Genomic DNA, 72,089 nt, shown 5'->3' on the forward strand with positions numbered 1-72,089 from the left:
GCCCGGGCAGAAAGCCCTCATTCTCTGTAGTTAGACAGCTTTGTAATGATGACTGTGAGAAGATGTGTTGATTAGCCAAATTGGCCTCAGCAGAATGAGCAGTAATGTAGACCTCAGAGAAAGGACGTGAGGTCAGCAATGTAAATTCAAGGATTTGCTTCCCACTCCCAAGAATAGTCTTGCATTACTGTATGCGTGGCTTACAAGCGAAATCAACTAATCTCACAAAGACCTCTGATACTGGAAAGTTAACCCAGTGGGAAATCTAGTTTGGGGTGGTGCATACTGCCTGGTGAGCCATAAACGGGGCTGTGAGGGAACTATCTGGTGAATGGTGGCTTTGGTGGCATTGCAGAATGAAAAGAGCAGTTGAGATAAGAATTAGCATGTATTATGTCTGTGTCACAGTCCCGTTACTTGCCCTATAGGTCTTAGCTCATACGGCAGTTAGACATTCATAAATGTGATTTCTAAGTTTATGTCCACCTACTCATACAGGCTAAGGGTGTTACCTACTTTGCTTACCACTGTATTTCCTGAGGCTAGCACAGTACTTGGCACATAGTATTTGCTCAATAAATATTTGTTGAATTAATTTTTTTATTAAATGACTGCTCCGTGTCAGTTATTACATCATCTCTTTGAAACCTTCCCAAATCTCCATAACATAGACAATGAAAATGAAATTCTTTCTTTTTTACAGACAATGAAACTGAGAATCAGAGCTGCAGAGTGAGTTAACTGTGGTCATATATTTAGTTCCGAGATCCCATGCTCTTTTTTCTCTAAATGTTTGGATTTTCATTTCATATAATGCTATTTCTCAGTGCAGAGAAACCCAGTGTTGGTTTAGTCCTACCACACACTTTATAGATGAGAAGCTCTAAGCCCAGACAGGCCAAGCATCTTGTCCAAGGCAAATTAGTGCTCAAATTAAACGTAGCTCGGAGTTGTTTTCAATCAGACCTTGAAGCTCTAAGATAAGGCAGCCACCAATTCAGAAAGAGCCAGGGCTTGTGGGTTGGATTTGACCTATCTCTACAGTGTTGCTGGATGTCTGCATAGCAGAAAGGCATGAAAAATCTCATCCAATACAAGTTTCAAAATCCTCACTGTTGTTTTCTGGTACTCAGCTTTCACTGCATAGCCTGCCTTTTGAATGAAGGGAAGGCAGGCCTCAAGCTTTTGGAAAGCCACTGCAAGTTTGCTGCTGAAAACTTCCAGGTTGGGATGCAATCTAGACTCTGCTAAAGTACTTAAGCTAATAAAGGTCTAACGCTTCTTCCAGACTCCGTACAAGCGCCTCACTGGCTCAGCGTGCACAAACCCACAGGAGAACGCAGTGTCCGTGGCTTGGACAGCCCCACACACATGATTCTGGCCAAAGCACTGCAGCAAGGCCAGAACCCTTTGCACCCCCACCTCCCGCCCCCATCTTATCACTCCACTTTCTTCCCCAACATGCTACCTAAGTCTCTGCTCCAAAAATGCATTTGTTATGTCCCTGAATTTCAAGCAGGGAAGTATATTACCTGCATAAGGTTAAGCTTGCAATTCAGCTGAAAGCATTGAGGAAATCTCAGGTTGAGCTGCTATTTGCTCATTTTCTACTTCCTGAGCTAGGCTCCTTCTCCGTGACAGGGGCTGTGCCAGGCCCAGCTCCTGCCTGTGGGGCCCTCGCTGTCAAGTGGGCAAAGGAGCTGCATCACACAGCCAGTGTGGTCTTGTGTTATTTCTTTGTAACTCACTGAACGTTGTCCTTCTCTGTGGCCTGGTGTTGTCCTCTGGCTAATACAAAGATGACTGCTCCAATCCACACATGACCACCCCCGGGGGACGAGGGAGCATCTTTCTCAGTAGACTCCCTTACAAACAAAAATTTTATTTTCCTGAAGTCTGAACAAAATACTGCCTTGGTCTCAGTGGCCCAACTTGTGACACATGTTCATTTCTGAAGTGGGAGATAGCATAATATGATTGACAGAGACCTAATTTCCTTTAAAAACAAAGAGGGGGGGAGTATCTTTTCCTTGCAACCCAAAACGCCAGAACTTGCTAGAAAAAGCCCTTTCATTTTCCATTTTTAGATTTCTGCCAGAACATTGCTGCTTTATTCAATTGATTCCCCGTGGTCCCCATTTTCATTGTCATCATCATCGTTATCATCATCATCTGGAAGGTGGATGTTTTAAACAAATGAATCACGAAGGAGAAAATCTATGACAATTGTGTGACAGATTTCTTGCTAATAGATAATTCACAATTTCTCATTTCCATTCTTTTTTGGACTTTATCCTAAAGGCAATGGGATGTCATCAAACATTTCTAAGCAGAAGGTGATAGATTGGCTCTCATTTATGTTAAATGACTCACGTGGGTCAAAGCTGATGGGAAGCCAAAGTAATTAAGACACCCTCATAGGACTAGCAGTTTAAATCTGTGTGAGGCAGACTGTCTTGAATAGGCCTGCCTGCCAGACATGTGGACCAATCCAGGATTGCAAAGATGGCCCCAAGGTGCAGGCTTCATGAGCAGTAATCCTCTCCCCAGGCCCAGCAGCCTCTGGTTGCTGACCATTGGTGACTCACACAGTGCAGTGCAAGAGATGGCCACAGGTCACATCTCTGTACCAAAAGGAAAGAGAACACCTCTCTTACACTCTTCAGGGTGTTGGGGCTGGGATTTTTGAGTAGCCAAGTAGGGTTCGAGCCTGTTTCCTGCTTCTTGCTTCTGGCTAGGACAGGCCAGAAGCTGTGAAGGGGATTCAGACCCTTGAGGAACACTTCTCCTCCGTGGCCTTATCCCCACCCTTCAACCACCTCCCCACACACCCACATCTGTCAGAGTGAGCTTCTGAGTGTTATACTTACTAGAGCAAAAGTTCCTAATGTGAGGACTCACCTAATTATATGTCAGTGGCTAGGACCACTGTTGGGATAAATTACATTTTAACTAAGCAATTATTTTGAACTGTTCAGTTTTTTAGAGATCAGTACGAGGTCCATGAAAGTTCATGGACTGACTACTTTAAAGTACTCATCTGATCCAAAGAAGAAGGCTGGGGTCAGAAGAAGCCTTGAGTTTACAAAGCATTCCCAAATTTCTAATAAAGTGACTTTAAAGGTAAGTCACTTCTACATTCTAAGCCTTCGGTTTCCTCACCTATGAAATGAAAATAAGATTTTTTCTCTCTTTAAGATAGTGAGGGAGAGGGTAAAATGCATGATGAGCGTTGAGAAGGGCACTTGTTGGGATAAGCACTAGGTGTTGTATGTAAGTGACGAATCATGAGAATCTACCCCCAAAATGAAGAGCACACTATATACACTGTATGTTAGCTAACTTGACAATAAATTATATTAAAAAAAGAATTCAATGAGATAAGATATCTAAAACTCCTATGGCTCATGATTTTTATTCATCTGAGAGGCTCACGTCTCTCCTCTGCAATCTCTGTTTTCTTACTCGTGAAATGGAAGTGATATAATCTGACTTACTTGCTATAGAGTAAACAAGAAATGCAGAAGCCTCTTGTAACCTGTAAAGCGTGATGCACTCCTGAGCACTTGGTTACCAGGTTGATGCTCTGAGAGGACCAACCCAAGGTACACCTGTAGTCCAGGAGTTGGCTGAGATGAGGAATGTTCTTGAGAATTAGTCTTACCAAGCAGCCAGCTGCTGTCTTTTCTCCTAGAACTAATCTACACTGCAAAGATTCTCTGTTCAGAGCACAGTCTGGAGGGCCGTTGTCTTCCAGACTTATTCAACTGTAGGAGATGGGCCCCAGCAAATGGCCCTCACATGCCTCCTCTTGTCGGTCAGGGATTTCAGTAAGCTGAGGTTTGTTAATAGCGTTTTCTTTTCTGTCAATGTGTTGTTTTTTTCCCTAAAGAAAAATAAATAAATAAAAGAACGCAATCTTTAAAAATTCAAGTCAAAGTGTCCCCTCCCTTTGAGACTTCCTGTCCATAACTGAAGCCATGAAGCCATCTTCCTAAAATTAGCAAAGCATTCCTTTTGCCACAAAACAACAGGCCCTTTAAAAAAAAAAAAAAAGGGCTATTTCCTTTTTGGATGGGGATTTATGTAAGAGGATCAGACAGGGGGAAAAATGAGCTTTCATCCAGCTTCAGCAGTAGCTTCCCCATTTGTCCAAACTTGGCTGGCTGTTGGGATTATACGGCATTCATTCAGGCAAGGACCGCTCAGAGACAAAAACTGAGGTCAGATGAAGCCAGATGCTTTAGTTCTGACTCTCAACTTTGAGTGTCCAGTACTATCACCTAGAACGCTTGTTAAAACACAGACTGCTGGGTCCCAACCTCCAGAGTCTCTGGTCAGAAGGTCTGGGATGCCTGGGAAATTGCATTTCTAACAAGTCCCTAGGTTATGTTGATGTTACTGGTCTGGAAACTGTACTTGGGGACCACATCTCTGAGTTAACAGTTTTCAGTCCCCAGGAAAATTTTTAGAGAAGTTATTATGGCCAGAATCACTGTGGCTGGTGGTTGACTTCCAGTTTCCTGGCATTGGAGGGCATGGCTGCACAATCTGGGCGTTTGCTTTCCATTCTGGTGTGGACCTCTCAGCCGAGGCAAGGTGTGCTCTTGTGGCTCTCAGGCTGGTCTCCCTGTGTCCCAGTTTCTGTTACCCTCCATGGGAGGCTCTGATCTTTTCTTTCCTCTTAAGAGGCTATGTGAGAAATATAGAAGGATCAACACAGTTTTTGGTATCAATCAGATGAACATGTATATGAAACCAGGTTCCCCTGTTTATTGACTATGTGATCCCAAGCAAGTGAAATAACTTTCCTGAGTCTGTTTACTTGTCATCAAATATGAATAATAATAGTACTCTATTGTAGTGGTCTACAAACCTGGCTGAGGTCCCTCTCCTTTCCCACATCTATTTCCCCTTAATAGTTCCCCTTCTTGGTAAATGACATCTCTACTCAACCAGCTATCCAAAGACCCCAAGGAGCAACTTTGGCACCTCTCTCTCTCTCTCTCTCTCTCTCTCTCTTTCCATATCTGATCAACCACCGTGTTCTGTCCATTCTACTTTCAAAATGTACCTTAGCCCTGAATACTCCTCTCCATTTCCATTATCCCTGCCCCACAACCTGCCATCCCCACCAAGCCATCATTAACCCAAACCCGACCACACACAAAAAATAATTTTTGATCTATCTTACCAGTTCTCATTTCATGTAGGCTAAAGAATAAAGCCCATAGCATGGACTACAAAAGGCCTACCAAGTCTTCCTTCTGCTCTGGCCTATTACTAGATGAACACCTCATTCACTATTCCTTTGATTCTCTGAGGTGCACTCAGAGAAGCTGGCCTTGGGATCTTTGAATATGTCAAGTACTTTCCTGCCTCAGGGCCTTTATGCATGTTCTTTACTCTGTCCTGTATGCTTTCCTCCCCATTGTCTTTCCAGGCATGCTCCTGCTTCAGGACATTTATACCATCTGTTCTTCTGCCTGCATTCTTGTGTTCCCAGATTTTCCAGTGGATCTTTCCTTCACTTTATTTGGGCCTGCTCACATATCACATTCTCAGTGAGGCTTTCCTGTCTAAAATACCACCCAACCCATTGCTGTTAGTCTGCTCATCCTGCTTGATTTTTTGTGTAGTCATTAACAGAAATTGACATATTATATGCATGTTTGCTTATTAACTGTCTCCTGAATCAGAAGGTAGCCTCCATGAGGGCAGAGATTTTGCCTGCCTTGTTAACTAATATAACCCAAGGAACTAGAATAGGATCTGGCATGTGATTTATGCTTGACAAATATTTAATGAATGATTGAATGGATGGCTGGGTGCATATATGTACATGACAATGATTGTTAGTGATATCTCTGGTAAAAGACACCTGGACTGGTCCCTAACCTTGGAATTCTTTCTCACATACCCACTGCCAAAAGAGATATCCTAAGCATAATTTGGACATTTGGGCATAATTCCTAAACCCTTATCTGGGATCATTTTATCAGGTGAGCTGTGATAACTTACTTCTGCTTGCACAGGACACATGCCTATGTTTGTGACATAGCATGCTTATGGATCTCAGTTAGCCCGGCTCCCAACTGGCCTTTTGCAGGAAGAGGCAACTCCTTCAGGTGTGAGAGGAGTCCCTAGCCCCTCTGACTCTACCTGCCAATTTCAGTATGACTTTCATGACAAAGAAGTCATCCAAAGAAGAAAGTGCTTCAGTGTAAGATTGAAAGCCATTTAGCCTTTCCTCTTGGAGCCCTGGCTCAGTTTCAAGCCATAGACTGATGTCAGAATGTCTTCATGTCAGGGAAATCTAGAAACACATTAAACATCATATGCATCATGGCCTAGGCTATGGTTGACCCCACCCAAGGGTAGCCAGGACAGAGGTTCATCAGAAGCCCAGGAATGAGGTTAGCCAATCACATTCTCACTCTTGGGACTTGGAATTAGAAAACGTGGAGAAAATCAGGTTGGAAATGGAACTTAAACAGATGTAATAAATACACCCATGAGGTAGACTGGGAAGCATAAGGAATCATAACTAAGCTGAGTCTAAGAGGTATCCAGTACTAAGATTAAGGTAGAGGACACGGAAAAGAGGAAGAGGTAGTTAGTTTGCAGTGGGTGAAGTGAGACACACAAATAGAAGCAGAAATGGGGAGTGTAGCTGAGTCACCTCAGTTGATGAGCTCCAGGGAGAAGATCTAGAAACTTGTGTTCTACACTCTAATAGGTAACGTCCCATGCAGAGATTGTGAACATGCATGCCACCATGGAGCTGGTCATTCACGGCTGGCTGTCCCTTCAAGTGGAGAGATGGTGTCATCCCTCTGGGATGTAGGGAAATTCTCTGCAGAAGAGGGCACTGTAACTCAGTCATCAACACTTACAGTCCCAGGAGGAAGTTGCAGTCTGGTAAGAAAGAATGGGCCAGGGCACCAGCAGTATCACACTAAAGATTCAGTAACATGATAAAACAGAGATATTTCCATAAATGTAATATAACGCACATGTAATGCCAAAAACTTTGGCCCTCAAAAACAATCAAATTTTGAAGGACATTTCTTGACACAGGGACATATTATTAAAATAATATGGGACTGAATGTACATACGGTTACATATGTCCACCCCATGTATATGAAAATAGAGAAGACTAGATGGAAATAATCAAAAATACTTACGGCAGTTATCTCTTGTATTAGAGTCCATTTTTATATTATCTCAATACAATTTTGTCTCCACATTTTTACAACGAATTTTTTTACTATTATTCTCAAAAAATATATATAATAAAAATGTAAAAAGAAACGGTGACGAGTTAAGGTTAGTTTTTAAAAAATTGGCCATGTTTTCCACACACGGAGAGGCTGACAAGAAAAGCCTTGGCTTGTGTTTCTCAGGGCAGGAAATGGTGGAGTCAGAAGATTGACTCTGAGCTGGAGGTCTGAGGTGGTGGTTCGAAAATTTGATTATGACTTCTTTCCTCAGTTAGTATTAAAGTTAAATAAGGTGACTCCATCACCTTCTTTAGCAGAGGGTGGTAAGTGCAAACAGTGATACAACCTCTGATGTTCTTTCCTATTTCTGGCCACCAAACAGCCTCTCAAAGACAAGTGAGATCCAAAAATCAGTCTTAGTTGATGAAGTAAACTGTTAGTGTATCTTTTACACCTTCCTTCTATCCTCCCACCTCTGCTGGTCCCCTGCCTTCTTTCTCCCTCTCCCTCCTTCCTTGTCCCCCTTCTATTCCCCACCTCTTCCTGCATATCCGTCACCTCCTTTTCTTTTCCTTCTGCAACAAACTATCTTTGGTAACTATCATGAGCCAGAAGAGAGCCAAGATCATCTTCCCAGTAATTCAACCTCCCAGTATACAAGGAATGATATCAACAGACTTGTTAAAATATCTTATTTTACTTAATATTTTATACCTCTATCCAGAGGTATACTTCTCTTCCAGAGAAGATTTTAGACCTGGATACATTACATACACCAGGGAAAGGTAAAAATCACTGTGTATCCAGAAAACAACATATTTACTGAATATGTAAATTTTCTTTGTTTGTAGTTAGACAGTAAAATAAGATGTTTTAAGTGTGGTTTCACTTATGGTCCCTGATGACCTGCCATGATTCATAAATAAATGAGAAGGTATAAAATTAATAGTAGAAGTAAAAGAGGAAGGAAGGAAGGAATTTATAGCAAGGAAATGATAGGGATCCAAGATTGACATTGAGAAAGTAGGTTACAAAAAGACCTTTCCCTTGCTATGACTGGCTACAAACTCAGCTTCAATTTTAGTGGCCAATAAAAGGGGAGGGAAGATTAATAGAGACAATTACACATTTCACAAAGTGTATGCGATAAAAACTGACCTGTTTTTCAGCGATAGAACTCTGTTTAGTATTGAAAGGGAAAAGGACCCCAACTCTGGATGTAATGAACAAGGTCATCCACAGTAACCTGACAGAAGACATAATTTTAAATGTCATAGGTCTGTAGCTTCCTCAGTATGGCCTGATGGCAGTCCAGCTAAGGCCCTCATGTGGTGCAGCTCAGGTCCCCAGCATCCTGTTAATCTGGTTTCATTTGTGGCAAATTTCAGAACTGGAAGAACAGTGTTGAAATATATCTCTTAGGGGATTTTTATTGTCTTAAGCCCAATTTGTGTACTTATTTTTTCATTCAGAAACACTTATTGGGTACCAAATCACACCAGACATTATGCTAAGTGCTGTAGCAACAGAATGGGTTCTTGATGATGAACAATATGAGACTTAACAGTGACTTCTCAACAGCAGAAAGTAAGGTCATTTGAAGCATCCCTTCACCTATGCATCCAACCATCCATTCAATTGTTTGTTCTCTCTGCAAATATTTATTGAGTTCTTGGTATATGTCAGGCACTGTGTTAAGTGCTAGGGTCAGAAAGATGAATAAGACAGGTTCCTGCCTTCAAAGAGTCACTGCCTAATGGAGGAGAAAACTCATGTTCAGCATGGTGCTATAGCAAAACCAGGTACTAAGTACTATGCATGCTCAGAGGGGACAAATGGACTCATAGGCAATTTTTCCGGTAATAAATCCTCAGAAAAGGAACTTCTGTGACTGGAAACTTTCCTTAGGTAGAGGGTGAATGGTGGTGAAGGCAGAGATGAAATGAAAAACAGTTTAGAAAGGAATGAGGGCAGCTTGGAATGCAAGAATTAACATCTTAGTCCTAGAGGTGGGTGAATTTGGGCTTGAGGACACCTCTCCCATTTAGGAGATTTGGATACGGGGCCTGAGGGGGATCCAACACAACCATATGAATCCATGAGGTTCAGGAAAGGTAATGCTTGTGCAGTATTTAACACAGCACCCAATTCAAAGTATCCATTCAGTACTCTCTGCCTGTGTTGTCATTTGGTCATACCTGCTTTGCATAGGAGTATTGTTTAGACATCAGATAGGATTTGGATACTAGATACTTGTGCAGAGCCCCTCATGAGGACAGAAATAGACTTGATCTTAGAAGTACTGGAGTCCAGGAGAACAAAGAGAGGGTTCCTGGAGGTGGTTGGGGGCGGGGATGGGCTAAATGGGCAAGGGGCATTAAGAATCTACTCCTGAAATCATTGTTGCACTAGATGCTAACTAATTTGGATGTAAATTAAGAAAAACATAAAATTAATTAAAACAAAGAAGTACTGGAGTCCAGGTGATGAAAGTTCAGCAAAGTGGGAAATGTGGTCAGAGGGTCACATGGCCTTCATGCGTCCTCAGATGGACAGCACGTGCTATGGCAATGAGAGCCGAACATGGTCTCCTTTGTGGAGTGTTGGGAGCCTGTCTTACTCAGAACAGAGCTTGTGTGCAATGTGGGTGGTCTACAATCCTAAGACTTATTTTCAACAGTAGCCTCATCAATCTACTTTGGTGGTTTGTATTTGAAATATTGATCTCCTTGGGGAAAATGAGTCAGCTCAGCATAATATTTTTTTGTAAACTTTGACCCTGATGAATTTCGAAGAATGCCAGTCTCTTTACCAAGCTTTCTGAATTGAGAAAACAGATCATCTATGTATATATAATAGTAATAATAATATTATCTATTATTAATATTAATCCTGTAAGGTATAATTAATATTATAATTATAATTAAGAATATGTGATATTATATATTACATATAATATATTAATAATAATAGTATCTAACCTCTGTGTCAGGAAATGTATTTATATATTATATATATATATATATATATATATATATATAATTCATTTAATTCTTGCAGTATCTCTATAAAGGGGTTTTTTTTAGATGAACAGACTGAGGCACAAAGGTGCTAAGTCACTTGCTCAAGGTCACAGAGCGGGTAAACTTTGGGCTGGAATTAAATTTAGACAGTCTGGCTGGAGGCTAGCTCTTAATTGTTAGGCCTTGGTATATCTATGTCTGTACCTATACATGTGATGTATATCTATCTGTATCTGTATCTATAGCTGTATATAGATAGATATATCTGTAGCTATCTATCTATCTATCATCTATCACTAAATAAAGTGTTTGTAAAACTCAATACTGTGGCTAATACACGGAAGAGTTCAACAAATGGCAGCTGTTATCAGCAGTAGTCTATGTAGTTATGTCTATGGTTGTGTTTATCCCCTGGCCACAGGCTCTGTAGAGCAGTGGTGAGGGAAACGGAGTCCAGAGGCAGAGCTGCCTGAGCTCAGTCCCAGCTCCGCCACTAAATATGTGGGTGATCTTGAGTGAACTTACTTTGTGCCCTCATGTGGAAATTGGAGATAAAATATTATCTGGCCTGGTGGTTATTGTCATGATTACACAAGGACAATGTTCACACTCCTGTAAGTGTATGTCAGCATTACTATCCTAATCAGTGATAACCCAAAGTGTGGGAACCAAGCCTCTCCAAGCTGGTCAAGGAGATGCTCTTCGGTGGCCAATGGAACTCAGTGACCGATGGCACTGGGGGGTAACCTTGCCGCTCTTGGGGAGTCTCACACATGCTCTGGCTCACTTTGAGAAATGAAGGTAAGCCATTTCGGTCTGGCCCCGTCTCCCCCACCCCCCATGGGAAAGAGATGTGTCAGGCCAGCCACGCAGGTCACTGGGTACAGATGCCCCTCAGCCTTTGAAGACCTGAAGCGATGGGAATTGAAAAGACAGGCGCCCCACTGGGCAACGGTTCAGCTAAAAGTTCACATCGCTGCACATCTGAGAACTTCCTGACCGGCCGCCCTGGTGTCAACGGGGTCTGAACCCCTCCTTGTCTCCAGCCCTGACATGGACTTGTGAGCGAATGCTTGCGTTCACAAGACAGCACAAGGCATCAATGGGCTGATTATGTCAAGACATTTGAAGACAAAGCAAAATGGAACTTCAAAAGACTTGGGAAGGCCTGGAATCTCCTTTCAGAAGTCAGAAAGTTCAGTTGTTGCTAAAATTCCCATATTGGGCTCACATAATTGGCTTTGAAATTACGACTCAGATGGCAAATAAAATTCTTTCCTGTATTTACACTTTGGATAAAACTGTTTCACCTTCTAACTCTTGTTCAGAAGATATCTTTTTCATGAGGAAGGCTTCCCTTTTGAGTGCCACTGCTACATCGATATTACAGCATTCACTGTGCTTTTATACATATGTGCATGAGCATATTTATACACATACATTTTTCCCCTCTAAAGTGGAAGGAAGGGATGGGGGATGGAAACCTTAATACATCTTTATTATTATTATTATATAGAGGATTGCATGTTCCTTGGCCTTTGAAAAGGAAATTCTTTCCAGCTATTTAGCTTGGCAAGTCTAGAAAAAAGGCACACAGAATCTAATGAAAGGATTTTTTAAGGAAGGAAAGGATTCTGTGAAATGGATTTTAATAAAGGCACTTAGGAAATATAACTCAATCTAAAATATATTCTTAAGAATATACTTCCTGCCTATTTATTCTCTTGAAAAAATGTATAGTGTATTTCATTTTTACACATAGACATGTGCAATTTCCTGGTTGGGGAATGATATCAAGAGGCTGTTCTGAAGTGGAACAGGTTTAGAGAAAGCTCTTATTGTAAAATAAAACACAGATACAATAGATCATTTTTTTCTTTTTACTCTTTTTATTTTGCACTATAAACAACAACAACAACCAGTGACATACTACTTTTCTTCACATTCATATGGATTTTAGGAAATTATTGCCTTTTCCCCTGGAGAAATAACTCGCAGATGAGAAACACGTACCACATTACAAAATCTGCAAATCCCAGAAGTCTACAGCTTAAAGACAAACATATAGCTTAATGGATTAAAAGGCTAAAACTCACTTAGACCAAAAAATAGAAATTTTCCAGATATTCCAGAAGCCCTTCACATGTGTTCCCTTCCCCTCCAAAAACAACCACTATCTTGACTTTTAGAGTAATCACTTCCCTGTTTCTTTATGATTTTGTTACCCACGGGTACATTCTCAGCACTGCAGTTTATTCTTACGCACTCTTAAAAATTTGATAAGTTTAAAGTTTTCTTTTGATCTGCTGGTTTTCCTTCCATCCCTTGCTTTTGCATATAATTTATCTGTTAAAGATCTTTGGTGGTTTGACCTGTGGAATTTCCTACTTGTCTGGATTTTGCTGATTGGGTACTTATGGTGCTGTTCAACATGTTTCTCTGTCCTCTCTGTAATCTTCAAATCAGAAGCTGGATCCAGAGACCAATAAAACTTTGACTCAGTCATTTTGGCAAGACTGCAGGAAGTGGCATGTTATTTCATTAGATAGCATATGTCTGGTTGTCTCTCTTTCTATTATGTCAACAGCCATTGAGGCTCATTGCCTAGACCTATTAATTTGTTGGAGATTGAGAATTGGTGACATGTTAACTTAACATTTTATTTTACTTTATAGTTGGAATAATTTATAAAGGGACACATCCCTCATCTATTATTTGGTTATGTGGTTGTATAGTTTATATCTAAAAGCTAGGACAAATGCTTGATTCTTTTTCTTTACCTGTTTTCAACACAATAAATTGGTTCTTTATGATCCTCAGAAGTGCCTAATTTGATTTTTTAGAAAATATGTCATTTGGGGCAACCGGGTGGCTCAGTTGGTTAAGTATCTGACTCTTAATTTTAGTTCAGGCCATGATGTCACGGTTTGTGGGTTCCAGCCCGGCGTCTGGGCTCTGAGCTGACAGTGCAGAGCCTGCTTGGAATTCTCTCTCTCCCTCTCTCTCTCTCTCTCTCTCTGCCCCTTCCCTGCTCAGTCCTCCCCTTCAAAATAAATAAATAAACTTTTAAAAAGCGTAGAAAATGTATCATTATGACTCATGAATTTTAATATATTTAACAGGTGTAAATACATTACATTTCTTATTTTTATTCAAACTTAAGTTGTCCCATTTTTGGCCACTAGAAATTTTTTAACATTGGCAGCTGAATCCTTTTGACATGACCTGATTAGTCTTTGACAGCATCTTTTCTCTTCGGTAGGACAAAATGTCCTAGGTTCATCTTGCGTACGTCCTACCTCAAACTTGGAATTAGCTATTTCTCCAAGAAACTGCGGTTTCTTATAATAGAAAATTATATTTGAAGATCACAATCTGGGCATTACAGATGCTTATTGCAACTAGATTAGTCATATTTCTAGACATTTTGGTGGATTTATATATTTAAATATAATGTAGGGGTGCCTGGGTGGCTCAGTCAAACATCTGACTTCAGCTCAGGTCATGATCTCACAGTTCGTGGATTTGAGCCCTGAGACTGGCTCTGTGCTGAGAGCTCAGAGCCTGGAGCCTGCTTTGGATTCTGTGTCTCCCTCTCTCTCTCTGCCCCTCTCCTGTTTGTGCTCTGTCTCTTTCCGTCTCTCAAAAATAATAAATAAACATTAAAAAATAAAAAAAATAAAAAAAATAGCTTGTAAATTCATGATAGTGTTTCCAATTCAAACTCAGAGTTGCGGGATTTTTACTTAATTTCTTCCATATCATGTACGTGTCTCCTTTCTTTCATACCAAAAGCCTTGGTCCTCAAGGACACAGCGAATGAGAGAATTGAAATATTCCATCATTATTCATTTTCTTTATCCCACATTACATAACTGCACATGCAATAATCAGGATAACAATACTAATACTGCCCCTACCAATTATAATTATCAAAAGCAGTTTTTTTTTAAGCTGAAGGTTCACTTTCACTTAGGGTATATAAAGTCACAGGAGGACATCACTCACACCATTACAACAACGATAACAAGCCATATAACCTACAAAGTTGTATTTTTATTTATTTATTTTTCAACGTTTTTAATTTATTTTTGGGACAGAGAGAGACAGAGCATGAACGGGGAAGGGGCAGAGAGAGAGGGAGACACACAGAATCGGAAACAGGCTCCAGGCTCCGAGCCATCAGCCCAGAGCCTGACGCGGGGCTCGAACTCACAGACCGCGAGATCGTGACCTGGCTGAAGTCGGACGCTTAACCGACTGCGCCACCCAGGCGCTCCTAAAGTTGTATTTTTAGTCCAGTAGGGATATGAGGTCTCAACACAACCAGATAAGCTGAATGTCAAAGATGAACAAACCCCTCTGAGAAGATATGAGACACAAAATGTTTTACCTTTGGCAGAATGAAGGAGGAAGAGATAGTAACCCTAGGAGTGGGCAAGAGCAGCTAAAATTGTAACTTCTTTTTTTTTTTTTTTTCAACGTTTTTAATTTATTTTTGGGACAGAGAGAGACAGAGCATGAACGGGGAAGGGGCAGAGAGAGAGGGAGACACACAGAATTGGAAACAGGCTCCAGGCTCCGAGCCATCAGCCCAGAGCCTGACGCAGGGCTCGAACTCACAGACCGCGAGATCGTGACCTGGCTGAAGTCGGACGCTTAACCGACTGCGCCACCCAGGCGCCCCTAAAATTGTAACTTCTTAAATGTCAGGTGTGGGCTAGCATGACAATGTAGGAGTCTCAGACACAGGGGAGTCCTATATGTACTCAGCAGCTCTTTCCATTAGTCTGCACTGAATGCTTGTGAGAAAGATCAGTGAGAGGAAAGGATACCTGAGAGTAAGATTCCACTCTTCCTCAGTGAGGATGAGTGGGCTCTGTAAAAGTTTGAAGGTGGAGCAGGACTGCTTGGGATAGCCTACCCATACCCTGGGCCCTGATCAGCAGCCACGATGAGACAAGGAGAAAACTGCCCCCTGCTTCAAGGCAAATGGCTGCAACAGGAGAAGGGGTAGAAAACAAGCCCTCATTGGCAGCACTGCTACTGGAAAAGGGACAGAAAACTCACCTACACCCAGGATGCTGTCATGATGAAAAGCAGAGGTCTGTTGCCAGTGGGTGTGGACAGGAAAATCACTCTCATCCAAGCACCTCTACTATTGTAAGGCAAAGTTTGAATGCAACGTGGAGAGGTGGGAGTTGCAGGGATATTGAAAAGGGCAAACTTTTAAAAACCCACTCAGACCATTTACATTTAGTGTAAATATAATTAAAGTTAAACTTACCACTTAAAGTGTGTTATTCTACTTTATTTATTCTGCTGTAAAATGTGGCCCAAATGTCTGAGGGTAATCTATGTTTTTGCTTGATAAGTTAATGACTATTTTTAGGTGGATGCCTAAGGGATTTTTATCTTTTTCTGTCCAATCTAGTAATATTTCTTGCTATTGCTCTGTATGTATTAATATCCTCTTTCAATATGAGGCACACAATGCACTCTTTCAATATGAAGTTTCAAATGTTATTTAATTTCAGGAAACTTTTCTTGAATTACAGTTTTTAGAATTTGTTCTGTTTCCTTGTTTTGGTTTTCTTCCCAGGGAACTCTGGTTATTCATATATTAGAGCTTCTTTAGTATCTTCAACATTTGTCATGTTCTTTGGAATACTTTCAGCTCTTTCTTCATTTATTTTTTATTTTAAAAACGTCTCTCCTTTCACCTTCTATTTCTCTTGAAGCATCGTTTCTTGTGTTTCCTTGTCCTGTGCTTCTTATAATTCAGTCTCTTCTAAAATAATTTGTTCTCTTATTTTTAATTGCTACTTTTTTTCTAATTATGATTTATTTTGTTCATCTTCTCTTACATCATTTTCTTAAAGTCTTTTACTCATTTTGAAATAATAGATTGCAGTTTTAATCTGTTTCATGAATATGTCTTTCTGGCATGTTTTCATTTTCCATTTTACATATGGCTTAGTCTTCTTTTTCTTAAAATAACTTTTCATGGACCTTGACCTCCATAGTTTTCTACTGCTTATTTTTATGTGAAATTGGTTTTTGCTAATTTTTAGAGGAAGGCGGCTTTCTTCAGATAACATTTTTAACTTCACAGATATCATTCCTCTGTGGTTTTTAATGTAGTGCTAAAAAATATAAAGGTTTTATTTCAGATATTTCTTGGGTTTTTTTCCCTTCCTCTTCCATTTTTATCTGAACCTTCCTTTTCCGCATCCCTATTGTCTCTGACCTGCTAGATTTGATTTCACTCTCAGCATTTTTTCCCAATGTGGGGCCTTGTCCTGAAATGGAGAAGTGGCTGTCAGTTTAAAAACTTCACAGGGGCTGAACTGTCCCGGGATTTTTAGTTCTTACTGTGGACCTCTTACATACCCCCATTCCAGTGGGAAAACTACTGGAACATCTACTCCAGCTGCTTCTCTCAAAGTACTTCTCTGTGCTTCTTGATGAACACCTGTTTGGCTATTTGGGGTTTCCCTCTTCTTAAGTGTTTCAGTTATCCTATCACTTCCTCTGCTCTTCCAGCTCAGATGTTGAGACAACGAAGATCTTACGGGTCTATTGGCATTTTTCCATCACCCACTGTATTTTCAGGTCTGAAAGTATGCCTTGCCGCCCGATTTTTGTAAAAGGAGTCCATGGGTATTGACTCATATCTAGCAGCCTTATGGAAATTTGAGTTCTGGAAGCTATACATCCACTGCTACCACCTCTTCTCAGAATTCCTTGCCCATTTATTCTTAAATAGCTGCTGAATAATTCTCTGAGAACTTCTGTCTTTATTGAACATGTATGATTGAATTACTTCCTCTTTTTCTAACTAGCCCATACTTCCGGGGGGAATTCATTCATTCATTAGACATTCCCTGAGTCCCTACCCCAGTGCACTAGGCACTGGAGATACAAAATTGAACGTGACACAATTAGATCACAGTCTTGGGGTCTGAGCTGTGAAATGGTGACGTGCATGAAGGAAGGACCAAAAAAAGCGAGCGAAGGGAGTGGTTATCATAGACCTAATGGACCTGGCATTTCTGTGGAGAACAAAACAGGCTCTTACATTCCTCTTTTGCTTACTTGTTTATCATCGCCCTTATCTTGACCATAATAACATACAGGTGCAGAAGACTAATCAGCATAAAAAGTGCACTCATATTCTCTCATTTGATTTTCACAGCAACCCTAGGACATACTATTACTATAGATGAGGAAGTAGAGGTTCAAAGAGAAGCAGTGACTTGTTCAGGACCATCCTGCTCAGTAAGTGACAGAGCCAGGACCTCAACTTTCTAAAACTGATTCCAAAGTTCTTCTTTGCTCCATAGCCTGATACCTCCCTTGTTTGCCACAGTCAATTTGAAGACATTTGCAATGGGCTTCAGTCCACAAACACTTTTGTGAAGTTCATGATGACAGACACTAAGGATTGGCTGACCCAACATCCATCTCCATCTCTTTCTCTCTTGTCTGCCTCCACTACAGAGGCTGGAATAGGTAAAACCTCACCTTTCCAGTCTCCTGTATGGAGGTGGCCTTGTGACACCACTCTGGCCATGAGATATATATAACTCTGTTCAGTGCTTCAGGGAGATGTCTTGCTTTCCTAATAAAAAGGACACATTTGGCATGTGGCTGTTCTTTCCTTCTCATTCTTTACTCTTCAGTTGGATGTAGACTTGATGTCTGGTGCCGGGGCAGCCATTTTACAACCGTGAGGAAGAGACCAAAAAAATCCAGAGATATGGGCCCTGAACCAAGGTTTCTGCCTGAGAAGATATGAAAACAATGATAAAATACCCCTCTATGTGTTTAATCCACCGTTAGTTGAGTATACTGACATTAACAGCCAGAAATGTTCCTAACACATTTGCCTTTGATAAAAATAAGGACATCCTACACTTTTAAATCTTTCCTTATTCTAAGCAGTAGGAAATGGTTAAAAGCATTTTATTAACTATATAAAGGAATTCAGAAATAAGTTGAGTTCCACTTTAGATGGACCTCCTTTTTAAAATTGTGCAATGTTTAACTTTATACTGAGCCTTGCTCAAGGCAGACTAGTGGCTACTGTATTTGAGCAGTCAATATTCATGCAGTTTCTGTTTACTAAAGCATTAGCAGAAACATATACTGAACTATATACCACCACACAATAGATCCCAGATGTGTTATTATATTTTTAAAGAGAGGAAAAAAAAGATAGTTGGAGGAATAAGTAACCAAAGCGCATTTTCTGTCAATTTGATCGGGCTTGGTGGTAACTCATCAGAGTGAAAACAAACCAAACTTAAAACGCAGTGGGATTAAGATTTGGTTCACTTTGTTTAAATTCGACAAAATGATCACCAAGTCTCCCTCAGAGCCAGATTACCTGTGTTCTCTCCTCTCAACAGCCTCACGCCTTCCTGGTTGTTATTCCGGTTCTAAAGACTATGAAAGGAAGGTTAATGGGGCTGCACAGCTCCAGCCACAGAGAAGCAGAACTGGGATTCAATCCCAGCCTGTTTTACTTTAAAGTCCACATGATTACTGTTTCAAATATTTCAAAAGCAATTATGATGTCTATAAATAGAAAGGGGAAAAACATTATTTTTAAAAAGCAAAGACCATTCTGGGGAAGGGAAAAAGCCTTCCCTGGATGGTTCTAGGAAGTGGACCAGTGACATTTGGGAAGTAGACATTACCAGAAGGCAGGCTTTAATTCCACTAGCATCATCCTGAAAATCTCTATTTCCTGCCAGCTGTGTATTACACAACATGGCAGGTGGTCTCTAGATGACATAAATAAAAATAAGATTCTTATGCATCCTGGAAGGAAAAAAATATCTCGCCAAGGAGATGGAATGCGGTGCATACATACAAGTGATTACACATCTATCTTTGTTGGTAGTCCCTGGTTTGGGTCTGTGTTCTAAATGATTGAGGTTGCCAGGTAATCCATTTCTACATAATGCAATGAGCAGAAAGAGAGACAAGTGTCCAACCAGAGCTATCCTATTAACCATCTCTCAAACTCTATAGATAGTGTGGATTCGTGAGCCATAAAGGACATGCCAAAGGGGCAGCCATGACAGCAACATAACCTCAAAGTCTGGCGTGATCTTCCATGTACCAGACAGAGATATGTGCATGCCTCATCCCTTAGACACTTTTCTCTTTTTAGAGATTCCTACAAGACTCTTTGGATTTGGGGTGTGAGTGTTACCTATCCAACGGACTTTGCTCCTGGGTCTGTAAAAGGACTTGTTGAGTAGGTGGAATAATAGATGCTTTATGATTGCTATACATTTTAAGGCAAGAGAGTAGCTGCTGGCAAATTCTCTAGGTGCTAAAGTGTGGATAGTGTGTAAAAGTTAATGCAAGTTGATACCCTCCCTGTACTCTGCACCTGGGATAGCTACATCCCACAGAGAAGGAACCCCAGGAACTAGAAAGTTACTCATTTAGGTCTCCATTAAATATTTAAAACATCCCACATAGCTCTCAGGAGGCTTGGGGAGCCTTACAGGAGTAGGTGGAAAGAGGCTATAAATTACTTTCACCTGGATGGGCTTGAGGCCAAGGCATCCTAAATTTTCAGCCACACAGGGATGGAGGAGACTAAGGAAAATCCACTCCATAAACCCAGTGTGGACAGGGGATACTAACCTACTACAAAAGGCCAGCCTCTGGAGGATGCTCAGGACTTGCAGATTATCATATAATGATCTTACCTAAACTCTGGGGTTGTCAACGTGGACATTGCCCAACAGAAGGGCGATGAAGTTGAAGTAAAACCTTATTCTTTGCTCAGGAGTCACAGAGATGGGGCCCAAGACTCTCCACCAGAAATTACACTGAAAGACAGAAGCAGGATTGTCAGGGCGCCTGGGTGGCTGTTGGTTGAGCATCTGACTCTTGATTTCAGCTCAGGTCGTGATCTTACCATCATGGGATCAAGCCCTGCATCCGGCTCCATGCTGAGAATTGAGCCTGCTTGGAATTCTCTCTCAATATCCCTCTCTCTCTCTCTCTCTGTCCCTCCCCTGCATACTCTCTCTCTCTCTCTCAAAATAAATAAATAAACATTAAAAAAAAAGAAGGATTGTAAAGCATAATCCAGCCCCCAGGGAGGGCAGAGTTGACCTGCAGAGCAGGGTCCTTCTGAGGCTGACTGGAGAAGCTGGAAACTAAGTAGTACAAAAGCTCAGGATTCATGAGGACGTCGTGACAGAAGACAATCCTATGGCCTGGGCCCAGCTGGAGACTGGGAGAACTGAGATTTGGGCATCCAGGCTTCTCCCCCCACCGCCCCACCCTCCCCCAGCAGAGAAGTCCCTGGTCTGCTAGGCAACCAGGAAAATCACAGGGTCTCTATGGGAGCTAAGTGGTCATAATCACACCCCCAAATCTTGGGGCTGGGAGCCTGATTCAATTCCAAACCCCACAAGGGGTGGCATGGAGGCTATTGATGCAGCCAGTTATTAAAGGAATTGGCTCATGAGCCACCTGCTCTGCACACCTCCTCTAGGGTTCATCTCCATCAAATACAATGGGCCTCAGCCACCTGCACACATTTCATGGCCTCTAGTCTGATCAACTTGCTTCAAGCTGCCTTCTATTCTGCTCTTCCTTCCTTCTGCTTTGCTGATTCATCTCCCTGTTGATGCCCAAGCTGATTTCAGCTTTCAGACTCTACGCCCAGTGCCACTCTCCAGTTTTGATTTTGGGTTCCCCTTCATTCATCACAGGTCACACTCTCTGCCTGGCTGACCTTCTTGCATTCCCCCCAGCTGAGCCTGGTGATCTTACACCTCAGCACAGAGCTCTGGGCACAGCCATTCTGCTGGGCGTGCCCAGTCCCATGTATGAGACCCACACAGGCACTGGGTGGGCTGAAGTCTGTAGGTGGGTGACATCCATGAGCCGGCAGTGAGCTATGGGAGGAGAGACAGAGGATGAGATAAAAAGGAAGGGGCTAGACTTCCAATCTCTTCAGAGGCTCACAACGTTTTTTAGCAAATTGCTGGTGTTTCACTTTTCTGAAGATCCCTGAAGTTAGGGAATGTTGTTGGTATCAGAGCCAGAAGGGGTCAAATAATGGGACTTTTAATAAAGTCAGGTAGGGAAAACCACAAAGGACGGTGAATTTCCCCAGAAACCAGCAACAGTAGGGCTCTGTCATCATTCCTAGGCAAGGAGAGTATGTTTCCTTGACCATGGAAACAAAACAGGCTGGGAAGAGAAGGAAACCCTTAGAAGGATGTGGCCAGCCCCAGCTGGGGAGGATGCTGGGGAAAAATGCCCTGACCTCCTCCTCCTCTCCCATTTTCTGCTGGTGCCTCCCTTTAGCCGAATTCAACAGGAAGCCAGGGGGAAAGGAAGGCCTTTGGTGTCAGCCACCCAGAGCAGGGTGGAAAAGGGGGACAGCAGGAAGGGACTGGTGAGCCAAGGGGGTACAGAGGGGATGGTGCCACCTGTCAGCCTATACCCATGGATCCCTAACTGAGGAGCTTCTCAACTGAGTAAACAAATAAGGGGAAATGATTTTGGAACTGTCCAGTCACAAAAGATGGGTCAAAGAAGACTCGTTCCTGCTTCACAAAATGCGCCATCACCATCAACATCAGATAGAATTGCATATACTCCCAGCTCCCTGGGGGATAAGCCAGGCTCCGGATTAAATTCAAGCGTCCACCTTGAACTTGGCACGGTGCTCTAATGGATGTCCTCGGAGCCATCGCCCTTTTAAAGAATCAACAGCCACATACCCTGAGACAGGTGAAGTATTTGAGTAAGGTAAGTGAGTAAGGGAATGACACTAACAACGTGTAGAGCACCTCACCCGGTTACAAGCCCTGTGAATGCATATCTACCAAGCTGTTCTCCCTCAAAGTAGTAATTCTGAACCGCTATGATTGGTGGGCCAGACATTGTATTGACTGTGCAATTATCCAGGTAGATGGTGATTTTCTATCCCCAGTAGAGGTTCTGGCAGAGAGGACAGACACATCACCGTCTCATTCTGTGCTATAAGTGTTGAAAAGATGTGAAGCTGGATGTAGCCAGACCCCCATGGGCTGGGTGGATGAGACTCCTACAAAGTTTTCTTGAGTTGGTTCTTGAAAGAATCTTGGACTTCTGTGACAAGATAATGAGAACCTTGGCTCTGCCCAGAGCCAGATTTTCTGAATGCTGTTACTGTGTTCCTGTGAATGAATAGAGGAAGGAACACGAACAACAGAGCCCGTGTGAATATCCGGGCTGACTCAGTGTTCTTCATAATGCCCTCCCTGCTGGAATCCAGTCTGCAGACATTCTATAAAAATGTATAAAACACACCTTTCTGCTGCATTTCTGGGCCTCAGGGATTAGACTAGAGGCCTCACTTCTTACCAACCACTGGGAGTCTATATGCTCAGATTTGATTTATTTATTTCCCAACCAGTGGCCCCATAACTGTATCCTACCCCCCTACCTAGTCCTTTGGGGTTGATTTGCTCAGACCAGGGTCCGGGACTTGTGCTTCAGCCCTCCTTTAGATGCTGCTCCTTGGCTGGTCCCACCCGAGCCCCGAAACCCACTCTGCCTCCCAAACCCCGGCCTCAGAACTGTGGCTCAGGTCCCCACATGGTCACGAAGGCACAGTGACTTACGAGTGAAGGCACTAGTAGCAAAACCTTTTATGGGATCCAGGGCAAAGTGTTACATGAACACGATTTTCTGTTATCCCACGGTAACTCTGTCAAGTAAGTAGGAGTCCTTATTCCCATTTTCAGGTGCTCAAGAAAGTCTGAAGTCACCTCCCCAAGGCCGTGCGGCTATTAAGCGGCCAAACCGGAATTCAAGTTCATCTCTGTGTTGGGAGCACAATGCCATACTGCTTCTGAACTTGGGAAACTGGCAGTACTCCCGGGGAAGGTGTAGGGAACTAGCTGCTCCAGTCGAAGACCAACTGCTTCCATCTGATAAAGACTGATTTTCTCTTTCTCCCCATTGTTGCAGCGTTAGAGATAAACGATAAGGATAGTCTGTCTCGCCGAGGGCTGTCAGAAAATTCGCAATGGATGGCGGGTATCCAGTCCTCTGTCCTCTGCTTCCTAGACCAAAGGAAATGAAGGAACCTGCACCAGCTGGTGCTTTGGGGTCCCAGACAATCCATTTTGGCACAGGAACAAAGGTAGCCCAAAGTTGGAACGAAGTGTCCTCAGATAAAATGAGTTCTCTCTGCCGTTTCACACACACACACCTCTTGACGTATTTGCTGGTTATAGCTGCACGTGGAGTATTAACATTTGTCACCCCGAGGAACATGGGAACATCCACTCGACTTCCTTCCTAAGCTGCACACGTGTGCCTGCTTGCAGAGAGTGGCAGAGGGTCAGTGGTTTTTCCTCCCCTCCGCTCAGCCGCAGGCTGGTCTACGTGGAGGTGGGCTGCAGAATATTCTCACACAGGAAGGCAATGACTTATGAATCGACTCCCTGCGTCCTAGTGCCATTGGCAACCGTCCCACAGGCCCTTCCCATGATCCCTCCACATCCCGGTGAGCTGCTCAGGGAGATGAAACAAAATGCTCCTAATGGAGCTCTGTGTCCCTCAGGGCCTCCCGGTCATTTCTGAAAACTCTGGGGCGGCCCCAAAGTGAAAGCAGTTCTAACCATGAGAGTAGCCGAGGCCGGCAGGGCGCCTTTGAGCCTGGGAGCCGTACCAGGGGGTTATTTTTATAACCTTCAATTTTGCTTCAGGGACCAAGGCTTGAAAGTAGCTTAAGGACTTAGATGAAACAAATTTGCAAGCCTCAGCTGAAATCTTGAAGCAGGTGATCTCACATCTGGAGTAACTAACTGGCAGGACGAACTAAGTGCTTTCTCATCCTTTTTAAAACCATGTTGTCAGTCTGAAAGAGGAAGAGGAAACCAACCAAGTTTTGATGACGCTTACAAGTCAATTTCCTGCCTTCCTTCTCAGAGAGTTCTGCTGACCCCTTAGGTAGCTAGTTTTAGAAACTTGGCTATAAATACGAGCAGCAACAATGATACTGCTTGGTACTTACATCAGAGCTCCCTCTCAGCAGCGATCATCACGTGGTTTTTTTCTTTTTTCTCCCTGACTTGTGTTGGTGTGAGCGTCGGCCAGAGGCCCAGTCTACTATTTTGTGACTTGAACTCCCCTTCCCCACATCTAGAGGGGAGCCACCTGCTCTCCAAGTGTTCTCTCTTCTCTCTCCTCATTGCCTCTTAATCTTCTGTTCCCCCTCCCTACCTGCTGCCCCACCCACCCAAGTCCAAAGTCATGGTCAGGCAGATGGCGTGTAGGAGTCATGAAGGTAGGAGGTGTTGGAAGGAGGGCGCTGTGATCTGGGTAGTGAGGAAGAGAGGATTCCTTTTTCTTTCCCTATCTGATGTCCTGATTAAAGAAAAAAACAAAACTAAATTTCACAGTAACCTGGTCCCAAATCTTTGTCTGCCTGTGAAATAAAAGACCTAAACGTTCTCTGAAGTTCCTACAGCTATGATGATCATCCCATGACTCATTTTTGGAGCATCAAGATGGAAACCTATTACTTTTCTTTGCCCCAAACACTTCCCCACGACCACCAAACCTGCTGTAAAATGAATGCTTTGCCCCAAAAATAGCGTGTTTCTTTTTTTTTTCTATTACAAAAAGTTAACAAAAAGACCGCTTCTGCCATAATCACGCCCTGCTTTAGACTGGAAGTCTGTGGAGGTATTTTGTCTTCACAATGATTGGGGGAATCCTACTGGCATTTAGCAGGTGGGAGGTCAGGGATCCCTCAAATTCTGCAAGGTTCAGGATGGTGCCTGTGCCTGGCCTGTTAATAGGTGCTTAACAAGTATTTATTGAATGAGCAGAACTATGGCTATAGTTCTCCATTGTAAGGCCTCTCTTCTGAGGGAAGTAACTCTGGTCTCATCTGAGGACCTTCAAGTGGGTCATGCACATACTGCAGTAGGTCAATTTCTTCAAACAAGAATGTCAATCTGGGGGGCACCTGGGGGGCTCGGTCGGTTAAGCGTCTGACTCTTGGTTTCAGTTCAGGTCGTGATCTCGTGGTTTGTGGATTCGAGCCCCACACTGGGCTCTTTTCTGTCTCCTTCTCTCTCTGCCCCTCTCCTGCTCACTCTCTATCTCTCTCTCTCTCTCAAAATAAATAAATAAACATTCAAAAAATGTTTTTTAAAAAAAGAAAAAGAGAAGAACGCCGCTCTGGGAGCAATTCCTCATCCTTCTCTAAACTATAACCTCCTCAGGGGCAGTAACAACGATCCATATGGTGGTTATTAGGGCTGTTCACAAATATTCCCAGATCGCCTCCTTTTGGAATGGGATAGAATTATACTTTTCCACCCCTTTCCATTGTTAGCCATGATAAAATGACTTGTGTTGGGCAGTGAAATATGATTGGATGTGTGTCTTTTCTAGACGGACACTTAAGAGCCAGTGTGCAATTCACCATGTTTGTTCACTCCCACTACAGAGACCATGGATCTCAGTAATGAGATGGGGCTCTGGGTAGCTGAGTGACTACGATGAGTAGTCTCCCTCCACAGCTGTACTGGGCATGTAGAATCCAAGGTCCACCTTGGCAGGCTGATAACAGATTGTGAGCAAGGGATAATTTATTGTTTCGTTAGGCCACTGAGATCTAATGTTACTTGGTACCACAGCAGAATTTGGCTTATCCTGAGCGTCATTGTCCAAGCTGAAGTTTTTAAGGAAAGCCAATAAAAAGCGTGCCTACTTGAGCCAACATCTGAACAAAATGTGAAAAAAGACAACAGGAAAAGCAGATGGAGGCCAAACTCTTAGCTTTATTATTAATTTAACCCAGAGAACACTAGACTGAGCGAACTTCCCCACAAAGCATGTGCTGGTGGAGGGGGACACCGACTCAGCCTAGTCTCACAGTTTTTTCTGGATGCATGTTTGGGAGGACTGCTGGAACAAACACCACAGACTGTGGCGTCAAGAACCTGAAATTACATTCCTCACGGTTCTGGAGGCCAGAAGCCCAAGACCAAGGTGTCAGCAGGATTGGTTTCTTCTGAAGCTTCTCTCCTTGGCTTGTAGATGGCTGTCTTCCCTTGCCTGTGTTTTGACACTGTCTTCCCTCTGTGTGTGTTCATGTCCTGATGGCCTCTTCCTGTAAATACACCAGTCATACTGGATTAGGGCCGACTGCCAAAGATCACACTTCAACTTAGTTGCCTCTTTAAAGGTCCTATCTCCAAATAGTCACACTCTGAGGTACTGGGAGCTAGGACTTCGACACATGAATTTGGGGGCTGGGGGCACAATTCAGTTCGTAAGAGTAGGCTTTACGGTTGGAATGTGACTCCAAAGAACCCAAATGGCGGACTCGAGACAAATATGTCTCATTTTACTCTTTGCAAGTGTACTGTTCAACCCCTTGCAAATTGACTGATGGCCTGGACCCCAGTCTCTCCAGGGAAGAGGGGGTGAAAGGTTGGAGAAACAGCAACCACTTCATCCCAGCTGTACTCTCTCCACATGGAGGAGACACCGAGAACAAGAGAAAATATCCCCCTCCTAACCCTCCATATCTGGTTCAGCCCTGTGTCTTCACCACCCAACATGGGACCTGGTTCCTGGAAGACACTCAGTATACAAAACAGTCTCTTTTGTGATATTTAAGTTTTTTGAAAAAAATCTGGTTGCACCACTGTTGTGTCATGCTGTTCTTTAGCACATGTGTCTATTTTTTTTTCTATTCCGCCCCAACTGCTAGGAGAAAGAATTTCCTGGGTCCCTGACCACACACCACATTGGAGAAGGCACATCGCAGCTGCCTACTGAGCTGGTGGCAAATCAAGGTCTGGGTTTATTTTTGACTTCTGAGTTCCTCTCGCTACACTCAGGTCTGAGAAAAAGGAATATGGCCTTGGAGAGCCTGGGCAAATGACAGGGCTGACAATTATCTCCCCAGTAGAAACCAAGCCACCGTGGTAACGGCTGTTGGTCCCTGCAGACCTAACAAGTATGGAGAGACTCTGGCAAGTCTCATTGCCTCTGGAAAGGAGAATGAACTTGAGGCAGCCAAGCCAATGTGCGCATCTCTGCCGCTGAGAAGCCAAAGTGGCCTCTGAAAGATTAATGGGGCACTTGGTTCTCAGCTTCTTAACAAGGGAGGAGGGAAAAAGCTTTCTGAAAAATAGCAGCAGCTTTGGGAAGGGATTCCAGAGGAGGGGGTTGAGGGCCCTGAAAGGCTCCCTGGTCCTTTTCATCCCCTTAATCCTTGCTTTCTTTTTTCCCACAGTATCTCACCAGCCCACTTCTCCTGCTTCCTCTTCCCATTTCTTCTTTGGTGTGGCCTCCCCAAATGATTTCTGCCTTCCCTTCCAGTTGCCCTGTCACCCGACCTTCTTCCTGCTCTCATTCATCAGGAGCAGGAGTGCTTTGGATGATGGAAAGACACAGACTTTGGAATGCAGCCTGGGCTTCCAGCTCACCTCTGCATCTTCCTAACATGTGCACAATGGACATGGATTGTGTCTGTCCCCTTCCTTTGGGGATGGCACCCATATATTTCATCATGGAAATGTCCCTCCCTGCTGAAGATGATTCTGGTTGAGATGTCAATCGAGCGGCACCATCAACCACACCACAGTGTATGGCATATGATCAGAGTGTGCAACTTCACTTGACTCAGTGATTGAACCAAGGTGGCCAAGCAGGGCCAATCAAAATGCTTCTGGAGGTCAATGTGGACTATAAGCTGGAAGGACCATGGCCTTTGGCTTCTGAGAGCCATCTTCCCTCCCCATGGATGGGAGGCTTTCTGAACGGGAAGCCACACGGAACAAAGCAGAGTCAAAGACAGGGCACGGATAGGACCCCAGATCCAGGAAAAGTGTCAGATCAACCCCTGCACCCTCATGTGTATTTTTTCGTCACATAAGCCACTAGAGTTTGGGTTTTTTCCTTTAACCCTTGAACTACTTTGAATGTGGTTTCTGTCGCTTGTAACCAATGCAGCCTTAATAATCACACTATGTGGCTTTAGGCAACTCATTTAACTTTCCTGGAATCTCAATTTTTTCACCTAAAAATGGACTCCCATCCCTCATGCCCCCATTTTAAGTGGGGGTGCATCCAAAGAAAATGTGTTCCCTTCTACTACACAACTCAGCATGCTTTCCTATGGCATTCTGAAGGTAGACTTGTCTCCCTCTAGACTGAGGGCTGAGGGATGTGTCCTATTCATCTTAGTGCTTCCAGCACTTAACTCTGGGACACAAAAGGAACTCAATAATTATTGATTCACTCCCATGTTTCCCTCTTCTTTTAGAAGTCAAATTATAGCCTCCTATTTGTAGCTCTTACTTTTCTATTTTCTTTCTTTCCTGGGCCAAGTTTCCAGCCGATTTCCCCTAGTCCTCCTGTAGGTAAATTTTCTTACTTGGATACTTGATGTCTGTGCAAATTATAATTATTAGTAATTGTGTGTCCAACTGGTACTATAAAGATCTGTTTCATCTCTCCTTGCCAGGGAAGGGGCACGTGGCCAACTGTGCCCACAAATGACTAGTGGCTACAAGATCGCAAAGCTTTCATGGCCCAAAGTAATTGCTAGTGCAAGAATACGCCCAAAGTTCATTTCAGCTTGGCATTAAAGCAGCAAGTCACACGCAGACTCCATTCCTGCCCCCACCCCACCCCGCCAAGTCGGACTATGACATCTTGTCAAACAAGGGACATTTTTCATACTGCAGTTACCCTGGGACACATCCACACAAATGCACCATGATCCTGAGGTGAACGTGTGGCCAAGAAAACTCCCTTCCCCCCCACTTCCCAATTCCAGGCCCTTCTTCTGGCTTTCTAGTTTGGGTAAATGGCACCGACATGGTCCCAGGCACCAGGCCCCCAACGAGGTGATCATGTTACACTCCTTTCTCTTTGTTCCCAAGTCATGAACATTCCATCTCAAATCCTTTCTCTTTTACTGCCATCGCCCCAATTTCAGGACAGCTTACCTCCTCCCCCCCGTGTTATTTTAGGGGTCCTCCATTTGCTACCTTCCCCACCCATCTCCTTCCCATTCAGTCCAGCCCTTAACCCCCTCACTCTGACACTTTTAGGGGCTCCCCACCACCAAATGAATCAAGTAAAATATTTCACTGCCACATTCAAACTGTTAGGTAAGATAGCTGCAAGCCAAATCTCTGGCCTCACCTTCCCTTTGTTCCCACCAGACTAGTTTACAGCCTATCCCTAGTGTGATCTGTGCTCACATTTGCCTGCTTTTTTATTTTTTAATTTTTAACATTTTTTTTTTTGAGAGACAGAGACAGAGCATGAGTGGGGGAGGGGCAGAGAGAGAGGGAGACACAGAATCCGAAATGGGCTCCAGGCTCTGAGCTGTCAGCACAGAGCCTGATGCGGGGCTCGAACTCACAGACCGCGAGATCATGACCTGAGCTGAAGTCGGTTACTTAACCAGCTGAGCCGCCCAGGTGCCCCTACGTTTGCTCTGCTTCTATTTCTGCCTTAAATACCTTCCCTCCTGTTAGAAGCTGTTTTCCCAGGACTAATTCAGATGCTGTACAGATTGTCTCCCTTCCAGCCACCTCGACACCATGGAATTAACCCACGTGTGAGGAAAACATTCTTGTTGGCTCACGTTGCCTCAAGTTTTGTGAGTTTGATGGCTGGTTCTGTTTTTTTCACCAGCTTTGACTCCAGATGGCAACTTGTTGTCTCCAAAAATTCAAGTCATCCTCATTAGATAAAGAATTTCCAGTCCTCAGAACCTCCCAGAATCATAGCTAGTGGTTAGTGGGCATTCCCTCTGTGCATGGTTGAGAGCTTTCCACTCACTATCTCATTAACTTCTCGCAATCCCCTTGTGAGGTAGACACTGTTATGACCTTCAGTCGACAGCTGGCTTCCTCTGAGGGACGTTGCTAGCAATAGGCACTGCTTCTGATTCTAAAGCCTGTGCTTCCCACTCAAAACATGCTACAGTTTTCATACAGAACAAGCAATGGGAGCAGGCATCATATCCATGCTAACTTTCTGGAAAAATTTCTTTGGTCCAAGCTGACCACTTCCCTGAGGAAAATCCATGCCCTTTACATTTCATATATAAAACAATCTCACTACTTAGATCGTGGGCACATCTCATATGATCTTGTTTCCAAAACTAATTGTTTCATATCGCTATTTAAACGTAAGATTTATGGTCATGCCTGGGGATTCTGTTTCTCCTGTACCATCCCTGGCTGAAGAAAACAAGCAAATACATTTTCCCTTTCAACATTTCCCTGAAAACAAGTACGCAGGCTAGGAAGATAGACAATTCTCTGCTTATCATTTCAGCATTTAACTACTTTTTTCCTAAATTTACTCATTATATAAAAACCTAAAAACCATTGAAACCTCTGACTCATGGACGCTCTCAAATCCTTCAACCTTTTGGGTCATGCCTGTTTTTCATGTAAAATCAGATGGCTTGAGGCCTCAATCTTTGAAAATAGCAGAAACTGGCCAGCTGTCAGAAGTTTCCAGTAAAACAAAAAGCAGCTTGAGGAGGAATTTTGACCGCCTTTATATATGTTAATTATGGATCCTAAGGGTCAAAAAGAGGGAAGGGGAACTAAGCCAGAAGGAGAGGAATATTACATATCAGTCAGAGTCCTACTAGCTTATGCTAAGGTAGTAAACTCCCAGAGCCCAGGGACTTTCACATGAAAATTTATTTTGCTCGCAAAAAGTCCACTGTAAGACCCATGGCTCTCCAGGAAACTCCCTTCCAAGTGATGATTCAGGGAGCCAATATGCTTCTGTCTTGTGATTCCAATATCTCCACACATGGCTTCCAGGATGACTGAGCAGGGGAAGAGAGAACCAAAGAGTCAAGAAGAAGATTTTCACTACCTCAGCCCGGAAATGACACATGTCATTTGTAGTTCATTGGCCAAAACCATCACAGAGCTGTGTGCAACTTGGGAGGCAGCTCAAAAGTGTGGAAAAGCTCCTGCATATTAAGTAACGAATCAGCGCTCTGCCTAGAGGACAGGGTTCAGGTCAATTAATTTACTTTTAATTTATTTACTAGGCAATCTTCTAAAATATATGAAACTTTCCTCTTTATACTTCTGTGCTTTCCACTGTGGAAACTGAAGTAGAAGGAGAGAGACAAAAGAGGTTGAAAAAGGAGAACAGTGATTTACTCTGTGACTTGCTTTTAGATTCCATGGCAAACAATTTGAAATTTACATTTGTATCTCATTTTACTGACCTCAGTACTTTTAAAGGAGCATCACAATGAGATACCATCTCACACCTGTCAGAATGGCTAAAATTAACAACTCAGGAAACAGCAGATGTTGGGGAGGCTGTGGAGAAAGGGGAACCCTTTTTACATTGTTGGTGGGAATGCAAACTGTTACAGCCACTCTGGAAAACAGTGTGGAGGTTCCTCAAAAACTTAAAAGATAGAGCTACCCTATGGCCCAGCAATTGTAGTACAAGGTATTTATCCAAAGGTTACAAAAACGCTGGTTTGAGGGGGACATGCACCCCAATGTTTATAGCAGCACTATCAACAATAGCCAAATTACAGAAAGAGCCCAAACGTCCATCAACTGAAGAATGGGTAAAGAAGTTGTGGTATATATATATACAATGGAATACTACTTGGCAATCAGAAAGAATGGAATCTTGCTATCTTCAACAAAGTGGATGGAACTAGTGTGTATTATGCTAAGTGAAATAAGTTAGGCAGATAAAGACAAATATCATATGATTTTACTCATACATGGAATTTAAGAAACACAACAGATGAACATGGGGGAAGGGAAGGAAAAATAAGATAAAAACAGAGAGGGAGGCAAACCATAAGAGATTCTTCAATACAGAGAACAAACTGGGGTTGCTGGAGGGGAGGGGGGCGGGCTAGATGAGCAATGGGTACTAAGGAGGGCACTTGTTGGGATGACCATTGGGTGTTGTATGTAAGTGACAAATTACTAAATTCTACTCCTGAAGCCAATACTACACAGTATGTTAACTAACTTGGGAAAAAACAGCATCACAGAACAGTCTAACAACTAATATTCAAAGCCCAATTATTTCATTCACTAATTTGTGACCTTGAACATCTAACTTGACCTCTCAGATTCTCAGCATGCTCTGCAGCACATCGGAAATATATTCATTTCTGTGAAGTTCACATTAAGTACCTGAAATGCTTAGTAAAGGGCTCCCAGCTCACAGTAAGTGCTAAAGAGTTTGCTGAATGACTGATTCTCCATGAGCAAATTAACTGCTTCCTATTTAAAATAGTATAAGCTGCTAACTTCACCATACTATGAAACATAAGTGGTACAAGAGGTCTAATATCATTTCAGTTGATCAGAATGTCATGGTTGGTAAATTCATTTCTTTTTTTTTTAAATTTTTTTTAATGTTTTTATTTCTTTTTGAGAGAGAGAGAGATACAGAGTGCAAGCAGGGAGGGGCAGAGAGAGAGGGAGACACAGAATATGAAGCAGACTCCAGGCTCTGAGATGTCAGCACAGAGCCTAATGTGGGACTTGAACCCACGAACCACGAGATCATGATCTGAGCCAAATTCAGATGCTTAACCAACTGAGCCACCCAGGTGCCCCAGTAAATTCATTTCTGAGAGGAAATGGCTTTTGTTTTCTTTTGTTTTTTGAGAGGAAGTGTTTTAAAATTAAAGCAATGGTCATTGTACTCCACTGAGCTCTTGTGGAACTGAAAATAGATATCTGTGAAAAGACTATGTAAACTATAAAGTGCCATATAAATGTAAAATACTGGTATTAAAAATACTGTGACAAGGGCTGGCTTCACAGGTGTGTGACCTGTAGAGTAGTCACACAGGGCCCCACATTTAGGAGGGTCTCACACTTGACTAAATGATCTGTGGTTGCCATCTTGAAGTTCTTAATCATTTCTGAACAAGGGGGTCCACATTTTTATTTTGCATTGGGCCCCACAAATTATGTAGCTGATACTGGTTGTGATTCAAAATATCACTACTTTTTGTCAAAGAAAGGGAGTTCTATTTTTATTTATTTTTTGGGAGATAGAGAGAGTGCGAGTAGGGGCACAGAGGCGAGAGAAAAGGGCAAAGGGGAAAAGAGAGGGAATCTTAAGCAGACTCATGCTCAGTGCAGAGCCCAACATGGGGCTCAATCCCACAACCTTGAGATCATGACCTGAGCCAAAATCCAGAGTCAGACACTCAACTGACTGAACCAACCAGGCACCCTGAAATGGGGAGTTTTAGATGTTCTTTCTGGTCCCTTTCAGCCCTAAAATTATATAATTCTAAAAATATTCCAAATGTTATACCATTTTTATTTTTGTTTTTAAAAACTCTTCCGCCATTCTTTTGTTTCGAATCAAGCATTTTTTAAAGTATCTGTTATTTCTCACAAGCTCTCAATCTTCCAGTTTCCACTCCCATGAAACTCTGGGAAAAGATTTTATTTTCCCCACTAGATTCAGTCTACTTAGCTAAGGTCCTTAGAGACAATTCCAACTTTGTGTTTTTATGAGGCCTCTTTCAAAGTGTGCTGTGCTGTGCACTTGATGGTCTGAACTCTAGACTGAAGACTTATATTGGTATTGAGCAATGTGTTTTATGCTTTTGCAAAAGAACATATTTTTTAAACATCTACACTGGAAAGAAAACTTTGCAGTTATGGTATTCTGCTTCCGAATCAGGGAAGCTGTAATATAGCATAAAATGTTGAAGATTTGGCATTAGCAGACTTATGTTCAAGTTCTTGATTCATCAGGTGTTAGATATGTGAGCCTAACCAAGTTGCTTAAATCTCCCTGGGTCTTAGTTTCCTCATCTGCAAAATGGAGTCGGGGGAGAAGGGGACAGCTACGATCTACTTCAAAGGGTTCTGAGGAGAAGACTTGAAAACAATGTTCTTATTTTGTTTGTTTGTTTGTTTTGAGAGAAGAGGGGCAGAGAGAAAGAGGGAGAGAGAGAATCCCAAGCAGGCTCTACACTGTCAGCACAGAGCCTCACGCGGGGCCCGATTTCATGAACCATGAGGTCATGACCTGAGCTGAAATCAACAGTCAGGCGCTTAAATGACTGAGCCACCCATGTGCCCCCAAAATAATGTTCTTAAAATGACTTTTAAGTTGTGGTGTATCTATAGAAGGGATTATCATGCTATATATTTGTTTTCATTCTAAATAATTTTGTCCCATGAATGAATTAATCAACCATGATAACTAGAAAACTAAGGTGACCCTAAGATGACCCTATACTCCAATATTTTTATTTAACATCATGGTGGTCAGCCCAACAGATTGCACTGGATTAGGCAGAAAACAGGTTATTTTGTTGGAAGATGTTCACTTAACAAACATCTTTCGAGCGTCCACTCAAAGGTATGCCAAAAACTGATACTAGGTCACACCTAATATATCCTAAAAAACAAAACTACATAGCATTATATTCCATCATAAACATTCCATTGGCAAATATTTAGTAGGCATCCACTACATGCCATAATATGAAGACTTTTTTAAGCTTTTTAATTTATTTTGAGAGAGAGAGTGCACAAGTGGGGGGAGGGGCAGAGAGAGAGAGAGAGAGAGAGAGAATCCCAAGCAGGCTCCACACCCTCAGTGCAGAGCCCAGTGCAGGGCTCGAACTTGTGAACCATGAGATCATACCTGAGCCAAAGTCAGACGCTCAACATCCTGAGCCACCCAGGTGCCCCATTTGAAGATTTTTACAGAAGAGTTAAGAGGTGCACTGAGGATTGTAATAAACCCATCAAGTCCTGTTTTGTTTTGTTTTTTTAACCATGTGGCAAAGTGGGGAAAGAAAGTTAATGTAAAAAGCTGGAAACAGAAATCCTCAGGGAATTAATGGCAAAATACCACAATGGGCCATTTCAGTTAAGAAGGGTAACCCTTGGGCCAGGGGTGGGCTGGGCAGGAGAGAGAAGTAGAAAATCAAATATTCAAAGAAGATAAGATTGTATTGCTGCTAGTACATAATAAAGTAAGAATTATAAACTTCTGCAAGGCATCTCAGAAGGAAGAGCATGAAGTAACTAGAATCGAAGGGGCCTGAGGGAGCTTAAAGGAGGAGATGGGGTTGGGGAAAGAGAGAACAGGCAGAAGGTGTGGAGGGACTGGGCCCTCGGAAGGAGTGGTGGCCAGTGAGAGGCTCCCAATGGCAGGAATGACCATTGCTTCCAGCTGAATCTACTGTGGGTCACACAACTCCAAGGCAGGATATCAACCTGTTAGTTATTACCGCAGTTTCTCAGCAGACGGTAATGAAGGTCTCAAGGAAGACAGGCTTTCTTTCTACTCACACAGAGTCATTCAGACCGGCATGACTACATTGGCCAGAAAACTTTGAAAATCACTGTTCACTTTTACATGGTTTCCAGCAATGTAGTCCTTCCAGCTCCTGGCTCTTGGGGATCACCCTCAAATACTCACATAAACTGTCCTATACAGGATATCCTGGGATTTTTTAAAAACTCAAGGGAAAGAGCCAAAAAGGAAGGTTAGAAAAGGAGAGCTGTGCAGGGAGGCACTGGTAAGAGACTGGGAACTCAGTAAAATCCTGAAGTCACCAGGAAAATCGTTAAGTACCTGGAGAATCCCTGTGGGCGTGAGGGGTGGGAGAGGCATGATGGGGTTTCCACTGTTTGTCAGGTGGATGTACAAACAGTTTTTCTTTAAATATCACAGGACAGGGTAACTCCAGAAGGCTGAAGAATAAGAGTCTCAAAAGTCAACATCTGTGTTATAGGTTAACCTTGTTAGATGTGTCTTTCAAATGAAATCCCCTCTAGCCACACAGAAACTCAAGCTATTCTGTTAGTCCTTTATCATCAAATGTGTGTGTGTGTGCACACACACACACACACACACACAATGGGGCTACCCGCTTTTAAACTCCACCTACTAGGTATGTCCTGATGGGAAATATCCAGACAATGTCACCAAGAAACTTGGAGCCATCTTTCTCCCACCCAAGCTTTTTATGTGACTTTAGGAAAGACCCCTTAACCTCCCTGAACCCCAGGTAAAAACACCTGTCCTGCCTCCCCCACCAGTTGTGATTAAAACAAAACAAAGCAACATAGCAAAAGCATCCTCGGATGCAACTAATGCAACTATCCTTGGAAACCTCCCCCGCCAAAGGGCTGTAGACCCTGAGGGAAAGTCATTCATACAAGGGTCCATTTTCATGTCCCCGGAGGGCTGGGACCACACTGGGGACAAGAATGGCCCCTGGGATAAGCCATTGTTCTCTGCAGAAGTAAGACACTGCCCTGTGTAAGCAGTTCCTCCAGCTGCCCGGAAGTGGTACTTGCTGGGGCTGGGGACTTGCTGGGGCCCAGGAGGTGTCCCATGGTTCCACAGAAAAGATTCCCATTTTACTTGAAAACACAGGCTTCCCCGCCCCTCACCACCCCCAGAATTTGAGACCACATGTAGTCTTGCTGGTCATTTTTTCCTGAGATTGTCCAACTCTTGCCGCTGATTATCAGTTGGAGCCAGCGTAACAAAACCTGCGTTTCCGTGCTGGATTTTATTGAAATGCTTCTGATATCAGCCAGAGGCTGTGGTAAGTGTGCAGCTAGTACATGTAGAAGGGTTTTTCCTTTCCCTGGGAGGAAAGCCCCAGCAGGCTTTATAAGTCAGTACTATTGACTAGAAAGGCAGAGACTTACTGTAAGTAAGTGCTATCCCTTCCGCTTTTAAGAAACAATGAACTATTTCCTGGTTTTTCAATTAGGAAGGCTTTCTCAGACTATGAAGGAAAAAATGTAATGTATAATAAATATACTAAAGAATGAGCATGATTCATGGCAATTCAAAGGAATCATATGAGCTGATGTCTTATAGCCCAGGAATCTGCATTTACTGGCAGCCTCTGTAAATCGACCTTCTATGAATACGATGGTGAATACCCCAAATTCCAGAAAACACAAAACAACTCATTTCAAACTCTATGCATTTGCTCAAGACGTAAAGCTTCCTTGAATGGTAAAGTAGGCTGAAAGACATGAATGCCCCTCAGTGTCTTTTTATCATTTGCATTGAAAACTGCTCCGAGGGGTGTGAGGGCAAGCCTGCCAAGGGCTTGACTTCCTCCCACAGATGGCTTTCTGGGGATGGGGAGAGGAGAAAGAGGAAAGGAAAAATGGTTTGTGTCCTAGCATCTTCTTGGGACTTGTGTGCCTACCAACACAGAAAACTCTACAAGAGATCATCAGACCTGAACATGTCCCCAAGTCACTGTCATCTGTACCCACCCATGTCTCTTTCCATCCCTGGCCACAGAGAATGAGGTTTCCCTTCTGTCTGAAGCTATGTCTTCCTAGGATTTTCCAAAGCAGTGCATCGCTATCTTACTGCCTGTATCCACTTCTCAATCACTTCAGACCCTTGTCTCTACAGACAAGCTCAAGTCCCCTCTATCCTAAGGATGGGGGATTTCTTCTTTGTCCTTTTTGCCACAGATGAATTTCAAAACTGTTCTGCCTACACACTGTTTACCTGTCACCCACTGCAGTCTGGCTTCTCCCTGAAACTGGTAAGAATTACGATGTATAATCTACTGTTCACGTCCTAAAATCCTCTCTTCAGTAATTATTATAATTTACTTTTCTGCTGCCTGGGATTATTTTCACACTGACCTTTCTGACCTTTCTTTCTACCAATTGTATAAGGATGGTTTCTCTTTCTCCTGCTATTTTCAATTGCTGTAGTTCAGTTTTTACTGTCAGATCTTCTTTAATGGCTCTTTAAGTGTAGGACCATTACAGAATTCCATCCTCATTTTTCTACATGAGAATCTGTAAAAAGAGGGTGGTGTGGCTCGTGGGAATGTGAATGTGACAGCCACTTTGGAAAAGAGTCTGGCAGTTCCTTGAAGAGTTAAAGGTAGAGTTACCATTTGACCCAGCCTGTCCACTCCTAGGTATATCTCCATACACCCAAGGGAAATAAAAACACATGTAAATACAAAAACTTAAACACAATTATTTATACCAACATGATTCATGATAGTGAAAAGGTAGAGACAACACAAATGTCCACCTACTGATGGATGGAGAAACAAAATGTGGTATATCCATACAGTGGAGTACTATTCAGTCCTAAAAGGAAATGATACATGCTACAGCATGAATAAACTTTGAAAACACACTACAGCATGAATGAAGTGGGTCACAAAAGACTACATCATAATAGTTCCAATTATATAAAATGTCCAGCATTGAAAATTTAGTGTCTTAAAGCAACAGCAGTTACTTACTTCTCACAATTCTTCAGATCGACTACATGGTTCTTCTGCATCAGGTGGTCATGGCTGGGGTTCTGATAGGGCTGGAAGTTGTAAATGTCCTCATTGACATGGTTAGAAGTCAATGGTGGTCACTGACTGGGTGCTCAGCTGGGACAATCATCCAGAGACTTCAGTTCTTATCCACATGGGTCTCTCCACATGGACACTTGATCTTCCTCTTATTATGGTACCTTGGCTCCAAGAAAGACCATTCCAAGTTGACAAACCCAACGTGCAAGGACTTATCAAGCAACCACTGTTGCACAATGCTTGCCAATTTTTTATTAGCCAAAGCTATTCATATGGCAAAGCACAGTCAATATTAGAAAGGCCGACTTAAATGCTGGGAGTCATGGTTTATTGAGGACCACCAAAGTGGTAGGCTTCATAATGAAAAACATGACAGATGTTGGACAAGTTTTTAGAGAACCGACAAGAATTTTTCTTCCTCTCTGACCAGCTAATTATTTTAGTAGCTTCTCTGTGGAACACTTAAAGGCAACAAAAGGTAAACATATTTATCAAACATCAGACTAAATGTCTGGCCCTTTTTATATGCTAGAAATATTTTACAGAGGGAAGACTAAACCTGGCTTTAAGAAGATTATGGTCATATCAGAGAAACAGGTATGCAAATATGCAACTACAAAACAGTGTGATAATATAATAAAAGTGTTTATCTTCACAGCAAAGTGGGAGCCCAGAGGAGGGAGCTCCTCAGTGTGCTTCAGAGAAGAGAGGAGGCATTTTTTGGCCAAACATGGGCAGGGGAAGAACTGCCTAGGCAAGGTGAAATATCATATATCATCAAGGCAATCTTTGCTAAAATTACACTTCAGTAATCTGGGATGTAAAGGATGTGTGTGTGTGTGTGTGTGTGTGTGTGTGTGTGTGAATTGGTGCTTAAAAGATACAGTTGGACAGGTATGTGGACACCAGATCAGAAAGGATCTTGTGTTCCATGCTGAAGTGTCCCAGGCCCCCATGATCACCCCCTGGGGGATGGGGATCCATAAAAGACTTCATCAGAGAGGCAGGGAGATTGGATTTGTGCCTTATGCAGATTGCCTAACTCTGCATCCTGCCATGGTTTTTGTTTGCTAAATGCCATTCTTGTAGCATGACTCAGTGCTTCCACACACTCCCCCCAAACAATCTCCTCCACAAAACATGAGTGAGAAATGTAGATTTTCTCTACATTTGTACATGTGGAGATTTCTACATCTCCACGGAAACTAAAAGTTTCATGGGGGAGACTGTAGCGGGATTCACATTTCAGAGTGCACTGAACCCCCCTCCCCCAAATCCCTATTCTCCCTAATCCCTGCCTTGGCTGCCAGCAGGGTTCCTACCTCTCTGGACCCTTCCCCTGCAAAACCCTTCATTTTTCAGACCCTAGGTCTTTATTCAGGAATCAGTCTCCCCTCTTCCTCCATCTCACTATTTCTTTCTAACTCATGAAGAACAATAGAGCATGATTCCCATGCTTCCATTCCCATCACCTCACTCAGCAAACAAAGACCTGCCAATGTCAATGTCTTCAAACACCTTGAAAGGCAGCAAGGAATATTAATTACATAAGTAAAATGTCAGTGTATGTTTCTGATGTATCTTTAAAATCTCACTTTGGAAGCAACGTGTGAAATGGATTGGTTGGGGACAGTAAAACCAAACACAGAGAGACCAATAAGGGATTATATTAGCACGGGAAAAATATGTGCAGAGCCTGAGACAGGGGCTGTTAAAATGGCTGTAGACAGGGCAGATACGATAGCAATTAGAAGGTAGAATCAAGTGGACTTTGCCATTAATACAGCCCCTTACATTCACTAAAAATAGCAGTGTTACTCCCTCAAATAGAATAGGATTTGTTAGGATCTGGGACTATTTGCTGAGCCAGACCTAGGAAGGGAAGTAACAGTGTGATAGGGAATGAACTGAAATGTTGTTATGGCGGTCCTCTCAACTTCCCGTGTCAGCCATATTGGAACTATCAGGTAAGACAGCACATTATGAGACTGGTTTTTTAAAATACAAGATCTCACACATCCAAATAGGTGTTGGCCTCTAAGTCACCAAGGGTAAGCGTCACTTATTCCAACAATGCTGCCATTGTTGAAATCCATTCTGAAGTCCTCTTTGGCATCTGCATTTGGAGCCAGGATATGAGACACCCAATAGTCTGGCCTCATTACCTGATGGTGACTTTTTAATTTTTTCCTCTGGATAGCTTTAGTCACCTTGAACATCCAAGTTGCTTTCCAGACACTAAGACGAAGACTTTGGTTTAGAAAAATAAACTGGGACATGAGAATGGAAGAGGCTCAGCTGAGGCTCATGGTCAGGAAAACAACTGTAGCCAACAGACTTGTTAGGAAGTGATGCCAGAGTCAGTCCTGCCTGCCTCTTTACTTCCAACTTCCTGAGCCCACACATCATCAGAATGTAATCCAGCAACTTCCCCGGGTATGACACCTCATTCCTGGGATGCGACAGGCAAAGGGGATTCAAAGAAATAGAGAAAGACAGAGAAGCCTGGAAATGAGCTTTTTCAAAAAGTGCCCCTGCTAGTTTTCAACAGAATGAGCCTGAAAACGTATTTTCCTTTTGTGAACTCATTGCTTATCTCCAAAATCAGTCGTACCAGGGAAAGGTGGGCATTTCAGAGTAGTCCAGGTTCAGGGGGGAAGCCCAGGTAGTTTCAGTATGAGCTGGACAGACATTTCTGGTTGTTAAAAAAAAAAAAAAAGACAAGAAAGTATCAAATATTGCATACTATAAACGAATAAATGCATTTAATGCATGTGAAGTGGCTAGCACAGTGCCAAACAATAAAATTTGCTCAACTGGTATTAAATAAATGCTCAGGAAAATCATGGGCATTTGTTGTTGTTTTCTTTGTTTACTTTTTAATGGAAAAACAGTAGATAAACCAACACAGATTCTACTGCTTCCACATAGTTGCTAATTTCAAATAATTGCTTTTATTTATTTAATATGCATATGGAGAGTACATAGATGTAGATAGTCCCAGACACTGTTGTAAGCGAGGTACAAACACTAATTCATTTAATCCTGTTACTAATCTTATGAGTTAGGTACTTTTATTTTTATCTCTGTTTAACAGATGAGAAAACTGGGGGCCTGGAGAGATTAAATAACTTGTCCAAGGTCACTCAGATAATAAATAGTAAGAGCTGTGTTCTTAACCACCACAATCTCTGTCTTTTGAAATTCAACTTTGACAGCCTTTGAATTTCTGGCACCATTGCTTGGATTCAGCAATCCTTTTATGTCCAGGGGTTCTTTATGGTGGACCAAGATGAGTTGCACCTCTGGGTTCTCTAGATATGACAGGCAAAACAAAACAACATAGTTTTATGTTTTTTAATGTTTATTTATTTTGAGAGAGAGAGAGAGCAAGAGCAGGGGAGGGACAGAGAGAAAGGGAGAGAGATAATCCCAAGCAGGCTCCATGCTGTTAGCACAGAGCCTGACATAGGGCTAGATCCCACCAATCAAACCTTGAGATCATGACCTGAGCCTAAAGCAGCAGTCAGATGCTTAACTGACTGAGCCACCCAGGTGCCCTCAAACAACATGTTTTTTTAAAGCTAAAGATACCTCAGTGATCATTAGCCCAGGCATTGCCATACATTTTTTTTTTCTTTCAATAATCCTTACTTTTAGAACAATTTTAGATTTCTGGGAAAATCACAAAGCTAATGCAGAGAGTTCCCATATACCCTACACCCAGGTCCCCCTATTTTTACATCTTATATCAGTATGGTACCTATGATACAATGAATGAAACAATATTCGTAAGCTATTATTAACTAAAGCTCATCCTTTATTCAGATTTCCTTACTTTTAATCTAATGTCATTTTTCTGTTCCAGAACTCTATCCAGGAAACATTACATTTTTAAAAAAAATTTTAATGCTAATTTATTTTTGAGAGAGAGAGAGAGAGAGAAGGGGAGGGACAGAGAGAGAGGGAGACACAGAATCTGAGGCAGGCTCCAGGCTCCAGGCTCCATGCTGACAACACAGAGCCCAACACGAGGCTCAAACCCACGAACTGTGAGATCATGACCTGAGCTGAAGTCGAACACTCAACAGACTGAGCCACCCAGGCACCCTTACACCACATTGACATTTAATAATCAAATTTCCTTATGTTCCTCTTGACTGTGAGAGTTTCTCATGCTTGTCTTGTTTTTGGTGACCTGACAAGTTTTGAAGAGTACTGTTCAGATGTTTTGTTGGATGGCCCTCAGGATGGTGATATATGGTGGTTTTCTCAGATTGGGCTGGTGCTGCATGTTTGGGGGAGGAAGACCATGGAAGTAAAGTGCCTTCCCCATCACATCATGTCAAGGGTATATACTATCAACATAACTCATCACAGTTAATGTTGGCCTCGACCCCCTGGCTGATAATTCCAAAACATGTGTTGTATCTGAATTTGGTTCTGATACTTACTTTGGTTCTGAATCTTACTTCTTCAGATTGTGATTTTCCTTACCTTTTAACATGACCTATAATTTTTTGGAGAGAGCTGGATATGTTGTATCAGGTAATGGGAACTGAGGCAAATAAGCCTTTAGTAAGAGGATTCTTGTTAATCTGGAAGCAAGTGGGGCTGTGTTTAATGTTCACTGCAGCTGTAGGGGCCACAGGCTTCAGGTTTCCCTGCTGTCCTTGTTTTGTGTCCCCTGTTGAAACCCTGTTAGGGCATCTCTCAGAAATCTCTCTAGTTCAAGGTGTTGGTTACCCTGGCAACCTCAGCTTTCCGAAGGATCTAAGAAAAGTTATTGATCTTCAGTTTGTTCAACTTTTTTCTTGTTGTAAGGTTGGAGGTGATGACTTCTAGCCCTTTACATGTTGCGGCTGGAACATTTTTAAAAGGAGAAAGTTTTTCCCAATGAAGTGTTATATAACTGTTTGAGTCTCCTCACTGTCTAGCCTAATCCAAGTACTAGTGCTGGCATATTTCCCACCTACACTTCCACAGTCCTGTTGGAGATCTAGGGCACTCCCTCTTCACCCACACTGTGTTTCAGGAGCCTTAAGAATGCCATAGGTTTTTTAAAATGGAGTCCCCATGTGGGGAAGTAAGGATGGGATTTGGCAAAATCGTCGGGCATGGACAGGGGACTTTTTAGCTAGAAAATCCAACAGAAATGGTGAGACGGTTGGTGGAAGAACCCCACAGACAATAATGGGAAGAAGGGCTCATGTGGTTTCTTCCATGTGATGATGGTTCACATTGCCCATGAATGATAGGCAGATGCTCTCAGCCTATGGCTTGGCCCCCATGAAGGTCCTTGGTGCTGGTCAATCTCTCAATATTGATCTCTGGTCCTCTCTATGTGACTTCCACCTCCAGTCAAGGTTTGGTCTTCTTGTCTAAAACTTTAAAGATGTTCTCTAAGGCTGTGCCCCATCCTCTTCTTGTCCAACTGACCCTCAGGTAATCCCCTGAGGATGGGAGAATTAGAGCTTTGAGACCTTCTCCTTCCTCTGCAATGCATGTTCTTGCACAAAGTCTCCATTCTGCTCCCAATCAATCTCTTGATTACCAAGAACCTTTTGTTTTCTTCTGATAAAAAGTTGGCTTCATAATGTAAAGGCTTTGGCTTTCTAAACTAATATTTCTGGTGTGGGCTTTGGCATCCTAAAACTAAACTGAACGTTGACTGTCTCTTTTACTTTTAATTTCTGCTACATTCTCAATACTCCAGGAGGCAATTTGGGTGCTTTTGACTAGTCATAAAAAAAGTCATGGATTCATACAAAGGAGTGTTGAAGCAGAAAACAAAGATAACTACTTTAAGATATATTTTTTTTCTCTGTATTTGTCTGGATGGTGTGTGTGCATGGGTGTGTACAAGTTCTGGTTAGAGGGGACTAAGGGGTCCAGAGCCCTGCATGCCTAGCCTTCTCCACTACCACCCAGGGCACTGAAACCACTCCTATAAAATGTCACCCTCATGTTGCCAAATTCAGGGGTCAGTTCTTAGTTTGGTGGTCAATCAGTGGTCAGTCCTCCTCTCTTTTGCCTTGTCAGCAGCCCTGGCCACAGCTCATCACTTCCTCTTATTTGAAAAAAAATCTCTCCCTAGCTTTCACCGTGCCACTTTCTGGCTCTCCTACTGAGAGTAGTAGTAGTAGGAGTAGTAAACTCCTTACTGAGTTTACCCCATTCTCTTCTCTTATTAAAGCCTGACATACCCAGGGTGCTGTCCTTGTCCTCTGTGAACACTCATGCCCTGCTTGAGCCCATTCAGTGTCACAACTTTAAACACCATCTCCTTGCTGACGATTCACTTATTTGTATTTCCAGCCCAGACTGTTTTCTGAATTCTAGACCCATAAACCAAATGCCTTACATGGCATCTCCACTAGATATTGAACTCAACATATTCAGAACCATACTCCTTACCTCGCCTCCCAAACCTGTTCCTCTCTCTCCCTGGGTGATTAATTTTTCCAACTTGTCAGGCCACAAGCCTTGGCCTCCCTTTCTCTCACCCCCTATTGAATCTGTCATCAAACCCTGTCAGTGTTACTGTGCTTCTAGTTGTTTTCTTATCACTGCTCCCACGCTGGTCCAGATCACCACCAGCTCGAACCTGGATTCTATACGAGTCTGCTCACTCGACTCCCTACTTCTCCAGCTCGATGTCCTATCACCTAGTCACCATACTTCCAAATGTAAGTCAGATCTGATAGCCCCACCTAGGTTTACAAGCTATCCATGAACCTGCACACAGCCAACTCTCTAACTTCATTTCCTGACACTTCTACAACTGACTTTTCTGCCCCAACCCAACTGGCCTCCTTTCTGCTTACTTAAATATGTCAAGCTCACTCCCACATCAGGCCTTTGACTGGCTTTGCCTTCTGCCCAAATATCCACAGGGCTCTCTCCCCTACTTCCTTGAGACCACTTTTTATTTACTACCCCATCTTTAGGCCTTCCCTGGCCAGCCTATTTAGCATGGGGCCACTATCTCCCCATGTCTTTACCCTGTTTATTTTTCTTTCTTAGAACTTACCATCATCTGACACATAGTTCTTGTTTATCAGCCTTCTCTCTTATTAGAAAGTCAGCTGAGCCAGAATAGGAACTTTGACTCCTTTTGTTTGCCACTCTATCCCTGGTGCTTTGAATAATGCCTGGCACACAGCAGAAGTTTAATAAATAATGAATGAATGAATCCTGTGAAGAGGCCCATGAAGCACTTCCCAAAACCTCCAACCCCCCAGTTCTTCCATTTTTCAGATTAGGACCTTAGGCCCAAAATAAGAGAGGAGTACCTTTCCCAATGTCACCCAGTAGTCAATAGCAGGCAAAGTCCTGATTGTGTGCCTCTCTCTCATTTCCCAGGCCTGGCCTCCCTCCCTACATGCCTCAGCAATCATGAAAGAAATGGATGCCAGCTCCTGCCTCTTGTGACATTATGAAGGTCATGCTTCAAAAGGTTCCCCAAAAAACTGAAGGCAAGAGGCTGAAGCTATGATACCACCAGGAGGGAGGTGATGAGGACCTGGATCCCTTGTGACTGGGAAAGTCAAGAGGAAGGGCAAAGTCTAGGATTCTTTGTGAAAGAAACTTTTTGAATAATTGTGGTGTTTAAAGGGTCAAAAGGAAAAACTCAAAGTGATAGCAAGGAGGTAGGCTATGTTGTATTTATCTTTGTATCTTCCAAAATCATGCTTAGCACATAGTGAGTATACCACAAATATTCACTACCATTCACAGTAACGAGGAAGACCAGAAAAATCACAATCCATGGTTGTTCTGAGCCAAAGTCTCTAAGTGTAATGGGAAAGAACACAAATTTGGGGCCAGATAAACTTGGGTCAAATCTCACCTTCCGTACTTAGTAGGCAGGTGATCTTGGGCAGAAGATCTCTCCAAACTTCAATTTCCCCATCACTAAATGAGGGATAATAAAAGAGTGACAGAGAGAGAGAGAAAGAGAGAGAGAGAGAGAGATACAGGGTCAGAGACAGACTGACAGAGACATAGAGACAGAGGGAGAGAGAGACTAAATATAATTATGTGTATAACGTGCTTACTCAGCTCCATGTTTGGCCCATGTGAAGTCCTCAAAAAACGCTCACCGTTATTTACTCTCTCATTGGCTTCTGTCCTCTTCTGAAATCATTTCTAAATCTGTGATGGTGAGTGCTCAGTTCCTCTCCCCTTCCCTCTTCTCCAAGGGATTTTCAGGCAGAGAAAGCTCCTAGCATTGACCTCAGGATTGGCTCCCACTTCTAAACTTGAGATTGATTTGGTGTTCCCCATCTGCTTAGCTGGAAGCTTTCTCACGAGATCCTGGGCACCCTTGTAAATGCATGGATCACATCAGCTCTGCTGAATAGAGCTATGAGTGTATCTGGGGAACCCAGGTAGGAATTACAGATTAAGGATGGGCCTGCTGTGAGTGGGCTTCCAAATGATGAGAACTTGGCCCTACTTCCATGCATATTCCATGGTTTGTTAACATCTTACCTTTGATAATGGCATTTATTACAGAGAAAAAACAGTTTGAGTCTCATCTCTAGGCCCAGAAAAGATGGGAGGGCCTTGATGTTCCAGCTTAAGAACAAGAGAAAAGCTGTGTTTCTATCCTGTGATTGTTCATAGGAGCAGCCCACATTTGCCCTTCACAGAATTGTATGCAGTTCCTGAGGCTTGCCAGCTTCAGAGGTTAAGTCTCTAAAACTAAAGGGAAGCGGGGGCTGGAAGAATTTTGGAGGGAGTCCAGGGCTGCCTGGGCGAGCCAACCCAAATAATTCAGGCAAGCAAAAATTTGCTTGGACCTGAGCTGGCTGTCTAGACAGTCATGATTGCACACAGGTACGACCTTGCACTTCATTTGGCCTGTGCTGAACTTATTAAAGGTGCCTATCAATGAGTGTCTCAGTTTAGGTTCCCCCCAAAACAGATTCAGAATGAAGGCTTTTAGTGCAATGAATTTTCTAAGGAAGTGATCCTCGAGTATACTGGTAAGGAAGGGAAGGAGTGAGAATAAGAAGGGAAAGAAGTTAATAAAGGGGTGTGTTGTTCAGCTAACTACCACTGTGGGCAACTGGAACTCAACCCTTCCTGGTGACTATTGAGTTCATTGTGCAAATGCCCCAGGGTCACACCCTCCCAACAAGAGGGCAAGGAAGCTGGTATGTTTATTCATCATTAGCTCTCCTTTGTTATGGGTTGAGGGCACATTCAGTCTGCCAGGAATGCAGAACAAGCTCCATCCTCTTTGGGCTGAGAGTTGCAGGTGTGGTCAGTAAATAGCCGTGAGAGTGTGGAGGACAATGTCTAGGGCATATGGGCAGGGCATTGCCAATGTCTGCAACCAGCAAGTCAAAACACAAAGCTTCCTAAAGCTAAAGGATTGATTAGTCAGATCCTATTCCATTCCTCCTAGAGATTGCTGAATCACGGTCATCGAGATATACATAAGTTAGAATCTTGGCGGATGATTTCTCCTCTGCCAGGAATCCCCTCTAAATTATAACTACATCTATTGAGTGCTTATGACATGCTAGACACTTAATCATCTCATTTCATTTTAATAACAACACTTGGAGATGAGAACTATTAATAGTATCACTCGTGTTGCATGGGGGAACTAACAGAAGCTCAGAGTTCAGGGACATGCCCAAGATCATGAATGAAGCCAAGATTTGGACCCCGGCCATCTGCCTCAAGAGCCCACCCCTCACTCTCCATACTCTCTTGCTGATATCCCCACATAGCTGTATCTGGGCTCCCTCAGGCCCAGGGAGGGACTCTCAGAACTGTCAGTCCTTCTGTTGATGAGTGGTTTGCCTATTTGCATCTTGCTCTTTGCAGGCTGGAGGAGAGATGGAAGGCAATTGGCATCTGCAGATGTTCTGCTGAGCTGTTCCCCACACCAACAGAGCAACGGTCAGAGGGCTCTGTGAGCTTGGGGTCAGGATCCCCCCACAGTACAGCTGAGGAACCCAAGTGAGGTGCAGAGAAATGAAGCGATGTGTCCACATCCCAGGACCTGGGAGGCAATGGAGTGATGTGGAGATACTGTGACCTGCAGGGTCAGCTGCCTGTCACAACCAGGCCAGACCTCTCTCTTCCTGACCAGGATGGAAGGTGCCATTCCCTCACTTCTGATCCATACACACATTCTACCAAAGCACTTGAGGTATTTTATTTGCACACTGTTGGTCTACAACTACGTGTTCTCCCACTGGGAGTCCTCTGATAGTCTTTGAAATGCTGGTTTAAATAATCATGGGCTGAACAAACATATGAAAGTGTTAAATGAATAAATGAGTGCCCTGGCTTCAAATCTTGGCACTGCTGTTTTTTTCTGTCGAGGGCTTTGCACTCAGAGAAGCCTGGATTCACCTGCCCTGGAATGTGCCTCCCACCCAGGCCATTCAGAGAGAACCTCAGGCTGGTCCTTGCCAGACAGGAGACCCCATTGGACTGTCCCACCCTGCTGCCCTGTCAGTCAGCTCTCTGTTCTCTCACTGCCACCTTTAAAGATGATTTGGCCTTTGTGTAGAAAAAGTGACTGAAGCTTCTCTGACAAATCTATTCTTTCTAGAACCTTGATGGCAGCCAAGAGTCCAATGTGCCACCTTTGCATGGGAATTTATTTATCTTTTTTTACCCCTCACTTGTTTTTTTTTTATTTAAGTTTTTAATTCCAGTAAGTCAATATACAGTGCTATATTCGTTTCAGATGTACAATATAGTGGTTCAACAATATAGTCATTCATATATTGCCCTGTGCTCATCATGACAAGTGCCCTCCTGAATCCCCAATGTGAACTTATATTTTAACAAGGAACTGTTAGACACACAATGACTTAGCTCAGAAGAATGATAACTATAACAACTGATAATTATTTCATTTCCACTGTATACCAGGCCAGATTTTGAGTGCTTTGGGAGATTAAGCCTCACAGTAATTCCACAAAGTAAGTTTTTAGAATACATTCTCAAACATCCATCAAATATCTTCCTACCAGCCTGTCACTGTGTCTGAAATCTTATAATCTGGTGGTTATTCAATCAGTAAATCCCTTCACAGTGCCTGGTATATAGTAGGTATGTGGATTCCCCAGAAGCAGATTCTAGACAAGGATTTGAGTGGAGGTGGTTCATTTGGGAGGGAGGTGCAGAAAACTCTGGTGGGAGTGTGGAGGTGTACAGGGAAGGCAGCTTATAAAAGGATGTGTTTTCATACTAGCTAAAATCATGGGCCCCTGCTGCTTTTCCCTTGGGGGAACATGGTGGAATGGTGTAGAAAATGCACATTAGTGTCATCCCACCTCAAGAATGAGGATGCTGTGGTATTTATAAGTAAACTCTCATCAGTCATTGGTGGAGGAATCCTCCCAGAGGACATTAACTATCACTTTATCTGTCAGCGAGTGATGGCACAGTGGCTTTGGAGAAATCCCTCAGGTGAAGAGACACAGGTACTGACAGAAGAAGTTGCCTGGCATTCACCAAAGTGATAAGGTCCAAAGGATGTGAGCAGGCACCACCAGCTTCGGCTACAGTGTTTGAGAAATATTTGTTGAGCAAACAAATGAATGAGTGAATGAATAAGATGATTGTGGTGCTGGAAGGCAAAGATGCCCTAACTGTCCTTGGTTTGTCACGACTCTTAAGATTTATTGCCATCTCAGTGATTTTTCCATCATTCAGGACACTTTCCCATGGAATATCCAGGGTGTCTGATCTTATTAGTAGCAAGAGGAAGACGTTTTACAAGAGTCCTAGGAGCATGGACAGAGTTCTGGTTTCACATTGTTCAACCCCGATGTGACAGCATCCATCATATGTCTGAAGTTTACATCACAGAGTGCCAAGGCTTCTGCAGTAGCTATAAGGAAAGCAAAAGACCTCAGAGGGAAGATGTCATCAATTTTTCACTTTCTCTCTAGTGAACCCAACCATAATTCTAACCTTGGTAACACAAGGCCAGTGGAAACTATGTGCGGCACATGTTTGGACTAAATTCTCTGCTGATTTCTCTTGATTTATAGGTTAAAACCCAGCCAGTGCAAGTCTTTCTCCTACCCTACCAATTTCTGTCTTGAACTTAGTGTTAAATATTTTGTCAGACTATACTTTTTGTTATTTTTAGCCTCATAAAATAATTAAAATTTAAAAAGCCCTACCCAAGATTAGAAAGTAGTTTCTCTGTTTTTGTTTCCAAAATTATTTCACTTTCCTGAATTTATACATCTCCAGCTCCCAAGAACCACATGATCTCATTGTTCTCAAACACAGATTTCTCATATTCATTTTTTTCATGATATATCAAACCTGAAAATAGAGGCACAGATCCATAAGCAACACATATGATGGTGGCTGTGGAATCAATGACAAGAAACAACTGTGACATAATCCTGTCTGGAAAAGCCTACCTTCCCTGGAGGAGACAACATCTTTCTTCCCTCCTCTTCCTCCTCCTCTTCTTTATTTTTCTTTTTCTTTCTTCAGTTTCCAAGCAGAACTTTTTTTGTGCGAAAGACCCAAGATGCCTGGAATTCCAAGTTCATGTCTCAGAATTTAGAAGCTGCTCCAAAGGAGAATCCAAGAAAATATCTGTAGCTCTGCTAAAGCATGAGCAGGTTTGGGGATGCTTCTGACAGGGGATTGTCCACCAGGGACTCAGAATAGTTGTATTAACTATGAACTAAGACTGCCACCTGGCCACTCCAAAGTCCTCATGCTAGGAAACCAAGAAGCAAAGAAGGGGGTTACTGTACTGGTCAAGGCAATTGACCCTATCAAGGAGAAATTGAGTCACCACCACACACTCAGGGAAGGGAAAAGTATGTCCAGAATGCAGGCAATCTTGGGACATCTCTTAGTAATCCCATGCCCTGTATGAAAATCAATGGAAAGCTACAACTCAATGAAGAATCAGAATTTGGATCATTCCATTAGACCAGGAACTAGGACCAGCTGTAGGGTTTCCTGAGGGCAAATATAGAAACAATCATGGAGGAGGAAATTACAAATACCAGCTATGATAATATGGCCAGTTGTAGAAAGAGTGAGTATCATAGTTATGAGAATTTCTTTTTTATATGTATATTTGTATGCATCAATATAGATATGTATGTGTGTGTATACTTTTTTACATACTTTCTTCTTTCTTTTCCTTCTTATCCTACTTATTTACTGTGCAATATAAGATGTTATAAAAGTAGTAAGCCTTATATCTTGATATTTAAATTACAAGATACTAAGAGAGGAGTATGATTCAGCTAGTAATGAAAGTGAGCATAACCCAAAGATGCATGAAACGATATCATCTTGGAGACAGCCTGTTTTCATATGTATGAAGAATAGTTACACCATGTTAAGAGATAGCATGATTTCACACTGTCTTTATCTGGAAGTTAAATATAGAAAAAGAGAGATGTACTAAGTTGATCAGAATTGTGCTGTTCTGAAGTGTTACCTTATCAACTTGGTTAAGCTAGAAACTTTCTCAAAATTCCATTTCCTTCCTCTCCCTAATCTGCATGGTTCCAGATTAGTGTTGCCCAAAAGAGGAAGTCATTCAATATTTTGAGGGTGGAAGTAAGTCAGTGGCCATTACTCTCAGCAGACATACAATATGTGTTCAGATATGATGCTGGAGAGATGCAGAGATCCTCAATGCATCCTAGTTTACCTTTGCTCTTCATTACTCCACATCTAGCTAATATTCTTGATTGCTGACCTGCTGACCAATTCTCAGCTATGGGTTCCGAGATTCAGTAGCACAAAGACATCAACTTTCCATAGCCTCCTGGGAGAGCTCTCCCTTTGCTGTCCACTGAGAAGGCTGGATGGACTTATCTTCTCATAGCCCACTGCAAATGCTGGCTTGTTCACATGCACTTGTGTTTCCAGAGAGCTGGTCAGTGGCCCTTTCTCTGTTCCTTTTATTCTCTTTTCATATGTTTCATTTTCCAGCTCTTCTCACACTTGGGGAGGGTCTAAGTCCCATAATAAACCCCTTTTTCCCATCATATTCGTTGTTACTGTGTATGAACCCTGGCTAATACAACCTACAATCTAGATGGAATTACAAAAGTTATTTTGTCTCTCAATACAAGGAGAATACTGAGGTTCCCAGGTTAGCCGTGTGGGACACTAGGTGTCAACTATGGAAGGGCAGAAAAAAAGTAGCATTCCGATGGGGCAGATAAAGGTAGCTAGAAATAGACTGAATTATTACTTTCACTGAAGTTTTCCATTACTGTTTATCTCCTGTCTTTCCACTGGCATATTTTGGTATATTAAACTATGCCAGTCATGCCCAGCACATGCCAGACAGACACATGATTTGGTGGGGTAATCTGTCGACTTCAAAGCCAGACCTCCTGGAATCAGACCCAAAGGAAACATATAAATGGAAGGTGAACTCAGGGCCACCTGAATCTGAAGACTTTCTCTGTCCCCTCCCACTGCAGCCCTTCCAGTTTTTGAAGATGCCACTCAGATTCCACCTGTCCTGTTTGCAATGGATTTCCATGCAGTTCCAGAGCTGTGAAACTCTCCTTCCTTTCTGGCCACCTTTCAATTCTACAGTAAAGTGTTATCAACTTTTTGTGTTCTACCAATCACTGTCAAAGCATTTGGGCTCCACGTGATGGAAATAAAAAGCCAGCTTTCTTAGCAAAAGACTTTATAGGTTTCCGGGCATTCCATTACTGTGTTGATCATTTAAGTTTCCAGGATGTAAATGTTAATAGTGATATTAGGAATACATTTTACTGTGGTGGCTTTTAACATAAGGAAATAGAAATAGAAACAGAAATTCTATGGATAGCTAGAAATAGTTTTGAGCACTTGGCATATAAATTTACTGCCAAGACTTAAACCAACCCTGTGATTAGTGTCATACTTGTGGGCAGACATGGAGGTCAAGAGGCAGTTATTAATTGGTAATTATTATGAAATAGAAGCCTGCATCATACAGTATCTCACTGATTTTTTCAACCTTTTGGTGTTACACATCCCACTTTTGGCAATGTTGGCTCATGGGAAGGGCTTTTTCCCTTAAGAGAGTTCTGAGGCAGGTGGGCTGGAGGATGGACAGAGGTAGACACACCCTGAACATCTGAAAATATGTTTATGATTAGACTTGTTTGTCCTTTGAAGTTCTTTGATTGCAAGAACAGAAACAAACTTTATCCAAAGCAAAAAAAGGAATCGGTGGAAGAATGGGGAGCAGATCAGAGAAGGTAAAGCTGGAAATGTAGGAGTTGGGTGGGGGGAGGGTGTTAGGGAATATCATGGACAGGCAGTCTCTTTGGAGAACCAGTGTCTACCTGACTGAGCTGTAGCTAGCTCCAGTCTGGCTATCATTCTGCTCAAGACTGAGATCCGGGGAGAAGGGATTGGCCCTGCCTTAGTTTCAGCCTCCCTAGGCCAAATGCAAGCGAGCATCTTGACTATCAGATCCTTGAGTCTGTCCATGCTGGAGAGGGATGGTTTCCCAAGGAGAAATTAGGATGCTTTTGCCAGATAATGAGGTCACTGTGTCATGAAAAGATGGGTCTTGTGGTGTCTTCCCAGGGACACTTTCCAGACAGGTAATCTGAGCATGTCCAGCAAAAGATGGTATGATCCAAGGACAAACCTTAACACTGAGATGAGGGTTTGTCTTTTCCCACACAGCATCTCTAGGTTTGGGGGATTATCCAGACCCAGATGGTGTTTGAATTTCTAAGAGCCACAGTCATTTAAAGTCTGATATACACCACACTTGAAAGTCATGAAAGGGCAGCCACAAGACAATTGGGACAAATTTTTCCCAGACATTTCTCTATATCTAGATCCCAGTAATAAGGAGTCTGAAACATACCATTAACTCACAGAGAAATAACCCCAGAGAAATTAGGCCGTTTCACTTCTTTGCTGCCCAACTACTCAACTCTCAATTCAAAACCCTCCCTCCAGTCAAATGCACCTTTTGGCCCCATCTGGGCCTCCACTTTCGTGGCTCCCCAATATCTGGATCGACCTCACAGCCACGCCAACGTGTCAGCTTTCTAAGTCTCTTCAGATCCCCAGAGATTTACCACCAGAGCTTCCAACAACACCTTGTTAAGTGTGTGCTTGTGGGAACATTTGTCCATAGATCTCTTTGTCTGCCTTTGGCCTGTCTCCTATTCTAGAGCAGAAGCATCCTGAGGAGAAGGGTCACATCTGGGTTGCCCTTCTGCCTCTCCCCACGACGACTAGCAAAGTACACAGGCAATCGGTGCTGGTAACTAACTCATGTAAATGAAATGGTGGAGAGACAGCATGGTAGGAGACGGAGCACTATGTTCTAGTGAGTTTTGCAATCTTCTAGCCCAGAGACCATGAGCAAGCCACTCAACCACACCGAGTCTGGCACTCTCATGCCTGCAGAGGGGGCTATGATTCATCTCGTGTTTGTGCCACACGGTTGCTGTGCTCAAGTGAGAGCGCTGATAGGAAAGTGGCTTATAGTCTCAGCTAGAGACACGGCACGTGGTTACGAGGTCACCCTGGCCACCAGCAATGGTGGAAACCAGAGACGTTCAGCCAGCCCGGGCTCTGCAGCCACCCCAGTTCTCCCCAGTCAGTATCTCGTGTTTCTGCCTTTAACATTTAAGCTCTGACGCTACAGAGTCAAGGCCCTGCCATTTTATTTCAAGCACAGTAATATAAGCACAATATAAAATCAAGGCCTGCCGAACGCCAGCAGCGATGAAATACTTTATCAGAGAACACAAAGGAGTCAGGCTTCGTCAGCAGTATTACCCTAACATCTCTTCTTCCGTCTGCTCCTACCACGAAGACACTTGTTCACACTCGGCCCATTTCCTGCCTGGATCCCTGCCACCTTCTACTGCCTGACTTTCTATCTCTTGCCTCCTGACCCCACTTCAGTGCCAGACAGCTCAGGATGCCGCCACTCAGTTCAACTTGGAGTGGCTTCTGGGCTTCTGCGCCACCTGCCTTTTCTGTTTAGAGCAACAGAGATCCTCCTAAAAATTGCCTTTCCTGTCACTCTGTTGTTTTCCCGTCAAACCTCTCTTCCCCGATTTTGGATTTTTTGGTTTGCTTTTGTTCCTAAAATTGCCTGCTACTAGCAAAAGCTCAAAGCAACTTTATTACTTCCTGCATTGCTTTTTTTTTTTTCTTTCTGTTGTGTTTACCATGAATCCCTTTCTCTGTCTCTAGAAACGAAAAGCAATGTATAACCCAAACCCCAGCACTGCGAGATGATTTTGACATTTTGGCAGGAAGTCACGGGAGATTAACATGAAAAGGAACTCCGATCTTGCAAATATTTGCTGACGGACCCCATCGTTCAGTAATGCACCCCAGGGCTGAATGTTCCGACCTCTTGGGCAAAAACTATGCAGGAACTTGGCTCCCACCTTTTCCCTTCCTAAACCTGAACCACAATGCCTTTCTTTCTGACCATCTGGTCTCCCCATTTAACTTGGCCAAGCGCAGCTTGACCACTCTCCCCCACTGCGATGGCACAAAGGGAAGATAAGGAACCCTGAAATTCGCCTGATACAGTCTCAGACTTCAATTCTATGCTACTTAGGGTGAAATAAGCCATCAAAGTGATATATTAGGGAACTATGTGCAGCAAAGCCAGGTTCATTCAAAACTAAAGGCAGGGAAGAAACGGATTTAGAGTAAGTAGTCTTGGTGCTTTGGGAAGAAATGACTGGAAATTCTATCCCACTATGCCTGACTTCAAAATAACAAAGGCCAATAGTATTTGCATTATTCTTCACAGGCTACAGAGGGCTTTTTCAAATGGGAGGACATCAAAGAATAGTAAAATACTAGTTTATATTTGACTCTTTCTCTTTTCCAAGCCCTTTTAGATTGGATATCACAAATCACCCTCTCCTACACTTTGGAACACAGAGAAAGTGGGATTTATTCAATCGATCATTCGTCTATTTTCCTCATGTTGATTGGATGCCTACAGCAGATGCCGGCCTCTATTCTAGGTCCTGGAGATAGAAGGCATCGAATACAACAGACGAAGCCTCCCAAATCCGTGTGCTTCTGCTGTTAATAGGAGGAAAAGACAATAAGCAAACGTGAACAACTATGGAGTATATCGGATGGGATAAGGTGAGGATAGAAGCAGAAAACAAAGATACAGCAAGATAAAGGGGTTGGAGAGTCATGGAGGATATGCTTTTCTATATATCACTTCCGATGAAGAGATATTTGAGCAGAGATCTGCAGGACAGAGATGAGCAGACGCCCTGGGGAAAAAGGCTTCCAGAGGCTCAGAGGGAACATTTAGGCGGGAATGTGTTTGGCTTGTTAGAAAACCAGCGAGGAGGCCGGTGCGGCTAAACCAGAGCAAGCAAGGCAGAGAGCGGAAGTGAGCTCAGAGAGATAAGGGAGACAAGGCATGTAAGGCCCTGTTACACACTGCGAAGGCTTGCACTTCTAGCCCCAGGGAGTGGGAAGTCTTTCCACAACATAAAGCAGAGCCAGCAACGTGATCCAACTGACATTTCAAAAGGGTGACTCTGGCAGAGCCTACACTGTCGCCCCAGCACCCGCTTCCTCTTTCTTGCATAATAATGGAAAGCCCAAGTTGTTAGCTGGACGCATGGCATCCCAGAGTAAAAATAAAGACCGTATTTCCCAGCATCTCTTGAAGGTGGTTTTAGCCAGGCAACTCAAGTCTGGCCAAGGGGCCAGAAGTGGAAATATGGTGTGTTGGTTCAGAAAATCATGCCGGGGCTCCTGGATGGCTCAGTAAGTTAAGCATCCGACTCTCGATTTCAGCTCAGGACACAATCTCATGGTTGTGGGATAGAGCCCTGCATCAGGCTCCTGCTCAGGATTCTCTCTCTCTCCCTCTGTCTGCCCCTCCCCCACTTGTGCATGTGTGCACGCTGTCTCTCTCTTTAAAAAGAGAGAAAAATCATGCCTAAAAGACAGGCAGTCTGTATCTCTTTTCCGTTTTCACCTTTGCTCTGTCCTCCATCCTCTGCCTGGAATGCAGATGTGATGGTTGGAGCTTTAAGCTACATCAGACCATGAGGACAAGGGCCACCCTGCTGGATGGGATAGTGGTGAGTTGGAAGAATCTGAAGAATCTGAAGTCCCCAAGGACTTTATGGAGCAGGCCCATACTGCCCATGCAAGTCACCTCTAGACATTTATTTTGAGTCTGTTTCTGGCAGCCAAGCCTAGCCCTAGCTGGTATGGCCTTTCTGGCTACTGTGTAGAAAATAAACAATAAAGAGCACAAGGGCAAAAACAGGGATAATGTCTATTTCATAAACGAGAACGTTGAGGTCTGACAATGTTAAGTGAAGAACATTGGGATTGCAGTTAAAAGTGTTGGTTTTCAAAGTCAACAAACCTGCTTCTATTTAAATCCAGCCTCCAACACTTTCTAGCCTGATAACCTTAAGCAAGCAAGTTCCTTAGCCTCACTAAGCCTTGATTTCTTCCACTGTATCATGGGGATACTAACAATTCCTGACAAACTATTAACTGTGAGCATTAAATAAATTATGTGAAAAGATTTAACTTAGCTTGGCAGAGTCAGGGCCCTCATCTGCTGGTTCTCTGTCCCTCCTCCCCTTCCTTCCGTTCACATCTCCCGTGCGTGCCCAGAAGAGAGTGATTAGTGGACATGATGCACAATTCAGAAGAAATACTTTTGTTAAGAAGGGAAGAAGGGAAGGAGAGAGAGAAGAGAAGTCTTGGCCCATGGATATGACGGACTTTCAAGTTTTTAGAGGCTCTCTGTTTGAAGGAGAAAAATGTCAGCCCTGGACAAGCTGGAAGATCTAAAGGAAGAAGGCCAGCAGCTCACCCTTCAGCCTGGGGCCTTGGCAACATCAGTGCTCCAAGCTGTTCCCTCCCTGGCCCCCCCTGCTTTCTCTCCCCTTCTCCCTCATCTCCTCTTTCCTCTTCCAAAATAAAAACAGGAGTAGTGAAGAGCTTGGTAAATCATCTCGTTCTCAGGCAGTTTTTCCTTGATGTGGACTGAATTTTTCATTGGCCTGCCAGGATGTTTTGAGACTGTGTGGAGAGCACTCTGGATGTTTTCTTTATCTGAGTACTAGGCTTTGGAATGCAAAGCAGCACATACATGTTTCCTTTTTGGTAGCAGATTCTCTTCCTCATTATGTTTTGCCCAGGCTAATATTAAAATGAATTGGCTTCCTCTGACAACAATAAGTGTAATAATAACAGGAAATGGTCCAGAATCACACAATAATAAAAATAGAGCTGGAGGGGAAGCTACAGGACTCTTGAGAACATTTTGCTGCTATACTTTTCCATTCCATTCCATTCCACTCCATTCCATTCCATCCATCCATCTGTCCATTCATTTATTCAGAAAACTATGCATTGATTCGGAAAAGTATGTTTATAATTGATGAAACCAACAGGGAAGCCAAAAAATCCAACCTTTTTTCTTACAGTAGAAAGGTGTGTAACATCAAACACCAAAATGAGAAAAAAGATACGCTGTCAGTGTCTGTATAAAGATTGACCTGTATTGTACCTAATGCAACTCTTTTGTAAAAAAAGGTTGAGTCAAAGTAATACATTTCCATTATGTTCTACGTTGAAGGCTCGGATAAGTCCTATGGAAAAGCAACCTGGTTAAATTCATCTTAGCAAGGCCTAAATTTATTTGACCATGGAATTTTTGTTTCCTTTTCATTGAGTACTTATGAATTTGGGAATTAGGCTTACAGGATATATACTTTTTACAGTTTTAGTTCTAAAGGAAATGTTCTACTTTATGTTCTGAATGCTGCTTCCTGGGCATTTGGTCTAAATACAATGTTCCTTAATTCTGCTAGCTGGTTGTTCAGGCCTCCATAGACAAAGAGGATATTCTTTTACCAGCAGTATATTTCGATCATCGACATGCTTAATTCAACCAGAATTTGGAAGGTAAAATGCCTTTGCCTTTGCAAGCTGATAACCATTGTCTTGATCTTACCTAGTCGCTCAGGAGGAAGGAAGGGGGATAGCCGTGCTCCAAAGTACTTTCTTTTCTTCCCTCCCTACACAGAAGGTCTTTAGTCTCATTTCTAACATAGGATGGAACCCCAGGCCAGTTCACCTCATCCCACATGCCTCACACTTAGCACCAGTAACAATCTCTTCACTTAGCTACATCTGGAGAATGGAGACCCTTCCTAAATCCACCAGGGACTCACAGGGCAAATGGATGGGTGAAGAGTCTAACCTGGGTGTGTATTAAATGAGGTGACAGAAGACAAGGCCTAGGTCAGAGTTCAGGGCAAGCTGGTCTGTGCATGCTCAGTTGGCCTAGATTGATCTAGTAGACGTGGTGCCCAGAGAGCAGCAATCAATGAGCATGTTTGATTAATGACAATTACCAGTACCAAAGCTCAGCCAAGACCAAAAGGGGTCGGCCTGTGGACACAAAGGCTTTTTATTAGGTGCGACATCTGTTCCGATCTCTGTTGCCAATTAGGTTGTCATTAGAGTCAGCCAACACTTATCAATAGCAGAGATGCCATTGAGAGGAGACATTAACACCTTTACTGCTAACTGTAAATCAGGGCTGCTCTGGTTGTCTGCGAGTATCTGCAAAACACCTCCCTCCGGCTTTTGCAGCTATGGGTTCTCCTCTGTTCCTGGAATGATGCACAGCCCAAATGGCTGTCTGGAGACCCAGGCCCTATCATATCAGTGACAGCTTCCAGACAAAGGTAATGAGCCCCATGGCAAGTTTCATACCAAAACGTTTGTGTTTTTCTTTTTAAAGTAACGTACATGTGTAAGAGAAGGTCTAAAATACTATACTGACCAAAGGGAAGGGAATGAAGATTACTCAGGATGTCACAATCCTAATACATTTCTTTCCAAACTTTTTTCTCTGCATTTTTTTTTTTTTATTTCTGCAGAGTTGACATTATGCTACTCCTGGTGTAAAAGCCTTTGGTCCGTTCCACTCCATCCACACAGACCTCTTAACACCCTCTAAACACACCAGGCATGTCTGCATCTCCTGGCCCTTTGCTCTGGCTGTCCTTTTTCTTTGTGGAATGTTCTTCCACTGGATATTCCAATGACTACCCCCTTCGCCTTTTCCAACTCCCCTCCTCCAAAAGGAGTTCCTGACCCAATGAGCTGAAATAATTGCTTCCTTTTTTGACTCCTCTGTTCCCTTGCTCTGCTTTCTTTTCTTTCAGTGCACAACACCACCTGATGTATCACAGAGTTGTGTGTTTATTGTGGATGTTCTCCACCATGACTTAAGCTCTAAGAAGGCAGATGTTTTGTTCTGTTCACCCCTGAATTTACACAACCTAAAGCAGTGACTGGTCCATAGTACATGCTCAATAAATATCATTAAATGTGTGAATACACTGCGTTTTGTAACTTGCCTTCTTTTTCTTTAACAACATGTTACAGAACTTTCGGGGTCCCTAGGCATATTCTTCAGCAATCCACTGTTTAAGACTACATCACATTTCACATTATGGCTCCATTGTAATATAGTTAATCAGTCCTCTGTGGGTGAACATTTAGGTTCAGTGGTCCACCCACTTCCCCTCCCCCACATGTTTAAATACATGTAGTGCATTGAAAGCATTTAAATTATTTCTCTACACTGGGAGAAACTTGACCCTAAAACAGTTGGAGGTTTGAACTGGGGAAAATGATCATTAGTAAGCCTTTGACCAAAGAAAGAGTTTAAATTTCTCTGACGGAAAAGTTGAGGAAGAGGAGGACACACGCCTCAACCAGCAGGACAGGTCACATCAGCCTTGGTGCTCTGTGATGTGACAGTCACCTCACATGTGGTTTTATACAAGTGCTTACAGCTTATAGAGAAGAAGACAGTAGGGCGCCTGGGTGGCTCAGTCAGTTAAGCATCCAGCTTCAGCTCAGGTCATGATCTCACAGCTTATGAGTTTCAGTCCCATGTCAGGCTCTGTGATGACAGCTCAGAGCCTGGAGCCTGCTTCTCCCTCTCTCTCTGCCCCTCCCTAGCTCATGCTCTGTCCCTCTCTGTCTCTAAAAATGAATACGTATTAAAAAATTATTTTAAAAAAAGGAAAGAATAAAGTACACAGAGATACATAGACATGACAGGCTGAAGCGTGTCCTTTCAAAAGTCACCTGGCAAAGCCCTAACCCCCAGTGCCTCAGAATCTGACTATATTTGGAGAGAGGGTCTTTAAAGAAGCAAGTAAGGTAAAATAAGGTCATTAGGATGGGCTCTAATCCAACCTGTAACCTATCTAACCCAACCAATAACAAGAGGAAAATTTCACACAAAAAGAGATGCCACAAAAAGGACCACCATGTGGGGATGCAGAGAGAAGGCAGCCTTCTACAAAGCACAAAGAGAGCCCTCAGAAGGAACCAAACCTGCTGATGCCTTAATCTTGGACTTTCAAACTCTAGAACTGAGAGAAAATGAAATAAATTTCTGTTGGTTCAGCCACCCAGCTGTGGCACTTTGCTATAGCAGCCCTAGAAAATTAATACAATAGACAAAGGCAGTGATGTTAAAATGTCCCTGAAAAAATATTTGGGGCTTCCTAAGTATACTTCTTATTGCGTATCAAAGGTCAAAATGTTCTGTGCAAACATTTCTGAAATTAAAACAGGAGTCATTAGATACATATGAACCAAGAGTCAAACATTTACTTTATACCCAACCCTTTCTTGAGTGCCTCATCTTTAAAAATTAAACAACAAAAGTCAATGTATAGGTCTCAAAGAAATCAATGGGAATCTCAAAGGACTAAAAATTTCTGTGCCCTTCAAGGATCTAGTTTATTTTTCCCTTATTCTGTATTCAATCATTTAGTCCTTAATTAATTAACTTGACTAATATCTAGCAAGCGCTTAGTTCCTAGGGATATGACAGTGAGTGAGACAGATACCTCTATGCTATCATGGAATGTGGATCTATTGAGGGAAAGAGTTAAAATAACAGGTAATTATAATCTCCTACTGGCGGAGGTAGGCTTTGTCTCCCAAGTCAGAGGTTGGCAAACTATAATGAGCCAGAGAATAAATAGTTTCAGTTTTGTGTGTCACATGGTCTCCCTTTTCAACTACTCAACTCATAGAGTGAAAGGAGCCATAAACAATATGTAAACAATAAGCCCAGTTGTGTTCCAATACAACTTTATTTATAAAAACAGGATGCATGCCAGATTTGACACGGGGCTGGCATTTTCTGGCACCATTCCTGAGTTTGACACTAGACAACATGTTTTTCAGCCCAACACAGGACATCTTTGCATACGTGTCCTGTCAAGTAAGGTGTGTCCAGTAAAACATAGATAGATCCTTGAACTTGGCAGTGTATGCAAGAGAACAAATGATCCTGTGTGATCTAAGGCCCTGAAAAACACAGAATATGAAATAACATATCCCAGAAGTCTCTGCCAAAAACATGAGTTCTGGTCACCAGAGCTTATGACAGTCCTTCCCTTCCCCCCAGCTCTTCAGAACGTGGGACGACACCCTTTTGTACAATTCAGGCCAGCGGTGCCTGGTGGTTGCACCTCATGTTTGGGGCTGGGCTGGCAACCTCCAAGTATAACTGTCCTTCATTAGGGCTTATTCATGCTTCCTATCCAAGTTTCCAGAGCCTTCACTCTCAAAACAGTACTTCTCAGAAACCATGTTTTGTGGCCTAAAGTGCATGTACCACACCCTGAGGTAAAACTTCCAGACCACATTAAAACATGGGTGTGCACAATTTCCAGAAACTTCCATGGAGAGTTGATCCACCTGTGTATAGATGTGGCACAAGGCCTTCAATCTTATAATTATAGGCTCTCTGAAACCCTCACATTCAATATAAAAAAGAACAAGGCTCAGAATCACTGAAAACTCAGTCATAATCATGAGGAACTTATGAGTATCACCCCCGCCCCCCGACATACACACACACACGTTGACAAATTGGAAGCAAGGACAAGGTGTAAGACATAGAGGAGAAATAACTCTTTATGACTAAGGAGGTCATTCATGTATTCAGCAAATATTTATTCACTGCTATGAGCTAGCTAGGCACTACTCTAGGTGCTAGATAAGACAAAAATCACTGACCTCATGAAGATCACAGCTTGTGATCAAAGCTCCCTAGTAGAGGAAACATTTGAGCTGGGAGGGGACTTTATACTGCATACCTCCAGAGGCCACCATTCACATCAGCCTATGTCCATGGCAGCCCCAGAGTGGTCAAATGGACAATTAGTGGACCATGACTTGAACCTTAAAGGACTAGGATTTTAGTAGGTACAGAAGGAGAAGGGAGGTAGTCCAGGTAGAGGGAAATAGTATGTGCAAAATTATCAACCATCATTTATTTAGTGCCTACTGTTGACATGACTCTAGGTCGTGGGGCTAAGAGGTAAATTCTTGTGACCTATACTATAAAACCACATCACTCTGCAGTGTGCCTGGGTGGCTCAGTCAGTTGAGCGTCTGTCATGATCTTGCAGTTTGTGGGTTTGAGCCCAGCATTGGGCTCTATGCTGACAGCTCAGAGCCTGGAGCCTGCTTCAGATTCTGTGTCTCCTTCTCCCTCTGTTCCTCCCCTGCTCACACTCTGTCTCTCTCTTTCTGTCTCTGTCTTTCTCTGTCTCTCTCTCTCAAAAATAAATAAACATTTAAAAATAAAGTAAAATAAAACCACATCACTCCTTATTTATAGAATTTAACAAATAGTTCTTGGGCACTTAACCAGGATCCAGGCTCTGCTCTAAAACATGGGGATGTAGCAGAGAACAAATCAGAAATGACACCCAGCTTCATGGAATTCACCATCCAAGATCATATTCAATAATTACAAAAATAATGAGCACTTCAAAAATAAAGTGCCCAGTCTCAGGACACTTATAACTGGGAGGGCATACCTGGTTTCAGCAGTTAAGAGATTTTTGTGATGGAAGAGGGAAGAAAAAAGGGGATAAAAACATGGGAAGAGGCGGGGCACCTGGGTGGCTCAGTCGGTTAAACGTCCAACTCTTGAGTTCAGCTCAGGTCATGATCTCTGGTTCATGAGATTGAGCCCAGCATTGGGCTCTGTACCGACAGCTCAGCTCAGAGCCTGCCTGGGATTCTCTCTCTCCCTCTTTCTCTGCTCCTCCCCTGCTTGTTCATTCTCCCTCTCTCTCTCTCTCAAAATAAATAAATAAAACTTTTTTTTAAGAAGTGTGAGAGAGGAAAATGGGCTTGGATTATTTAGGAAACCAAATGTCCACAGCAAAATCAAGTCAGGAGCGTCTTTGAAGAAAGTAGGAGGCTCAGAGAAGAAAGAAAGAAAGAAAGAAAGAAAGAAAGAAAGAAAGAAAGATTGATTTAATACATAGTTGTCTCAACAATCCCAGATATTAGGTCTCCACAGGAATGGGTGGAGGAGACTTGACCTCAGTGTGCATACTGTGGACAGATGACCTTGTTTCTCTAAATGACACTGTGAGCGTCAGTATGAGAACTACTGTACTAAGGGAAGAGATTGAGGGCAAGCAGTATCTCATGAGTCCACCCCAAACAGACAAATACAAACCATTCCTGACAGTCTGGCCTCTTCTCTTGGAGACACCCAGGCAGAGCAATCCCACAAACAACCTCTGGAGGGAGGGGAAGAGTGCCCATTGATAAACCTAGGAGCTGGAGACAGGATGTGAGGTGCTAACGCAGAAATTGTGGACCAGGGCTGATTTTTGAGGTCAGACTTCTCTGAGGATGTCTGATATGTGATCTGGAAGCCAGCAGAGTGCACCATACTTTATTTATCTGAGTGAATTAACCTCAAAGTACAGCGTCCCCTCAGGAGGTTCGGGGAAGATGCGCTATAGTCAACACAAACACAGCAACAGTGGCTTCTACTCAGAGGAAAATGCCAAATACCTTAGAGTTGTTCTCAAACCCTAGCATACACCAGAATCACCAGGAGGGCTTATAAAAGCACAGGTTCCTGCCCCCCCCCCCCCCTGCCCCCCGCCGCCACCCGACGCTGAGCCACTGAATCAGGTTGCTGTCTGAGGTAGAGTAAGAATTTGCATGTCCTACGAGTTCCCATGTGATGCTGATACTGCTGGGGCACGTGTTCATAACCAACCACTCTTCCTGCATATACTGTGAGGCTTTTCAGTCTCTGTCCCCAAGACTCTTATTCAAAGTTCCTTGCCACAGTTGGGTTTCCCATCGTGCACCTGACCATCCCAGACAACTGAGTTGTTGTTTTTTTTTTCTCATGCACAGAACACAAATGGATTCTCCTCTATGTATCTGTTTACTCTGTTCCCTCCACCCTTAACTCCTTATCTCTGCCTCATGAAATCCTTAAAAGACCAGCTTAAATACTGCTTTCTCCACCAAGCTTCCTTGGATCTCTAAAGAATTAAAACGTTTAAGGTCATCTAGTGTTCTTTGCACTAATCTCTGTGGTAGATTGTGATCTCCCTAAAGATAGATACCTTGTCATTCAGAGGTTCATTTAAACACATATGAGGTACCAGTTGGGTGCATGTGTCTGGACCCAGCTGGGAGCTGAGGTTGTAATGGGGAAAGATAGAAACTCCACACATTCCAGGAGCTAGTTTCATGGGGAGACAGACAAGTAAACAGGCAACTAAAATACAGAGTGATCAGTACTAATGCCTGGTTATAGGAGCACTTGGGAAAGACACAGTGTTGGCTGGTTCAAAAGACGGTTTCCAGAAGAAAAGATTCCTTTATGACATGTGAAGGATGAGTGATATTTAAAGACAAATGATGTCGGGGCACCTGGGTGGCTCAGTTGGTTCAGCATCTGACTCTTGATTAAGGCTCAGGTCATGATCTCACAGTTCGTGGGATGGAGCCCCGCATCAGGCTCTGCACTGACAGAGCGGAGCCTGCTTGGGATTCTCCCTCTGTCCCTCCCTCTCTCTCTGCCCCTCCCCTGTTCTCTTTCTCTCTCTCTCTCTCTCTCTCAAAATAAATAAATAAACATAAAAAAAAAAAAGACAAAAGGTATAGGAAGAGAAAAGCAGGGAAAGAGGAATGCTGACCCAGGCAGGACACAAGTGAGGAGGTTTGACTCAAGGAGAGGAGAGACAGAAGATCAAGCCAGGGGAAAGCTGTGGTCAGTCTGAAGATTCTTAAATACCATGGGTAGCAGTTCTGATCCAACCAGGAGATAGAGACCACATGGTAGGTTAAACAGGGGGAATGAAAGGCCATAAATTGGTAACTCACATATCACATCAGAAAATTTTAAATGAACTATCACTTTCTCTTCTCAGTCCATGCCCAAGAAGGAAAAACAGCTCTTTCTATAATTACATTTTGTTTTAATTTTCTATGGAGTCTACTACATGCACAACAACAACAAAAACACCGCCACCACCACACCTAGCTCTGAGTTTAGAGCATATTTTCCACCTAAAGCTATATTCCAGATTCAAAACTGGGCAAACAGTGACTGGAAGTTCCTCAAGCCAAGCCTCAAGGAAATTCATCCAACATTCTCAATTGCATTGAAACCTCAAATCTAAAAAAGGCAATTTGTGCAGTGCCCATTATGGTTTTATTATGGAAGTTTCTGTACAGCTGCGGTCAGGGTCCTCCCAGTGCTCATGAAGTGATGAGTCACAGAAAATGAGGTAGCATGCATTATTCCAGAAGACTGACCATACATTATGTTTATATGTGATATTTAAGACCCTTCATAATAAACATATATTAAATTTAGACCTATATGTACATAGAAGGTTTTGGAAGAGCAAATAGCCTCTCATTGTATAAGTGCTAATGGCTTAAAAGAAATCTGAAGTTAACTCTACTCTGCCCCTTTATAATACTTGTTTTGGTTATAATAGGAATCTAGTGATTTAAAAAAAAATGGGATCAGAGACTCCAACAAATCATTCGGTTCCCTTATCTGGCTAAGAATGAAAGAAAAAGTTTGGGAGCACAGGGAATAAATCATAAAATGCCTATTGTTAGGGCCATTAAAACTTTTGTAGGACCTTTGAAAGCTTGAAAGATGACTTCAGACAACAGTTCCTTTGCACTTCTGAGACTCCTCAGACTCCTCAATTGCTCTTCTCCTTCTTTCTTTTTCTTTTAATTAAAAAAAATTGTTTATTTATTTTTGAGGGAGAGAGACAGAGACAGAGCATGGGTGGGGGAGGGGCAGAGAGAGAGGAAGACACAGAATCCAAAGCGGGCTCCAAGCTCCAAGCTGTCAGCCCAGAGACCGATGTGGGGTTCAAACCCACGAACCACGAGATCATGACCTGAGCGGAAGTCAGACGCTTAACCTACTAAGCCACCCAGGTGCCCCTCTTCTTGTTCTTTCTATCCTGCAACTTACTCCCTAAATGTGGCATAGCCTGAAGTTCCAGCATTAGCCTTATTGTTCAGTGCCCTTCCTTCTGTATGCTATCAAACACACTGATGGCTTCATCTACAGATTTGAATTCCCAGCTTTTGAACATCAATTCTATATTTTCAGCTGCCTATTTATTGTACCTGAGCTATTCTTCCCAGTGTTTTACTTCCTCTCTGGTAACGATTAATACACTGATCTCCTTTGCCAGGTAATGATGCAGGACATCCCACTAGAATGAGTGGGAGTACATTTTCCCACCACTTTGATGTAGGGTTTTGCCATGTGACTCGTTTGGGTCACTGGAATGTTAGTGATCATAATACAAGAAGTTTTATATGTGCTACTATGAGCAAGGATAGGAGTATACCTTATGTGGCTGCTGGTCCAGATGAGACATCTGAAGGATACTTGAATTTATCTGTAGCTTGGGGCCAGGTGAGGCTGGAGGGAGACATTACAAAGGTGCCTGAGAAAACTTTCAAGAGTGACAGATATGTTCATTATCTTGATTGTGGTGACAATTTCACAGATATTCACATGTCCAAACATCAAGTTGTATGTTTTTTTTTTCAAGTTGTATGTTTTAATTATTTGTGATTTATGGTATGTCACCTATATGTCAATAACTTAAAAATATGTCTTGGTTTGTATGTATGTATGTATATTTTTCTTTCCAAGATTTTATTTAAACTCAAGTTAGTTAACATACAGTGTAGTACTGGTTTCAGGAGTAGAACCTAGTGATTTATCACTTATATATAACACCCAGTGCTCATCCCAACAAATGCCCTCCTTAATGCCCATCACCCACTTAGCCCATCCCCCCACCCACCTCCCTTCAAGCAGCCCTCAGTTTTTTATCTATAGTTAAGAGTCTCTTATGGTTTGCCTCCCTCTCTTTTTATTTTATTTTATTTTGTTATTTTATTTCTCCTTCCCTGCCCCTATGTTCATGTTTTGTTTCTTACATTCCACATATGAGTGAAATCATATGGTATTTGTCTTTCTCTGACTTATTTCACTTAGTATAATATACTATAGTTCCATCCACATCATTGCAAATGGCAAGATTTCATTCTTTTTGATGGCTGAGTAATATTCCATTATATATATAATATATATAATATATTTAAATATATATAATATATAGTATATATTGTATATATTATATATGCAATATATTATATATGCAATGTATATGTGTGTGTGTGTGTATATATATATATATATATATATATATATATATATATATATACCACATCTTCTTTATCCATTCATCAATAGATGGACATTTTGGGCTTTTTCCATAATTTGGCTATTGTTGATACTGTTGCTATAACCATTCAGGTGCAGGTGTCTCTTCGAATCAGCATTTTTATATCCTTTGGATAAATACCTAGTAGTGCAATTGTTGGATTATAGGATGTCTCTGTCTTTAATTTTCTGAGGAGCCTCCACAGGATGGCTGCACCAGTTTGCATTCCCACCAACAGTGTAAGAAGGTTCCCCTTTCTCCACATTCTCTCCAACGCCTGCTGTTTCCTGAATTCATTTTAGCCATTCTGATGGGTGTTAGGTGGTATCTCCTTGTGGTTTTGAGTTATATTTCTGGTTTTTAAATGATCAGCTCTTACATAAACTTTCAAAATTAATAATAGGGTTTTCTCATATGAGTGAGGGATTCATTTGCAATTGTTCGTTTAATTCCACATTCAGTTGGTTTCTTGGTATTACTTTACTTACAAAATTAGAATATTCTAAGTAAATTTTCTGTGCCAGTCGACTTGGAGAGTTTCCCATGATATATTTTTTAGTAATAAAAAAGCAAGTTGCAGAGTAAAATGTACTGTAAAATGCCATCCTTTTGTTAATAAAAAGAATGAGAAGGAAAAGAACATATGTCTGTTTATTCATATATCAGTTTACATGCTAATTTGGCACAGAGGAAGGTTGCTGGGGCTGGCAGCAAGTATGAAGTAGTTTTGGATCTCTAGTTGGTAAGGGTATCTTATCCGAATGCTGGAAATTGCCTTTTTCAAGTTGGGGGATATTTATTGGTCAGTGAACTCCTAATGCACCCATTTTGTTGCCTCCTGCTCTCAAAAGTATTTCTTCTTAGTGTACTGGAACCTTTGGATGTGGTTGTAAAATATGCCTGGTAACATATCACCAGTGATTATCTTCAACAAGTAAAGAAAATCATCAAGTACTGGGAATGAATTAACTTCCCAGCAATGAAAGTGTTAGCACCAGTTTGATTTTCTTAAGTAGTCCCTAACATATTATCTAAGTGTTTGACATTAAAAGTCACAACATTTTGGAACCAATACATAGCATATACTGTTAAGACAGCCTACTGGAGAAAGCCACTTGAAATCATATTTTAAAAGGGTATTTTAGGGGGCGCCTGGGTGGCTCAGTCGGTTGAGCGTCCGACTTCAGCTCAGGTCATGATCTCACGGCTCGTGAGTTCGAGCCCCTCGTTGGGCTCTGTGCTGACAGCTCAGAGCCTGGAGCCTGCTTCTGCTTCTGTGTCTCCCTCTCTCACTGCCCCTGACCCACTCGCATTCTGTCTCTCTCTCTCTCTCAAAAATAAATAAACATTAAAAAAAACGTTTTTAAAGGGTATGTTAGTGTCATGGAAAAAAAATTTTTCTCATCCTTCATTTGAGAAAAATTGTAAGATCACATTCCCCCTCAAGAGCTAGCATACTCTAGTACCAAAAAGCAGAATGTTCGACTGGCTGCTCAGTTAATAACAAAGACTAGGAAAGACTTACACTTGTCAGAGTGGTTTGATTGGATTTGGAATCCTCACTGTTTCTTTCAATTCTGACTCAAGAGTAGGTGGCATAATGTCAGCACCACCTTGTTGCATAATTGGTATTGGGTTGCGGGTTAATATCGCCATCGTCTTCCTGGAGCACAATGTCCATACCATTTCTTGGAGTTGTTTCTGGCAGTTCTCTACGAATCAAGCAGCGTGTGAGCAGATCGTGGGTGCGAGGTCTTTTATTTGCATGGTAAGACCATCACACCAGATTCTAGCAAACTTCTGCAGCCTGCACATGAATCACAAAATAACTGCTTAACCACGTGAAAAATGTCTCCTCTTGCTGAAGAGCCTTAAAGCAATTAAATGGAACAAGATGTTGTCTTGCACTTTCCCCTTGTATACGTCCTGCGAAAAACGCTAAGGGTTGATCCATATTCTGCATATAAGTAGGTTCATCCTATAATAAAGTAACAGCAACTGTTTCTCTCCATTGTGCACTACCATGAATAAGAAGCCCAGAAGTGTCATTGGATGAGGGAATCTTGCCAAAGCCTCATCCTGAGTTCTTCCAGGGCATAATATTTTTTATTAGCTTGAGGCCAGTCTTGTAATGGTCTTGGTCACAGTGTGACTAAGTTGTTTTGTTTCAAGGAGTATGAATTTGGATGATACTTCAAGATCCATGGTTTCTTCACTGCCTTTACTAATTTATCAATTTTGTATTGGAAAGCAGTAGTTTGCCCTTGTTTTGGAGACACTCAATTGCTTGAGAGTGATACCACTAGGCTTTGTTTAAAAATTAAGTGACTATGTTGTTGACTTTATGTTCCTCCCCTACAAATTTTTTAAATAAATAATACCCTAGGTGCTAGAGGGTAATACAATCTAACTTCCAGATATTCATTCATTTATTCATTCATTAATTTTAATAATTCATTCATCCATGTATTCATTCATTCATTTTGAAAGTCAAGATTCTTTTTTTTAATGTTTTATCTTATATATTTTGAGAGTGAGAGTGAGCAGGACAGGGGAAGAGAGCCAGGGAGGGAGAGAATCCCAAGCAGGCCCTGCATTGTCAGCACAGAGCCCAACTCGGGGCTTAATCCCATGACCCTGGGATCATGACCTGAGCCAAAATCAAGAGTTGGATCCCCAACTGACTGAGCCACTCAGGCACTCTGAAAGTCAAGATTCTTTAGGTGTAATTTGCTCATAGTAAGATATACTCTCAGGTATTCATTTTGATTCTTCCTGTACATACATTTGGGGGAGAGGCTGTCAAAAAC

The sequence above is a fragment of the Neofelis nebulosa genome, chromosome 8 (genome assembly GCF_028018385.1).
Source record: "Neofelis nebulosa isolate mNeoNeb1 chromosome 8, mNeoNeb1.pri, whole genome shotgun sequence".
Lineage (NCBI taxonomy): Eukaryota > Metazoa > Chordata > Mammalia > Carnivora > Felidae > Neofelis > Neofelis nebulosa.